Genomic DNA, 72,089 nt, shown 5'->3' with positions numbered 1-72,089 from the left:
CTCCCCACTCATGCTTTCTCTCTCTTTCTCTCTAAAATGAATAAATAAATCTTTAAAAATATATATCTTAAAAAAAGAAAAAGTAAGCTTTACTATTTCTTGTAATGTGCATCTCCACTGATGAGTTTTCTTACTGTTGTTTCCAGAAATATATTTATTTCACCTTTGCCCATAAAGGATTTTTTTTTTTTTAGCTATGCATAAAAGATTAGGTTGTTTTGTATTTCCTTTCACCAATACAAAGCTATTCTACTGTATTATTGGCCTCCATTGTTTTTGTTGAGTAGGCTGTTGTCAGTGAAATGTGGGTCTTCTGAAGGTAATCTGTCTTCATTTCTTTAAAATCTTTTCCTGGTTTCCAGAAGTTATACTATGATCTACTTAGGTGTATCTTTCTTTTAATTTATACTTCTTGTGATTTATAGTTTCTCAGCTTGGGTCAAGACAGTAGACACGGTGACAGGTAGTAAAGTGCCATTACCTTGAGATGTACAAATCCAGGGTGATATGGATATGTAAAAGGGAAAATAAGGCAAAAGCATATACAAAGAATGTGATGAAATGTATTACCATACTAGCTATCACATCACACTGCCAAGAGACCTGATAGGCTGCTCAGGAGCTGAGTTTACTTTCTGGCATTGTAACTTCTTTATAAGAGTTGCAAGAATGAACCACACCTAAGAGTATTCAATGGAAGAAGAAATAAAGGGGTAATTTATCTTCCCAGATACTTCCCATTTCTAACTATTCTCAATTCCATTTATGAGGAGTAATTCTCCAGCACTAGCAAACTGTATCATCTGGCCCCTTGATGGGCATTCAGAAAAATGGATAATGCTTAGGGTTAAATGTGTACAGCCTGAAACTAAGGATTGATGTCTTTAATTAGTTTTGGAAAAATCTCAGGCATTATTTCTAATATTGCTTCTGTACATTCTCTCTCTTTTTCTTTTTTTAAAGATTTTATTTATATATTTTAGAGAGAGAGAGAGAGAGCACACAGCAGGGGGAGGAGCAGAAGGAGAGGGAGAGAATCTCCAGCAGACTCTGTGCTGACCATAGAGCCTGACATGGGACTCAATCCCAGGACTCTGAGTTCATGACCTGAGCCAAAGAATCAGATGCTTAACCACCTGAGCCTACCAGGCACCCCTCTATCTCTTTTTTCTAGGTTCCAATTACAAGTATGTGAGACCTTCTTATTGTATATTTTAGTTTTTTCCCTCTCTTCTACTTTCCACACTCTTTTGCTTCTTTGGGTTTCATTCTAGATATTTTATTCTGGTTTATCCTCCTATTATTTTTTTTCTTTAGCTGTAGCTAATCTACTTTTACTCTCCACATGTTTTCTCAATATTGGATATTTTATTTTCCAATTTTATAACCTCTTTTGGAATTTTAAGAGTTACTAAGCTCTCCCAAGATCCCAGTCTGGTCTTCTAACTCCTTGAATATATTAAGAATAGTTATTTTAAATGTTATATCTGATTGCTCCATATTTTGAGGCCAAGTGGGTCTCTTTCTGTTGTCTGATATTTTTAAATTTTTCTTTCTTATTGTCTTATCACTTCATATGACTTATAGTTTTAATTGGGGACTGTGCATTGCATATGAAAAAAATTGTAAACATAGTAGACCTATGATGATATTACCTTTTTGTAAAAACAAACAAACAAAAACACTTACCTCTAGGAACCTAGAGGCACATTCAATCTGAAAGCAACAATTTTCAAAGAGGAGAAGGCTAGAAAATAAACCTCTAAAATATAAACTGTCAAAGTAAACTTTTTAGTACTTACTACATACCTGGCTGGCTCTTTGCATACTTACTTCTTTTAATTATACAACATTCCTCTAAGTGAATTATCCTTTTTTAAAAGAATTTTATTTATTTATCTGACAGAGAGACAAAGTGAGAGAAGGAACACAAACAGGGGGAGTGGGAGAGGGAGAAGCAGGCTTCCTGCTGAGCTGGGAGGATCCCATGACCCTGGGATCATGACCTGAGCCAAAGGCAGATGCTTAAGGACTGAGCCACCCAGGCGCCCCTAAGTGAATTATTCTTATCCTCTCTTTCAAAGTGAGAAAGCAGAGAATCAAAATGCTAACAATTCAATGAAAAACACACCTCTAAATGCAGCAGAGAAGGAATCAAAATTCTATTCTGTGATGCCAAATACTCTACAAGTTCTTTTTCACATTAAGACCTCCTCTAACCTCTCAACATGACTGGAAGGGATCTAGTTGTAGTGGCAAAAGTCATCAGGATTGCTTAATAGGTAAAAATGTTTCTAAATTGCCAATGTAGAACAAAAAACAACCTATAAGTGAAACCTGGAGAGCAAATTAGAAGAAAGAACTTACCAAACCAACACTCTGTCATAAGGAAAAAAAAACCAACATGCTGAATGAACATTTACTCTGGGACTGATTTGTTTAATGTGTAAAGTCCCTCCACTCAACTACACCTCAGTAAGAACTCTTAAAAACCCACTTTCTTATATGCTTTGGGCAGCATTGTGCCAGCTTGCACTCTTTAACTAGACATTCTCCTCCAGATCTAGGTCCCATGGTTAAAATTACAGGGGAATTTACAGCACTACATTCCTCTTCTCATGTGGTGGGAGGAAAAGGGAAAGAGTTTCACCATCCCTTTTTAAAAGATGATTTAAACTCTTTCAAGACTTCAAGCTTTTTTATTAAATAATTTATGGAAAATTTTGAAGAGGTTCAATGAATTCCATTAAGTGAAACTTAAATTCAAAGGAATTCCCTCACCCTAAAGGAGTTCCATAATATTTATTTGATTCTCACATCAATTAGGCTATGAGTCACTATTTTTAAGAGGCAGTTTGGTTAGGTATCTTATTTGGCCTTAATTTAATATCCTAACAATAGGCTGTTGAGCTCAGTAATTGCTACCTTGAGTGATACATTTCTCTTTTGAATGCTCTGAATCTTTCACAAGCAGAGTTGAAGGTCTGGATGCTGCTGTATCTACTGGTCTTTGATTTTCAGAGTTTATATTATTGAAGGTTTGAGGGTTTGAAAGCTTCTAAGAACGCTGCAGTATTTGAGATTTTTATTCCTGAGTATGAAGGCATTTTAGGATGATGTTCATGATAGAACCCAAATAAATGAATTTGAGTGATTGTAAAAGCATAAAACAACTAAATGAAGGGAAACCCCAAGTTTGAAAAGAAGTTGGAATTTCCCTATAATCTGGAAAGCAAGTAAATCACTGATCCTGATTCTCGGAATTAAGTCATTTCTTATGTGGACTATAGGCTTATCTCACATATTTCATGGGTTAAAGTGAAAGCAAGGAAGGTTTGAAATGTGTGTGACTCTACTATTAAAACTAGTTCTTCTTGAGGTCCTGGGTGGGTGAGTCGGTTAAGCATTGGCCTTTGGCTCAGGTCACTGGGATCATCCCCATGTTAGGCTCCCTGCTCACAGGGGTTCTGCTTTCTCCCTCTGTCTCTGCCCCTGCCCCCCCACTCCTCCTGCTTGCTCTTGCTCTCTCTCTCTCTCTCCCTCTCCCTCCCTTGCAAATAAATAAATAAACAAACAAACAAAAACTAAAACAAAACTGGTTCTTCTTCTTCTTGGCTCTTTTCCCAGTGCTTTCAGTGCTAAGGTTAATGGTGAAGGAAACACCAGAGGGTCAGTGAATAAGAGCTTATAAAAAGAACTAAAGCTGAAATCAGAACAGGGGAAGAAGAGAAAATCTCCCAGTGAAAAATACTACAATCTGGTCATCAGGGAAGTACTCAATACAGTCCACACTCCTACCTCCTCTTAAGTATGACAACTCATTAAAGACTTCACATTTCAAAAACATATATTTATTTGTAGGAAAATTACACCTCTATAAAGTGTTTTGTTTTGTTTTAATGCAATATATTCAACTCAGAAAAAAAAAACAAGCCTAAAACCTGAGTATTGTCTTTAAAGTCTATTCACATACCAGTAAAAATAAGTAAAAAATACAGATGTACTCAAAATATTGGTTGTGTAAAAATATTGGGATGCTGTTTTAAGTGGGGTTTTTTAATTCAAAAGTAAAGGAAAAGCCCCTTTCTCCTTTCTAGGCTTTACATGGATGAACAGTTCTTTTGTAAGGCAAGGAATGAAGGATCCAGAACTCTAACAGATAGTTATCAATCAGAGACTATCCTTCATTTTTTACTAAAGATATTATTAAGCAATAATCAGATGTTACATATATTAGTTTCTCAGCTTTCTGCTAGGAAGGCCTCTTTCCTCAAACTATTGAAAATTCTGGGTAGCAATGAATACCAACTCCACTTCTCATCTTAAAAAGGTAAACCATATACATGCATCCCTGTTGACTCTAGATACTCATCCTCACTCTCCCAATGAAGTCATCACTTCTTTTGTTAACAAAAACAAAATAATTAACAGTAATGACAGCTAGTTACATAGAATTTTTCGTTATCAATTGGGACATTGGGAGGCAAGTTTCTCAGTTTCTCTAAAAAATATGTAGCAAGCATACAAAAATTATCTTCACAAAGTACAAAATATAAAGACTAGAAAACCTCATTCTTTCATCTCTCTCCTAGTTAAAACTTAAATAAATTATCTGGTAGGAATGGAACAGACTAGGCCTTGATATACTGTGCTAGTCCATGTGGATCAGAGTTAAATAGTAATTAATATTAAAGAAATGTTTACTCTATACCAGGCAATGTTCTATACACTTCATATCCACTAATATTTTTATATGCACAACAACTATAGAAAGTAGATTCTGTTACTATCATTATTTTATATATGGTAAAGTGGGATACAAAGAGGTATAGTAAAATAACTGGTTTATACCTGGCTATTGGTAAAGACATTCAAACTTAGGTAATCTGTTTCCAGTTTCCACATTTTTAACCACCACACTATACTGCATTGTCATTGTTAAATGGGCAAGGCTTTGACCTGACATTCAAGGTCTATATTCTTGCTATCTATTTTTTTTGTCTTTGCAGAGTCATGTGCTAACCCAACTCAAAGTGCATAGTGCTCAGAGGCATAGTGCTAACATGTTCGTCTCCCAAGACAGAGGACTCAGTATCAATAACAATCCCTAGACACCACTCCAAAGGGGCCATTTTTCTTTTATCTGATATTTAAGAAGTTCCAGAAAAAGGGATACATTCTAAATGAGATAGTTGTCTCTCTTTCTTTCCTTATAATCATAAATCAAAAGATAAAGTGTACAGATCACATAGTATGCTAAGTACAACACTTTCATACTCTAATTTGATTATTGCATCCAATTAAATTATCATTAGAACATCTATTGTCCATTTTAGATGAAGAAATGGGTTTTGAAATGCTAAATAAGTTGTTGAAGTCAAGCATTTAATAAGTGGCAGAACTCAGAATTAAAACAAGTTCTGTCTGATTTCAAAGTCTGTACTTCTAATCACTAATTTGTAAAGATTTAACAACATAAGGTAATTCACTTTACAGCCAACTATGACCCTATATGGAAAGAACTCTAAGAGGATCTTAGGAGAGAGAAGGGTACTTGATGGCTGAATCTGGCATCTATTGCCTTTTCTTCCTACTTCAAAGAGCAACAATCTCTGAGGCAATAATGAACTGTCTCTTGTTTGAACAAATCCTGGATGATGGTTATTTGGAAAATGTTAAGATTAGGGCCTTATTCCAGAACGATTCCTACCTGAAAATCAAGTATAAATACCTGAAAAATGTACAATCTGTTCTTGAGAATATTTTTCTAAAAGGACTTTCATGCAGATGATATGGGGTGAATGCCATTGTCTTTCTACCCTCATATGCTCTTCACTATCACCCACAGGATATTGGACTGCTTTATAAATATTAGATGAAAAAAGAGTATATTTTATTTAGCTCTAAATACCAAATCCAAGAAGATTTTGTTGCCAGGTTGCTTTATTTCCCCAATGATTTCTGATATATATTAAGAAAGTTGCTATTATACTTTATATAGTATTATATGTTAATGGTAAAAAGTGTTAAGCAAACAAATATTTGACTTGAATACATCTTAATTATTCATGGATTTAAAAGAAAAACATTTTATCCATTATGGTCATAAGATAGAAACATCTGATTTTAGTAAAATTTTGGCTTTGGGATAGCTAAGAGTTCACAACTTTGAAAATATTTCCCCTAGCCTTTCATAATGACATTGGTATAAAGCTTTTTATTTTTAATTTCTGGCATATTCTACATTATGAACATTTAAGATCTGAATCAATAGCTATTTCAGGGGGAAAAAAAATCAAATAAGCAACCTAAAGAAGCATCACAGAACACCAATGGGTACAGGCAACAAAGTCTCAAGGAAAGCTTGCTTTCTAGCCAAATGACCAGGAAAAAGACAGCCTAGCCTAGCAATACAGAAAACTTTATACAAGAATCACTCAACTCAAAGCAAACAACACAGGAAAACCTGATTTCAACCCCATCTCTACCAACACAGGCCAATTGGGGACACTGGGCTTTCACCTTATGTAGCTATAACTAGGTGTGTAATCAACTCCCACACAGTAATGTCTGAGGAGACCAAGTGGTAAACGTGACTTTCATTCCCACTAACTGGTAACAAGCCTCCTTCCAGTTGTGGTGTCAGTAGAAATCATGGGGGAAGGGAAGATCCTGTAATTCTACCCCCACCAATCAGTAATGAGGTATCCTCCCCACTGGGGAAGTGTCAGAGGAGGCTTACTGGAGAATCAGGAATTCTACCACCTCCAAGGTGTAATGAGGCCAACCCTCCCTCTGGCCCTGATACCCCCTACCACAGTGTCAGCGTTGGTGGAAGCCAATGGTAAGCAGTACCAAAGCACCTCTGCCCTTCCCAGCCAGCATGGTACTGCAAAAGACTCATGGAAAGCCAGAACTTCCAGAATTTCCATCTCTGCCTAGCAATAATGAGGAATCCCTCCCCTGCTGGAGTGTCAAAAGAGGTTGAATGCAGAACTGGACTTCTACCCCTACCTAGCAGTAATGAGGTGGCACCCAACTCTCCCCACCAGCCCAGCTTAAAAGGAGGTCAGCTAAAACACAAGATTTGACTAAGATCCAGAGTCTCACAACATAATACCCAAAATCCACAGGTATACTTAAAAATCACTTGGAATAACAAGAATCAGAAAAATCTCAATTTGAATAAGAAATGGCAATCAACAGACACTAACACCAATATGACACAGATGCTGGAATTATCTGAGCAGGATTTTAAAGCAAGTATCATAAAAATGCTTTAGTATGTAATTATAAATGTGCTTGAAACAAATGAAGAAATACAACATCTTGGCAAAGAGAAAGTCTCTGCAAAGAAACAGAAGACATAAAGAAGAATCAATAACCAAACAACAACAAAAAAACCTCATTGGATGAATACCTCAACAGCAGAATAGAAAGGACCGAGGGAAAAAAAAAAAGTGAACTTGAAAATAAAACAATAGAAATTACCCATCTGAACAACAGAAAGAAATAAACTAAAATAATAAGTGATCAGAGCTTCAGAAACCTATAGAAGCAAAATATCAAATATATGTATTGTATCAATCCTAGGAGTAGAGGAGAAAAAGAGTATGACTAAAAAATATTTGAATAATGGATATACATTGGCAAAATCATGAACCTCAATCAAACCATGACCTTACACAAAAATTAACTTAAAATGGGTTATGGATTTAAATGGAAAATGTAAAACTATAAAACTTTTAGAACACAGTGTAGGAGAAAATCTTCAGGACCTTTTGTGAGGATTTCTTGGACATGAAATCAAAAGCACAACTCATAAAGAAAAAATTGATAAATTAGACAGGCAAAACTAAAAAATTTACTGTGGAAAGATCCTGTTAAGAGTGTGAAATGGTAAACTAAAGACTAGGAAAAAATATATGCAAACCACATATCTCACAAAGAACTGTATCTAGAACATTTAAAGAACTATTAAAAACTTGATGGAAAACAACAACAACAAAAAAGCAAATAATCAAATTAGAAAATGGGCAAAAGATATGATGAAGCATTTCACCAAAGATGTAGAGATGGCAAATAAACACATGAAAAAATGTTCAGTATCACTAGCCATTAGGGAAATGCAAATAAGACCACAGTGAACTATCACTACACATCTATGAAAGCAGCTGAAAGTTTTTTTAAGTGACAATACTAAATTTTGTGGAGACACTGGATCTCTCACATATTGTTGGTGGGAATGTAAAATGTAAACTGCACTGGAAAACAGTTTGTTTCTTTAAAACTAAACATTTATTCATTAACCATCTGACCTAGCAATTGCATTGTTGGACATTTATCCCAAAGAAATAAAAACTTACGTCCACACAAAAACCTGCACACAAATATTTGTAGCTAAAACCTGGAAACATCCAAAATGTCCTTTGATAGGTGAATGGCTAAATAAACTGTGGTACATCTATACCATGGAGTACTACTCAGGGATAAAAAGAAAACTACTTACAACATGGAGGGACCTTGAGGACATCATGCTGAGATAAGCCAGTCACAAAAAGGCAAATACTGCATGATTCCACTTATATGAGGTACCCAACGTAGTCGAATTCAGGGAAACAGAAAGTAGAATGGTAGTTACTAGGGGCTGTGGAGAGGGGAAAAGGGAACTGTTGCTTAATGGGTATAGAGTTTCAAATCTAGATGAAAAGTTTAATAGATCTGTTTCACAAGAATGAGAATATACTTAACACTACTGAACTCTATACTTAAAAATAGTTATGATGGTTATGTTTGAGTTTATGTTGTGTGTTTTATATCATGGGGAAAAAAAAGGAAAAGAAAAGAAAAAAAACTACTGACACATGCAGCAACTTAGATGGATCTCAAGGGCATAATGCTGAGTGAGAAAAAAAAAAAAAACAACCCATCCTCAGTCACACACCCTGTGATTCTGTTTATATAACATTTTTAAAATTTTAACAAGTATAGAAGAAGAGAGCAGAAGAAGAGATTAGTAGTTGCCAGGGATTAGGAATGGATGGGGGAAAGGAAGTGTGACTATAAAAGGGTAACATGAGGGAGATCTTTGTAATCGTATCTTTATTGCATTGGTGGTTCCATAAATTTACATATGATAAATGTCATAGAACTATACACATACACTGTCCAATATCAATTTCCTAGATTTGATATTATAAAGTGGATATTGTATTCATTTTCGTTTCAGTAACAAATTCCATAAATTTAGTGGCCCTAAACAATGCAAATTTACTATCTCACAGTTCATCTGTAGGTCAGAAGTCTGGGCACAGTATGACTCCGCTGATTCTCTGCTCCTGGTTTCATGGAGCCAAAATCAAGGTTTTGACAGGGTTGAACTCCTTTCTAGAAGTTTGGGGTTAAATCCACTTCCAAGCTCCTTCAGGTTATTGGCAGAATTCAGTTCCATGTTGTTGTACGATGGAGTTCTCTGTTTCCATGTTAGCTATTGGCTGCAGCCATCGTTAGCTTCCAGAGGTTGCCTGTATTTCCTGGCTAATGGACTCCTTTCTTCATCCTCACAGAAGCAGTGGCAGGTAAAGTCCTTCTCACTCTGAATCTTCTGATCTCTCCTTTTGCTTCATTCCTCCTTTGTTTCTCTGACTGCAGCTGGAGAAATGTCTCTGCTTTCAAGGATTCAAGTAATTAGATTATATCCACCTGGACAATCTAGGATAATGTCCCTATTTTAAGATCCATAAATTTTATGACATCCGCATTGTTCTTTCACAGCAGTATCTAGATTAGTGTTTGGATAATTAAGGGATGGGAATCTTGGGGAGACAGCTTTAAAATTCTATCACAATTATGCAAAATGCAACAACTAGAGGAATCTGGATAAAGGTTACATGGGAACTCTCTATACTAGTTTTGCAACTTCTTTGGATTTATAATTATGGCAAAATAAAAAGCTTTTTAAATGCACAGAAAAAGAAAAGGCAATATAATATATTTTCTTTAAAAAAATTACTACCAGAAGACCTACACTAAAAGAAATACTAGGGAAAGTCCTTCAAGTAGAAGAAAACTTATTTCATTGGAGATATGGAATTTCAGGAAACAAAGAATACTGAAAGGGGTAAAATATGCAAGGAAAATCTAAGTTGCTATTGACTTTATAATACAATGAAAATGACATGTTAGATTTAAAATATAGATAGAATTGAAATGCACATCCAGAATAGCATAAAAAGATGGAAGAACTTAAATGGAGTTCAAGTGTTTTAACATCCTTCCACTGTCAGGAAGTTTAAAAGTACTAAATTACAGATGACACTAACAAAGTTAAGGATGCATATTATTACCTCTAGTGTGACCACTAAATGAATAGAATAATCATGAAATGAATGAATATGAAATGAAAGAATATGTGTTAACAAGCCAGTAGAAAGAAATGGGAAAATAAAATACATTGACCCAAAAGATGACCAGAGGAGAGAAACTAGGAATGAATATCAGGTGGGACAAAGAGAAAAATCAAATACATTAACAAATACATTAAAGGTAAGCAAACCAAATATTCTAATTAAAAGACAAAGACTATAAGAACAGATACAAAAAAAAAAACCTATATGCTATTTAGAAATCACATATTTAATATAAGGAGATAAGTTGAAAGTGAAAGAATAGAAATAGAAAACCCATGTAAAATGACCTTCCCACCAAATAAGAAATCCTAATATAGCTATGTTGAAATCACCAAAAAAAGAGGTTAAAAAAAGGTGATAAAGAGAGACATTCTGTGATGAAAGTGCCAACCTTCTCAGAAGATATAATAATTCTTAACATGTATGCACTAATAGCATAACATCAAAATATAGCACGTAAAAACTGGCAGAATAAATAGAAGTTGGCAAATCCACAAGTATAGTTGGAGATTTTAGCAAGCACTTCTCAGTAATTGATAACACAGACTAAAATAAACAGGAAGGGTATAAAAGATTTGAATAACACAACAAACTTGATCTAGTTGACATATGTGTAATACTACACACATTTAAGAATATGTATTTAAACGCCCACAGAATGCTTACAAAAATTGTAAATTTTTGCATATAGACCATGTAGCTAGTCTTAATAAATTGCAAAGGACTGAAATCATATAGAGAATGTTCTCTCACCACAGTGGAATTAAAGCTGAAATCAATAGTAAATTTTTTAAAAAGGTAAATAGAAAGTGGTCACATGCTTGAAAACTAAGGAATACGTTTGTAAAGAACACATGGCCAAATAAAGAAATTCCAATAGAAATTAGAAAATGTGTTGAAGTGAAAATAACTAAAATATGGCATAACAAAATTCACAGGGTATAGAAAAAAATTGTGCTTGAAGGAAAATGGATAGCTTTATATGTATACATTAGGAAAAAATGTAGAGCTGAAGATCCAATTATAATTCTCAAGAAGTCAGCAATAGAATAATGTTATCCTACCCTTTTCTCTTTGCAAATGTTTCAAATCCTTTAGTTTTTAAACCAGAACTCCCTAAATCCATGTATTCTTTAAACAGACATTATTGTTGTTGGGTTTAGAATGACAGGTGCCTCTTGGAGGAATTCATCATTAGTCAATTTAGTGGGTTTACTCAAAACCGTCATCTGTATTTGAAACTGTTCCTGCTGTATCGGGAATCCGTTAATAGCATCTATATCTCAAAGGAGCTTTAATGTATATATATTTTTGTAGTTTGGAATGCTATTGTAAAGTATCAATACTTCTTTTTTTAGTATCAATACATGTTTTTAAAGCTCTTAGAAATTTGTCAATGAAAACAGCAATATAAATGTAAAAGTTTGGTTTTTCAAACCATTTAGATGTTCAGAATAAGAGAGAAAGTGAGACATGAACTGAACCACAAAATTGGAGTGCTTACTTTCCTCTCTTCATTTTTAAAACAAGCAAGACTCAGAGGAAAGAAAGATAAGGGTGGGTGTAGCATTGGTTTCACAACTCATAAACAGCAGTTCTAGAGATAGCTAACTGGCTGAAGACAGCATAGGAAGGTCTTAAACAAAACAAGCAACTAATATTCTTCAAATAAACTTGACAGTAATGAGAAAGTAGATATCAAATTCGATCCAAACTCTTGTGAGTCAATTTATGATTCATTCACCAATCCATTCATTCAAACATCCATTAATCTAGGAGATCTTTGTTAACTCTTTGCCAGGCACTGTGCTACATGCAAGAAAAACAATGGAGAGCAAACTGCTGTGTTTTCTTTCCTCTTGGTGTCACTGTCCAGTAGAAGAGGGTGGCATTAAAACAGGGAAATAAATAAACCAGTAAGCACAAATTGAGATTGTCTAATGAGACAGAGGCACAGGGTGTTTTATGAGCATACAACACGGGATATAGTCTGAGGAGTTAGGGAAAGCATCCCCTAGAAAGTTTTATGTGAGCTCCGGTATGTAAGATAGAGGTCAAACAGGTAAGTGGAGGGGGAGAGCCTTCTGGGCAGAGGAAGAAGCACAGGCAAAGCTTCCAGTGGGGCGGAAGGGTTCACTGGGGAACTGAATCCAGGCTAGTGTGGCTGAACAAAGAGCCTGAGGGGAGAGTATGAAAGGGGGAGAGCTGAAGACAGTGTGAAGGAGGTGGGATGAAGCTGGGAGGTCGGCAGAAACAAGAGGTTTGTAGGGCCTTCTTAAAGGTCTTGTCTTTCTCCCAAGAGCAAAGGGAAACTAGGAAAGGGCTTCAGCAGGGAGGTGACAAGGTTAGTTCAGTATTTATTTTAAATATTTCACTGGACATAAGCAGTACAGATTGGATTCCAGGAGACCAGATGGGATCCTGTGGCATCAATAAAAGGGAAAAGATGGTAGCTTGGAACAATGTTTGGAGGATATTGCCTCCCTTTAGCAAAAAAGCACCACCACCCCCCCCCCCCCCCCCAGTAAGAGTTCCACTTCCCTTTCCCAAATCTACCTTCAGTGATTCCCACCCCTGCCAGGCCAATATGCTGTCACCTACACAAAGCTTTCCTATTCTTTCTCCCACCTTTGTCCACGTTACTCCTTGCTTCATGAATTTCACCTTAAGCTCTCACCTAAATTGTAACCATCTTAAATACCAAAGCTCATGTTGCATTTCCCTTTTCCTAAGAACATTCCCACTCCGCCATTTCCTTCTTTCTCTGCATTGAACATGTGCTAGTTCCTTCTTTTCCTCCCCCTTGTGAAATTATAGGCTTCTTAGGGAAGGAAATGTGGCTTGCATTTCTCTGGATTCTTCATAAGATCAAGCACAAGGCTGGGATTAAGTTGCAAAACACCCTTCACACCTAATCAAATTGCACTGCAATGAAAAATATCCCCAGGTATATGGATGATAATTTGTGGAAACACATGTTCCAAATTCCACTTAAGACAAAAAAAAAAGTGGTATTATCTGAACATAAAGGGTATTATAGAAGAATGTTTTACAATAGGTTAAAATCCAAGCCATCTGGAGTCAGCACCAAACTTGTGTATAATTCTACCAGTTTGCCTTTTAGTGGCTAAACATGTCTTTTCTGACTTCTGTATACTCCCATACATGCCAAAATGCAGCAGCAGCACCCATGAACTTGGCCTTCAGAAGTATTCCCACTAGAGCTTTTTCCAGGGCAGTTGAAAAGTGGGCCTTATCACACACAGGCCAGGGTACATTCCCAGCAGGACCCACTGTCTCTGTGCTTCCCACCTGGCAGTCTTACAAGACTCTGACAGCTAAGTAAGAAAGGATCAGAGAAACAGGTCTTATGAGAACAACTTGCCAAGAATTTGTCTCTTTATTCATTCTGTATATTAGTTCCACAAATCTTCAGTAAAGCAATGCCATGCTTTGTGTACTTGAATTTTGTGAAGAGGCTAAATTTTGTGAGATGTGAAAAGGGTCAGCGCACGTGCATAAGTTCACATAAATAACAGCTAACGTACATTGAATGTGCCAAACAAAAGACAAAGTTCTTTAAATGGATTAGTCACACAACCTCATGAAATAACTTGTATTGTTACAAATAATAAGCCTGAGATTCAAAGAATGGAGGTAACCCACTTCACTCAAAATCTCAAAAACTCTGACTGAGGTTTGTCTGTCTATGGAATCAGAACCTAAATTTCAATTTTTACTCCCCAAACAGTGGCCACACGTGGACTACAGATATACTGGGGGTGTCTGGGTAGGGCCCTGGATGGCTGGAGTTCCTCTGATGTTTCCAGACCGCAGATTTGCTCATAGTGTTAACATTCCTCTTTCTTGTTAGAATACCAACCAACCTGAGGCATCCCCTCTGTTGTTCCTCAGTTGTTTCAGGAACTTCTAAGGCTACTCAGTGCCCCTCCAGGTAGGTAGAAACTCTGCAAATTGGCATTTAATAACCACACAACATCAGGGATGCAAAAGAGCACTGAATTTCAAAATAATTTCTGCATCTCAAAGAACTGCAGTTGAATTCTGCTTTCCCCACTGGACAGATGTGTGATCTTGAGCATCTTAACCTCTCTGTACCTCTGAGTTATAAGAGTACCTACCTTATAGGTGTTTTCTGATTTTTAAATGCAATAGAATGTGTAAAAGTGCTTTACATAATTCCTGGCACAAGAGTAAAAAGCCAAAAACTTTATTGCTTCCACTATTATTTCCCTTATACACTCACTTCTTACTTTAAACAAGATGGACGGTTTGCTGGTTATTTCACTTCTGCTTGTCGGCTGTCTTGAGGTGAATTCCTCAGAAGCACAATTTGTTACAAGGATTTGGGTGCAAGTGGTTAATTTGGAAAGTGATCCCAGGAAGCACCCACAGGGAGAGTGGAGGAGTGAGGTGGGCAAGGGAGGAAAGCCAAGGTAGGGTAAGTTAATGAGCATCAAGCACTCTGTATTACGGAGGGCAGTCCTACAGGGTATCTTTAAGAGATTGTGTAGCATACACCCAAGAATTGGCCCACCTGAGGGGCAAGAAAGCCCCTATTTGTCACTGACTGGGCTGTTCCTAAGGGCATCAACTCCCTGGTTCTTCCAACCTGCTCTGCATGCTCACTGAGCATGTCCCACGGCCAAAACTCCCTGGTTCTTCCAACCTGCTCTGCATGCTCACTGAGCATGTCCCACGGCCAAAGAAAGCTCTCAGGAGAGTTGCCGTGAGAAACGACCAGTGTACACTGGAAGGTACATGCCCACAAGACACCCTTTTATTCACAGGGCCCAGCATAGTACTTTGCCTATAGTCAAGTGCTACATAAACATTTTTTGGATTAAATTGTGTTTCATATTAAAAATGATTAAGCACAAAATGTACTTATCTTCTCTACTGTGCAAGTGTTATACTTCAGCCTCTTGGGAAATGTTTGCTGGAACATCTTTTGGCCTTCTTTAATGAATTTTGATCTTACATCACATTTAAATGCCTTGGAGTTCCAAAAGACAAATATATCCTCATGTAATTTAAATGACAATCAGCAGGCTATTTTTTTTCTTATTAATATACGGAAAGCTGGTGGTCACAGCAGGTAACTGATGAGGCTAATCTGTCAATGTCCTGATAATTCTCTGCCTGATTGCTCTCAGTCCGGGAGGCTGCATAATCACAGAAACACCAAGCAATTTGATCAGGTCCAGAATAGATCGATTGTCCTTAAGTGAGCCGGGTGTCAGCATTGGATGAGGTTAGCACAATGTCTCAAGGGAGCCCCTCTGAACGAAATCAATATTGAGACTTCAAAATATTGTAGAAGAGATCTATGGGAAGCTTCTGTGAGATGCAATCCTAGGGGTAATGTTGTGGCAGAAAGAGAACTGATGCGATTAGTCATCATACTCTGTTAATTGGAACTCAGCCAAAGGTATTCAAAAAGGTTTGAGGATCTTAATGGATGACTCAGCCGTTTGACTACTTTGGTTTCCACACTTCTCTATAGCTTTCCAAACAGTCTGAGGTATTTATTAACCAAATGTTAACAAAAATATTCTCCAAACAAAAGGAAAATCATTGTTTCCATTGTGGTATGGAGGAATGAGTAAGTGGCAAGGCCTTACCAGTGATTAAAGAACCCTTAATATTTTTGACAATGACCTGTAATAAATAAAAATGCAACCTACATGTTGAAACTTTATCCTTTATTTTGATGGCACTTTTAGCTAAATAATTTACAAGATTAGGTAATTTTACTTTGTGGCTTGAATATTTCCGAAGTTAGGCATACATGCCTTTCTTGCTCCAAGCTGTTCCCTTCCTTGTTTGGTTATTTGGAATCATTATTGCTTTTAATTTAAAACTTTGCAGTAGCCAGGTTTCAACAGCCACAGTTTCTCTTTCTTATACATTTTGTTAACCAATTTATGACATCTAGGAAGGAGCAGGGGAGTACAATAAAAGCAAAGAGGCACAGGAAAGTGCATGTGTGACTGATACTGTTGTGTCAACCTAGCACCAGTGCTTTTTGAGCCTGGTAAGATTTGAAAACTAATTCATTCTCTTATGAAGTTCATTTATGAGTTCTTTGTAGACCTCAGTCTCTGAGGATCCATTGCCTGCTCTTCCTTTGCTAAAGAGAAACATATCTTTATCCTTCTGACTCAGCCTCTGAGAACCTAGTAGCACCATCAACTTCTCTGCCAAAATCTGTTCGTTCTTCCAGACGGTCCTCTTTCACAAGAAGGCCAGGGAAAACTCCCACATTCTCTACCTCAACTAACTCTAAGTGCAATTATTTTCTTTAAATAGTAGCCCCCTCCATTTTATTTTATTATTTTATTTTATTTTATTTTTTTGCTGCCACTAGCCACTGTAGGCCAGCCTCTCAATTTATGTATTTCCCACAAAGAAAGCAGACCCCAGTCCACTGTGTCTCTTCAAAAAGGCATTAAGCTCTTTTGATAATTCCCTTTGACCAAGGGCTTACAATTGCTCATTACCCAGTAAACCAGTTTGACCAAACTTTAGTCAGGCTTCTCTCCTCCCTATAGATCCCTAAACTTGGGCTTGTCCCCAAGTCTGAGCAAGCACTAAAGCACTCAAGTGCAAAACATCCCCCTTCATGGTTCATTCTAAGAATCAGCTGATCCCCTAAAGAAACATTCCCTGTTAAATTTCCCTGATCATGCTGTCTACACCCCCCATCACCTGCCCTGCTCCCCACAGAGTTCCTGTTAGTCCTGTTCACTCCTCCCTATAAATGAAAACCTTCTTTCTATTTAATTTTCAGATCCCTGCAGATCCTGTGGTCAGAACATTCTCTCTCCTGCAAGTTTCTAAATGAAGTCTCTCCTTATTTAAGTGTGAATTTGCTTTTGACACCTTTTAATCTCTCTTGGATGAAGTTAAAGAAAGAAGGACTCATGTATATCCCCAGTCCTTCTCCTCTTTTAGTGAAGGGAAAAGACTCAAAGCTCACTAACACCTCTACCTCTCTGAAAATGCCAGCAGTTATGCCCTTGATGTGGGTGAAAGGTTAAGTTTTTGTGACCTACTTTGTTAATTCTAACTATAGTCTAGCACCCCCTTTGGAGTATGGTATTTAATGTCCCTTGGTTCCATTTAAAAACCCCATTACAAGTATAAATGTATTTGTCAGGGAGGAAAAACTTTTCCTCTACCCACATAGGTTAAGGTCGGAGGCCTACAAATTAAACGAACAAAAGACAGATTAACAGGAAAAAAGGTATATAATTTTTATTAATATTCATATGCAGAGGAGTTCACAGAAAAAAGTGAAACTCAAAGAAGCAGTTAGATTCAGGGGTTTATATACCCTTTTAACAAAGGAACGAAGGTTTTGGCTTCAAGGGATGATACATTGTGGGGAAGTTACTAGGCAATATATGGGGGAACTAGGAAGAAAGGGTCTATTTTAGTAAGGTCTGTTTATACAAACTCATCTTGGTATGGACTCCCCATCTTCAAAGATAAGTGTTGTTATTCTCTCTTGATATGGGGGTGGGGAAACGGAGGGGAGTTCCTTTCTTAAAGGGAAATTCAGGCCTTGTTTGTAGGCAGATGAAGGCAAGAACTCTTCCTGCATCTGTTGATTCTCAATTGCCTTCAGCTCAAGACCCTTCTGCCAAAGTGGCATATTTTAGGGTAGCATATTCTGATGTCCTTCCCACTCAACATATAATTTGTTCAGGGGTTATTCTAAAAGATATTTCAAATACAGTGTGTGCATTACTGCTTTTCAAGAAAGGATTTGCTATGTATTTTTGGCTTAGTACCCTAAAACCAAGCTGTGATTTTACAACTATGAGCTTTCCAGCTGTGGGGCAGTGCACAGGGGCAAACATTAGAATTAAATAATTATCTGAGGAAAAAAAAAACCTGAGTGATTTTTCAATTAAATATCCAAAAACTATTGAGCAGGTAAATGTAAATTTCCCCACCATGTGTGGTAATGCAGAATATTATATTAAGGAAGACATTTTCAGCTAAGTAATGTATACCCATTGGGTAATATCCTTCTCAAGACTAAAATGTTCCACCTGGTTAGGCAAAGGGCAGGTCACGCAGCACTCTGAACAGCAGGATGGGGAGTCTGCATTTTATTCCAAATAAGATGGAAGGCTTTGGGTGATTCCCAACAGAGGAGCCTCATAATCTGATTTATACTTTTAAATGCTCCTTCTCTTGGCTGTTAGGTGGTGAAAGGATGATAGAAGAACATGAATGGCAGTTAGGAATCCAGTCTAGATAAAAGATGATGGCTATTTGCACACAGTTGCTGCCACTAAGCAACTTGGGAATGCATCCCTCAGGAATTAAGGCTGAAGACACTGTAAAGACATGAAGTGCTTTCCCACCTAAAATCCACCAGAGTTCACCTCCAGTTAGGTGCCTGTTTACTGGTTTTCCCTCACCTTCCATTTTTTTTTTTTTTTTTTGCCTTCACAGGGCACATCTTTACCCATCTTCTCCACATATCACTCTTCATTCCCTCCCTAACTGGGGTCACTCTAGTCTCCCTTCTCAGCAATATTAATCTTGGCAACCTAGAAGACATTAACTTTTGGTATAAAGTCTGCAAAAACTTTGGATATAAAATGCTAATGATCCTTTTAACCCAGGAGAAATTTAGGCTAACACTATTTGGTACCAACTCTCTCTGGGTTCAAATTCTAGGTCCACCACTTATTAACTATGATCTTTGCCAAATTGCTGAAATTCCCTCTGCCTCAATCTCCTTATATGTAAAATAGGATTACTAATAGTACTTGTCTCACATGATTGTTACAAAGATTGAATGAGTTGACATTTACAAAGTAATGAGACCTCTCCCTAACACATAATAAATGCTACATGGATATTTGCTATTATCATCATTGCATACCTACCTTTTAGAGCTGTGGGAGGAACAGATAAATAACACCTGTAAAGCACTCAGCAGGGGGCTCAACACAGATATAGTAAGTACCCAGTTCATGCTCAGCTATGATTACTTTGCACAAGTATGATACAAATCTCAGCAACGATCCAGTGTTATTTTTGCCTCTCTTGCTATTTCTAATTCCTTTTTCAGCCCCTATGAGGTCACCTATGTCTGTGCCTGTGTCTGTGATGAGTATATTTAACCTCCGGGCCAAGAGAGAAGATACTGTAAGAGAAGCAGAAGCCATTGGCTCATTTCCCAGTTTTTCTGCTTCTATTAAAAAAATAAAAGTGTTTCTCCTAAGAACTAGGTGCCACATTTTTGAGACTCTGGCTGAGGTAAATTAGTTAAATAGTTCATTAATTTTGGCACTCTTACCTGAAATGAAAGCAGTTTGGGAAAGTGTGCCTTTGTCTGGGTTAATTAGTAAGTGAGAGCATTGGGACTTCGCTACATTTTTTGCTTCAGCAATTCTTGTAATTATTTTTTTAGGTTCATGTTCTATGTAAACTTATAAAGACATGTTTTAATATCCATTCTGTGGTACGGGGATATTGGTCGGATATCTCAGGGACATCCAAGTGAGGAGAGTATAGGGGCTGTGTTGCGACAAGATGGGCTGTGCTGTGACGAGATGAGAAAGAAACCAGAGATGGGGGTTAGGGGAAAGAAGGTGGAGCTTCGTGAATAATAAAGGCTGTGTGCAAGAAAGAGCAACAGTCAAAGCACCTTGAACATCCCGTTCCATTTTCATGTTTGACTACATGGATCCCGACTTCATTTTTATCATCTTAATGTTTATGTGGTTACCGGCATTCCTGACTTGTGTAACTTCTGCATGCCTCTTAAGAAACCTAATTGTTTGAGTTTTTCACAGATAATTCAGAAGTCTTTGACAACGTTGCCTTATGTGACAGCAAACAAATGCTCAGTCATGCAGCGAGGAGTATAAATGCTGGGGTTGCCTGAAGCACAAATCAGTTCAGTGGAATTTTTTCTCTTCCTCTTTGTTTCCACCAAATTGTTAGAACAAAATTGGCATCTGACACCCAGATTGAAATGTATACCGTACCCTTCCTTTGGCTCTATAAATATTATGGAAACTTTTCTCCTGCTTATAGCCCCGTATGTTTGATGCTCCAGCTTAAAATGTAGCATGATGTGTAATCAAACATATGAGGGTAAGATTCATTTTTCTAAGTTGTCTAGTGCTGGCTGTGCAAAATCATGAGACGGTCAAGAGGAAGGCTGGAAAGTACCTGAAGAACACAGACTTCTATAAAACTCTATAAGGCCTTTACTCCAAAGGAGTCTCCTTACCCCAGGTATTATCTGGACTATTTGGCCAATTAGGGAATTAATGTTTATTAAGTCATGAAATGTGTATCAGATACTTTCATAATAATTTTATCCATTCTTTGCTACAACATTGCAAAGTAACTGTCCACAGCGCTGGTTAACAGATAGGAAAACTGAGGTTTAGAGAAGTAAAATAACCAGCCCAAGGGTATGCTGTATGTTGGTGTATTTATAAGATTAAATATTCTTGGCAGGTTTGAGTCTAAGCTAAGATTCTCCTCAACATATCTTTCTATATAAATGTGATCAGCAAAGTGATTCCTGCCCCCAAGCACAGACTGTAGGAAGCTAGAGCATATGTCTTTAGGTAGTATTACTCAGGCCAGTGGAATGTTACCACAAAGAAAATGACATCACAGATGTTCATATGTGTCACACACTGTAGTTATTTAAGGGTTTGTAAGAGAATCCTACTCAAACAGAATTTTAGATGCATATGACAAAATAAATCTAATCTTGGCTGGGCCTCAGAAATCCCTGTCAGCTGAGGATGAAGGAGTTCTCCCATAGGACCCTGGCAATGGACACTCTGTCCTGTGTTAGGAATCCTTGAGGATCCTGAAGTAGGCGTTGCTCTTGATCCAGTAAGTCTCCACATCCTCCTGAGTCTGACTGCCCCTGGTGGTAAAAGAACATTTCTCACCCACCAGTCTCTCTCTCACACAAGCACATACACACATACATCATTCCTTCATATCTCTCTTAAATGTTCTTTCCTTCCTAATAGATTCCAAGACACCCCAAGGAAGTTGGGGCTGTTTCATATTCGTAGAAATGTAGACATTTTTGTTTATCCCAATGGCTGATGGGCCCTTCTGGCATTTACTAGCATTTACTTCTGGCATTCAGGATCAGACATGCTAAATATCTTCCAGTGTGCAGTGAAGTTTGTACCAACACAAACCATTCTTCCAGAGGCCAACAGCTCCCATGGAGAAGCACTGTACCAGAGTATCCTTACCTTCCTTTCTTTCCACTCCTTTCCCAATTCTCTCCCCCAAGCCCCCTTCCAACAGCTCACTCCAGCAAGTGCCTTGTGGAAGAAGAGGGGAAATGGATTAACATATTATCCCAAAAGATAACCTACTGTTCTTGGTTCTGATATCTCTGATCCAAGTTCCCCTAATTTCTTGGTTTGATGGAAGTCTGTTCTTTGTCCAACCTGGTGAACACTCTTTATTGGCAGCTACTCAGAAGACCACTGCTTGAACATTTCAGTCCTTGGGGTTCATTTTTGCTGCCAAAAACAGCAATTGTTGAAGTATGCTACATATTGCTGGGTTATCTGTAAAGGTTCTTCCTTTTTTCCAATATGGAAAACATTTGTTCTGCCAAAGCCATGCCTACCCCCAGCACAGGAGTTGACAGGACCATTTGCTTCTAGCAGGGGGAGAACTGACCCCTATAAATTACATTCTTTAATAATGACTTGGCCCAGGCAAATCTGGCATTACCCCAAATCTTTCTCTCTCCAGACTCACAGATGCTAGATGAGGGCAAGAGGTGAAGGAAAAAGAGCAACCAGGAATAACTTCTCAGGTTTTGATCTAGCCTCTGGATGGATGTGATGCTCCACATTAAGACGTGAAAAAGTCTGAAGAAAGGAATATCAGGGGTTGACTTTGGTTTTCAATTTGAGAGGCCTCTTGGACATATAAATGGAGATGTTAAGATGGCAGTTGGGTATATGAGTTAAGATTCCAGGGAGTCGCCAGGGTTAGAGATATACCTTTGGGAGAGATATGTAGTTTGAAGTCTGGGGACTGGTAAAGATATCCTAAAGAGAGATCAGTATGGTGAGGGGCAGGGAAGGAAGAAAGGCATCTCAGAATTGGGGAGCTCCCACATTAAAAACCTCTGAATATGAAATCAGTAACAGGTTCTGTGTCTGGCAAATATTACTAATAGGCAAACTGTCCAGCCATAATGCTGAAATTAGTGGCTGGAGTGTCAATTTTACTTATCTCATTGTTTTTTCCGCCAACCATGAAATAAAGAGTAAGATGTATATGGTGGTAAAATAATAGATCATTTTAAATTTCTTTCTTGCCCTTTTCCATATTGTTCAAATTCTTTACAATGAACATGTGATGATTCTATAATGAGAAAAATGCAATAAATATTTTAAATAGTAATAGCCTATATGTTGTGCACAGTGCACTTCCACCAGTGATCCTATACCTATGCACATTCCACCACATTAACATGTGAACATACAGTGTAAGGTTAGACACTTGTCCTACAATATTCAAAGAATGATGCCTATAAATATTTGAGTTTTTTAAAAACTTAGTATAATGAAGCCTTGGTAAAAGTGATAAGACCAAGATGTCGGGATGGTACTTTGGACATAACAGAAGCATATTTATTGAATAAACAAAAGATCACAGCTAAAAATCACTGTACAAAAGCTTATTAGTGAGCTTTAGAAGTAGTTTACAAGAATGTTCCTTATGTCTCTGTACATTTTCCAACTCTCCAAATGCAGAGGGATAGCAAAAATGCAATCAGGGAAATAATTCTTGGCCACAACTCACATTCCAAAGGAAAAAATAACAACAACAAAATACCCAAGCAAAACCATCAAACCACATCCTGGTAAAAACCTTTAATGTGCTGCTGGGCCATCATCTGGTCCCCATCATTACCAGCTGTGGCTTGCACACCCGAGAAGGGCCAGACTTCAGCAATAGGAACTAAAATACAAGGCCCATGACAAGGCTTTGAAGTTGAATTTGTTTAGCAGCATTTGTGACTAAGGTGGTGACTAGAGAATTTAAAGAAGGGACAAACAAGGTCACAGAAGACAGACTTGCTAGGTCCCATTTATAAAAATAGGAGGAATCTTTTCAAATCTAGATAGGAATGGCAACTTTTAGGTCTGCCACAGTAACCTTCCATTTTTCATTTGGGAGATGTGAATAAAAGCCAGCTTGGAGCAGAGTGCATGTGGATGTTTGGCAAGATGGGACAACAAAACTGAAGAACTTTATATCAAATGGGGAAAGAATGACTAAAAACTCTGAAAATGATAGCAGCAAACTGAATCCAAATATCACAGCTGTGGTAGTTGGTTCCTAGAGCACATTCCACAAAATTGTTCCTAGGGATATAAATGTGTGATCAAATAAGTTAATCAAGATAAGCTTCTTACAGCAAAACTTTTAAGACATGCTGTTAGTCTCTCAGAGGGATATAATAAAAGCAACATTCCCCTCCATTCTTTATGAAACTCTTTTACCCAAAGCATCACAGAAGAGCTGTGCTCCCAAAAAACATACTTGCTAAGTCCTTCCTAGTAGAGATGAGGGTCACAGAGGATGAATCAGAAGAATGTTGTGAAAGCTGGAGTGGGGTTTCTAAAGAGAGAGGGAAACAACTTGATGGAGAAGGAAGAGGGAGGCCTATGCAATGGCTCAGAGGCTGAACTGGTTTGCCAAGGGAGAGAACAATCTGCATTCATGGAAGAAACACGGATTCTAAACTAGGTTTGGTTGAGTGAGCTTTCTCTAAGAATACTATAGACGGGGAAAAAAAAAAAGAATACTATAGATGTTCTAGCAAATCAGGTAACTGGAAAAGTCAACAAACACTTTGAATTATAACTATTTTGAGGTCAATGAGAGGAAAGCTGGTAAATCCGGAAGAATCTATTAATCTTATAGATAACATATCATGGATGAAAATTCCTACATTTAAAATAAAACAATAATTTTAAAATTATTGTTCTGAATAATTCGAGAGTTGTCACAAAATTTCAGTGACCTGAATATTTAAAAGCCAGTACATATTTAATTAGTTTTTATTAATTTGTCTCCTCTGTAAGTTTTACTCATCCCTTGTAAGGCTATGTGCTTTATAAGACAAATTAACAGTAATATTTCATACATTTGTTTCTTCTAGAATCCAGAATTATCAACCTTAAGGCAGAAATCCTGCCAATTATAATCCTATCCTTGCAAAACATCATAAAAACGCTGATTCATACTGACTAAACAAGCTGCATATTAATAACTCATTTCAATGTCAGCATGTTCATTATACATTGCTCTTTCCAAAGGAGGGAAAGATAAGGAGATGCTGATGCTTCCAGGGCATTTCATTAAAATGCACAATGCAGAAAAAATAAGTTACTTTTGCCCTTTAAATGAATTATGTAGAACAAACTTATGAAAATTATAGTGGAACTTCATCATTTGGAGCCAAAAGAACATTTTCAGCTTCTTACATGCTTTTGGTAGCTCAGATCTATACAAGTTATGCTATGGTTTCTCCAGTCTGTATCTCTACAGTCTTCACCTCCAGTTCCTGACTGTGCATCTCCTCTCACTAGTATGGCAGGGTTCAGTAATGTCAGGGGTGACAAAAAGACCCTGACGTAGTAGAAATTCATCTTGGACTTGGTCATGCCTGAGCAAGTCTTATGTAAGAAATTACTTCATGCACTATTTAATGAAGTGCATCCAGTTGATAAGAAGCACCTAAATGGTAGCTGTTACAGTGATGATGATGATTATTATAATTATGCCAAGGATGAAGATCAGAATGAGGATAAGGTTGATGCTGTTGCTTTCCAGTGAACTGGAGAGATGGTACTCACCAGAGTTTCTCAGATTGATGCCAGTCCCTTGGAACCAGAACTCAAGCACACTTCCTTCTGGGGCTTAGGCATATCTGGGTATATAGCTAGATAACTTGATGGCCCAAAGGTCTTTTGGATGGAGGCTGAAAGTCTATTCATAAGGAACTTAAGCTAAGGGAAAAAATAAAAATGATGATCTGAGCCCGTGACAAAGGTTTAGTTAGCAAAATGGAGTAGGGATCCTGGGTACATCTTTCCAGAACTGTCCCTGTCCTGGCCTCCTGGACACATGTAGAAGCCCAAGAGAGGGAAATGGAGCTGTAATTATTAATTAAAATAATTATTTCTTTTACATTGTATACTATATCTGTTGTGACCCTATCCTGCCAGAAGATTAGGCACAGGGAGGAAAATCTACCTCCTCCCTCACCTCCTACTCCTTCTCACTCCCCTGACACAGACCCTAGGCAGATTTGGCAGGATGGAGCTCAGGTCTTCTTTGGTGAGTCAGTCCAGGTGCTAACTATGCTGAGTAGAGCCACAGGAGGGACTGAAATGTCCAGTAAAGGAGCAAGAGAGAGTATATAGAGCTGTGTCAGGGAGACATCATGCACAGAAGAGCAAAGGAAGGGCCAAACTTCCCAGTGTTGTTGGTTGTGTATAGGCTGAAACTGCTTGTGAGCACATTTAAGGCACCCCTTAGAGAGTTCCAGAAATACCAGTGGGTGGGCTAGCAGGGTGGCTTTAAGTCTTTTGCCAATTAAGTAGGGAGAGCCAGCAACACTAGTGGACTTTGAGCTACTACTATTAATGTGACCTCATATGTTGTTCTGGTTGGTGAGTCATGGGAGAAATGTGTGGCATATATGAATATGGGGAGAGGTTCCCTTGCCCATTTTCTGTTAGAGAAGAGAGGTTTGCAAACCGCTATTCTAGGAACATAAATCTGAGGTCTCAGAGTAGCTGGTGAAATATACCAAGTTTCTCTTTCTCCATCACTTTTCAAACACAGGAACAAAGCATGAAAGGTGGAGTGATCATGCTAGGTCAGGAAGGAAGATGGGAGAAGAAAAGCAGAGAGGGAGAGAGGCAGCCTATGGGTCAATGAGCACCTGCCATGTATTATGCATTAGGCTTGGTTGGATTTCTTTCATGGCTATTGTTGTAGCTAATTCTCAATTTAAAAAAAGAGAGAGAAAAATAGAAAGAAAGCCTGAGTCACGTATTATTATCACTATTTTACAGCAAATAGCTAGCTGAATTTCAGAGAAATGAAGTAACTTGTCCAGGATCACATAGCTTCTAAATGTTGGAGCAAATTTTGAATCAAAGTCTGTATTACATCAAAATCCATGCCTGCATCCCCAAGTCACCCTGCCAAGGTGCAGAAAGAAGACTTCAAAATTCCCACTTCTATTTCTTTATGCTTGTCAGTAGGACTGTTTTAGTCCAGATCAGGTAACGACATACCACATATGGTTCACAGAGTATCCTGAAGGAAGAAGGGGTTAACAGAGGGGATGACAGTGGTCTCCTCATTTAGTTGTTAGCTTTAGTATATAATGATGCTGTAGAGTATGGGACCTAGATAAGTCACTTATATTACCTGCTTTTAAACTAATAAACCTCAGAGATAGACTGATGGCTTCAAAATATTCCTCCAAAGAAGTGGGAGATTGGTGAGAATGCCAGTGATATAAGCACATGTGAATGGCACAGTCATGAGCTCTTTGTCAGCCATCAACCAGATAAACACAATGATGACATATGAGATTTTGACTCAAAGTCAAGCCAAAAAAAAATTATGAAGTCTATTGAAGGTATGAGTTGATATCCAACATTGTAAATATTGTCTTAGTATATGTTACATATTTGCATATCCTGTGCTTTGGGGGGGGGTTTGTCCAGTTATGCATAAGTATATCTACTTAGAAGCTGATTCTGAATCACTGTGTTTCAAATTTTAAATAAATAATTTCAAAAATAATAAAATATTTGTGATAGGTTTAGTACTAGTAAAATTCGGTACTAAAAATTAGTTTAGTACTTCATGTGAAACAAAATGATTCTGTCATTAATGAATACACAGTTATTAAATATTACATGTTGCAACTTCATCTCACCTTCAAACTCTCCTCTTTTACAGTAAAATGGACATGATATATTAATTCTGTAGCAGATGTAATTTATGAATAAATAAGTTTATTTTTATTGAGGATTCATGTTCAAAAAGTCTAATAGGGTATATTATCAGAAACATTTTGCTGGCTGCTGCACCATATATCAGCATGTAGTGGCACATAAAAAGTACTTGGAAAATATTTTTTTAATGACTAATTACCACAAAGGTATGAAGTAAACTTTGTAGAGTAAGGAACGTTTGGGGAACAAAAAGAAAGGGGGGTGGCTTTAATTTTAGAAAGAAGATGGAAGGCATCACCTTTAGCTAGAGCTTATGTTTGTTATCTCAGCATCTCTTCCAGAAGGAGCCCCTTTCAATCTCAAAGGGATGTAGTTTAGATGATAAATTTTATGATCACCCTTAATTATACAGAAGACTTTCAACTTCTCCATCTTACCCTATTTCTCTCAATTTTCCTCCTTTCTACCTCTGACTCAGAAAACTTGTTTATTTTCATGAGCAGTCCTGTTGTCTGTCTGTGATATCCTCTAGGCTATGACACAGTTATGTCATGGTCTTCCTTCCTTGCAAAATTAATCTCTGTCCCTCTCCTTGTGTGTCTTCTTTCCCTGCTTATAAATATATCTAGGTCTTGAAAAACCTAAAATAAAAAAAAAATATTTGAGACCAAGCCCTCTTTGAACTTCTTTCCCTTTTTATTTTATTTTGGACTGTCTTTAAAAGGATGCTACTTTGTTTCCTTCTCCACCCAACATACTATTGAAACTGCTCTTAAAGAGTCCTAGTGACAGCACCACATTATATACACTCTTCTCTACATTCCCCTACAAAATGTTAGTGAGAGCTTAATTAGAGACTTGAACGGGGATCCCAGCCCTTTGACCAAAGAATGCTCCTCTACCCAGGAAAATCAGAAAGTGAAGGGAAGAAGCTGCCACCTGCCTACTCAGCCAAATGGAATGAACTAGTGACCTTCATATGGTCCTCCCACCCAAAGGCATTTTCTTAGCCCCTCTCCCTCTGCATCTTTTCCTGAATATTTGAAATTATTGACCAGATTTCCCTAACTTAAGTTTCAACCATTTTGGTATATTCCAGAATACTACAGGGTGTAGTATAAATACTACAAAATTTGGAGTCAGAAAGCTCTGAATGTGAATTCTGGTTTTGTCCCACTATATTGCTCAGTGATCTCACCCAAGTCATTAGCCTCTCTGAACCTGATTTCATCGTCAAGTGGAATTGATGACACCTCACTCACAGACTGATTATCACTAAGAGTTACAAAAGACTATGTTCGTGTGAACACTGGTTTATGTCTTCTTTTTATTATAAAGTTTTCAACTGCCTTAAGTGGCACAACTCATTGAGCTGACTATGCTTTAATCCACATTAACTTGCAATAGAATCAAAAGTACTGAAGAGTCACTTTTGATGCAGTGCTTACTCTCCACATACTTGAGTCTAGAGTCTTCCCGACAACGACACCATCTGTTTCTATGAAATACAAGAGAAATAAATGTACTAAGAAAATTTCTGGACTATGCCCAAGATTTGACTTATTTCCCTATAGTTCATGTTGAGAAATTTTTTTCTAATTACACTTTATAATATGTAAATAAGAGAAAGAAAGATATGAAAGAATGTAATGGAAAAGTGTAACAGAAAAAATTTGGAGCTACCACTAAATGCCTAAGAAGGAACAAGAGTCCAGCCTAAGGAGCAGTACATTTAATCTTACCCTTCTTCAGAGAATTGCAGGCAAGAGATGTTCAGTGGCTGGTGGAGGTGGGAGGGGGGCAGTCTAAAGGGCCTTCAGGGGACCCTTACAAGCCAGAGTCCACTTTAAACACCTGCCAAGTCCATGGCACACTGACAACCTTCATGGAAGTATGCTCTACTAAAAGCAATGCTCCCTCCTCCTCCTCACCATGCCCCACATTCCAGACTCCATAGGAATATGGAGGGGGAAGATCAGAACCACTAGTTTAGAAAAGCAGCTCAACACCGTTCCCCAATCAGGGACTTTCCACCTGCAATGTCCAATAATCCCAAACTGGAGAGAGAAGAAATGCCTCAACTTAAAATCAAGTTGGGAGCTTTGATAATTATATGAGACTGGACATTACACTTACTTATCTGAGTATGTGTTTTATGTCTGGTCACTAAAAGTGACCAGAAAAGTCAAAGGACTACCTAAGTTTTCACTCATGGGCAGGGCTGTTTCAGGAAGAAAAAATTTGAGTCAACAGGAGGCAGAAATACCATGGTGTACCTGGTTCAGTAACCTCAGTTACACCCCAGCACAGCCCTTTGCTCTGCTGCCCCAAGTCCTTGCAGGCATCTCTCCTCTCACTGAGACACTAGTCCTGGGCTATTCTCCAAGCTGCAGGTGCACATTAAAATCCAAAGCTGACACAATATAGCTTTAGGTTTAAGAAGCCCATTAGGAGAGACACATGAAATGGGAAAGATGCATCGTGTGGGGACTCCAAGAGCTGGATTCTGAATTTTCATTTTGATGGTCAACACTGTAAGCCAAGGCATGGAAGAGGGATTACTATGTCCACTGTGTTGACTGCAAATTAAAGTGTGACAGAAGGAAGAATTATGGGCAGTGGGGTTAGGACAGGGATTCCAGGAGAAGAAGCAAAGACAAGGGATGTTACAGCTAGCTTTAAAGCCTTCTACTACCATGGTCCCCACTCTTCTGTTGCCCTCCAACACCCTTTAGTGCATAATCCACATCTCCGCCCTGCCATTTCCATGCACACCTTTGTTGATAAGCAGCACTGAAATTAGCTAGAGAGAGAAAAGAACACTTCCTTTAGTTATGGCCTGAGACCTTAAAATTTTATCTCAACTTGGTTCTTCGGAGAGCAGGAGGAAATGTTACCGGAAAGTTTCCATCCTCCGATAAAAGATCAGGAAACTACAGACATGAAGGTAGCCTCCATCTCAAAAAGTGACTGGACACAGTGATTTATGAGCAGAATTCCTCAGGTGGGGGGAAGGTAACAACCCCAGCACTATAGACCAAAGGAAACAAAGCTTTATGATCTGTTGAACAAATGATAAGTCAAATTATAGAAAACACAGAACTGCAGAGATAAAAGCACATTCCCCAGGGCCAGGAAATTGTAGAGCATTTATCCAGGAAGTTTAAAATGAGAGAATCTCCCTGAGCCCACTCCCTATATTTATCTTTCTCAATCCCATTTTTCAGTCTTCATTTCTCATTTCCTCTATCTTACTGACATTTTCTAACAATATATATGGAGATAAGTTATATATATATATATATATATATATATAAATATATATACATATTTATATTTATATACATATTAGTTTAAATATTTAAAAGTTATATTTATCTTCAAATAGTGACAAAGATTCAACACTTTCCATCTGAAACAAAACAAAAAAACCCTTAATCCATAAAGCTGTAATTAACTAAAATACAGACAGCCTATCATGACATAAATTTTAATGTTGTACCTAAGAATAAATCATTCTGATTTTAACACTTCTTTCTGAGAAACTTCCACTTTACACACTTTTTTTATAAAATGGGAAGCATTATTTTCCTCCTCATTAAATTTATTATAGTTAATGAAATGAATAATAGTCACTTTCAGTTTTAAAATTCAATGTATATCAATCAATATCTGCTTTGTTAAATCACTGTCCTACATTCATTTGAAAGTTTTCATACTTACAACACAGGTAATAAGTAATAAGTTGTGCAGTGATTTCTAATTTTTCTTTTTATTTTCTTTTTATTTTTTTTTAGATTTTATTTATTTATTTATTAGAGAGAGAAAGAGAGAAACAGCATGAGAGGGGAGAGGGTCAGAGGGAGAAGCAGGCTCCCCGCCAAGCCAGAAGCTCAGTCCCAGGACTCTGGGATCATGACCCAAGCCAAAGGCAGCCACTTAACCAATTGAGCCATCCGGGCGCCCTGATTTCTAATTTTTAAAGATTGGAATCTACTTGGGATATAAGACCACTTAGCCTACCCCAAACAGTTATCCTTAAACACCATGATTATCATTTTTCCTAAGTGCTGACAAAAAAAAAAAAAAATCCTTTGATTTTTAAAATTTAATCTAGTTCGGTTATTTTCATTGCTGATTATACTTTAAAATTCACCTCAAATTATTTTTGAGCCCATCTGCTAGATGCTGTACTAATGGCTTTACATGCAATACCAATGAGATTTGTCCATCTGCATACAGAATGATCCTGAGAACCACCCCCAGAACATCCTCAGCATCCACCATCTGCACATGGAAAAGACTAAAATATGAAGTAGTGGGTGGTCCTGGGGCAGAGGCTGGGAGGGCCTGGCTGCCCCGACAGAGATGCCCAGCAGCTCCTCCCAGCCTGTTTTTAAAGGGCAGGCTGAGTGGTCAGAGCAGCTGTGACAGCCCCCAGATGGTCCCCTTGCTCAGGCAGTGAAGCCCCAAGAAAGGCTAACTTACTTGCTACAAATACCCTTCTTATGATCCCTGCTATTAAGGCAAACACTGGTGTTTCTATGCTGAGGACTTCTTTTCCTTCATAGCTAGTATCCCAGAGTTCAAGCTGACTTCTTTTACAGTTGGTCATTCCACAACACTTAATTAGAGAGAAAAATTCCTCAGCTTCAATAAAGTGTGCTTAATGTAAGCATGCCCCTTAGAAATAGGTAAAGACTTAGAGCTTTGTTTTATTAACAAAGCTGCTGTGGGCTGAACTGTCTCCCCCCCACCAAAAACAAAACAAAACAAAACAAAACAAAACAAAACCAATATGTTGAAGTCCTAAACCCCAGTACTTCAGAATGTGACTTTATTTAGAAAGAGGCTCTCTATGGAGGTAACCAAGTTAATACTAGGTGATTAGGGTGGGTCTTGATCCAATATGGTTGGGGTCCTCTTAAAAAGAAGAAATTTGGACACAGAGACAAACATGGAGGAAAGATGGTGTGAAGACACACAGAGAGGGCCATACAAAGACACACAGAGAGGACTGGAGTGGTGCATCCACAAGCCAACGAATGACAAAGATTGCTGGCAAACCACCAGAGGCTAAGAAGAAGCAAGGAAGGATTCTGCTACATGTTTCAGAGGGAGCATGGCCCTGGGACACCTTGATTTCAGGCTTCCAGCCTCCAGAACTATGAAACAATTAAGTTTCCGTTGTTTTAAGTCACCCAGTTTGTGTTACTTTGTTACAGCAGCCTTAGGAAACTAATACATTAACCAAAATTCTTTTGTTTCCTTTTTTGCTCCCCATTATTATTTTGTGAGTTTGACTAGTAGGAGCTGAATGGCTGTTCTGATTTTTACTTTTAGTAAATTATCTTCTCTTGGCCTCAGAGATGGAATTTAATCTTAATTCCATTGCTGCTGCAAATTAAGCTGTAAAAAGAGTTCCACTATTAAAAGAGATCCTCACTTCATGTTGTAGGACCTAAGGAAGTTTAGTGATAAGATCCACAGACTCTGGCTCCTACAATGCCTTGGTATTACAGCCTCAGCACAAAAGGCAATTCTCCCTCCCCCACCCTCCAAATGAACCAGAGTTTAAATGACAAAAGACTTACCATTATTTGCTTGACAAATCAGCCTCTGCCAGTACCATCTCGCATCTGCAAATCTGCTTGTCACTACATCCAGAGGAGAGCTGGGGATATCTCTAGGCTTCAGGGATGCTTCCAGCAGCAGTAAGATTCATCTCCACATTATAAGCCATGTGCCTGTAGGCATGTCAGTGTTCCCAGTTACACACAAATCTAAGTGAATTAAAGACACAGAGCTCTGTTCCCATCCTTTCTAATAATACTAATGAAAATGTAATAGAAAATGAAACCAATCTTATAGCCTCTAATTATAGTGAGGTTCTTTTTTAAATTTCTGATTATTTCAATATCTTTTTCTAGGTCAAAATATTTATTGTAAAACCTCTCTCTCATAAAATGCTATCAAACCATTCATTTATTTATCTATTTATTCAACAAGCAGCTATTAATACATAAATAAACAGCAACCATTTCTTAGGAGCTTACTATGTACCAGGCACTGTGCTGAGTGCTTTCCCTTATCACTTTTGACTCTTCGTAACAACCACATAAGGTATATACTATTACTCCATTTATGGAGAAGAAGACTAAGTGACATTCACCTGCCCAAGGGTCCATACCCAATTTGCATAGTCAATACTTGACACCAAATCTCTGACTTCATAGTCTATACTCTTTAACTATTCAGCTATTCCACCTCTATTTAGTGCTCATTAGGTGTCAGCTATTGTGCTAAGAACAAGGGAAAACATTTTTTTTTTCCAACAGCTATATTCCTTGTGGTCAAGGAACTAACAGTTTAGGGAGGGAAAATGATAAATAAGCATCGCTTTAATATAGAGCCTGATAATTCCAGAAATGAAGTTGTTTAGGCTGCTTTAGCTCATATCAAAATCTCTTAATACACAAAGCCAAAGACTCTCCCCTCTATAGTATTCATTTAAAACAAGGATCTTCAAAAGAAATATTCTAAATGAATGACAGGAAATAAGAAAATTAAAATATGTACATATGCTGACTTGGAACTCAAACTGAAATAATCCAGAAGGCCAGCAAAGATAGTGTGATAAGAGCAGCCATCCCCCTTTCTCTCCTGGCCAAAGCCTCCTGGAAGAGGACACGGGGTCTGTCCTCTCTTGCCTCCCTCTCTCAGATGGATTCCAAATCCCCATCAGGAGTCCCCTTGCTGCCATCAGAGAAGAAAGCATCTGTTGCAACCCAGAACAACATGCATTCCCAATGTTCAAGCTTTATCCAAAGACAAGCAAAGGCTTGTCTTTGGCCTGATTTGTTCAAGCTCCCTAAGGCTGAGGGTTCTTGCTAAATGCTGCCTTATCCAATTATCAGCCATATGCAACCTTCTGGCATTTTGCAGCTGAAGCAGACCTTAGAGATCATTCCCCTGAACCTGCTCATTACTCTGTCACCCCTTGGCATTTATGCAATGAGTTTGTTCTGTTGAATTTGTATTTATACAGTTGGTGCTTTGGTAGTATACTTAAGAATTTTTCCTCGATGCATTTTCTCTCTCAACTAAATTACAAGATCCTTAAGTATGGGGAGTGTACGGAGTATGAAGTATCTTTGTATTTATAGTTCTTTCCAATGGTTTTCATACAGTGGGTGCTCAGTAAAAGTTGTTGAGGAGACAATCCAAAATATAGAAAGTAGAATAGTCAGAAAATACATTTAGAAGATCTTTTCTTCATTTAGTTGAGCACCCCACCTATTCCCCAAAGCTTTTCTAAACTAATTAGGACAGAATTCAAAACTGAGTTTGGACCTGGGTTACTTTATCTTATAGCCCTATGAGATCGGTTCACATTAAACATTTATCCCTGTTACTCTGGACTTTTTGGTTGCCAGTAACAGAAACCCACTCATGATTAATTAAGAAAAATAAAATGAAAAATACCAGGAGGCTACAAGGACAGGAAATAAACTGAGCTTTAGGACAGGGCCTCTGATACCATCAGAAACACCTCCCAACTTTCATCTCTGCTCTCCTTTACATATACCCTTTATTCATCTCCAGCTCCATATTTCTATCTCTCTTTCAGGTAACTATATGAGGGAAAGCAAGGTGGCTAGCAGGTACTGAGTCTACATGCTGCAGGTGCACCCAGTGAATTTTTTTGGCCCAATTCCAATTTCCTAAGGAAGGGTCCCTGGTAGACCCAATTTGTGTCTTTTGTGAACCTCTGGACTATGACCAGAAACATAGGATGATGCAATATCTTGATTATTTCCATTCTAATGAGGAGAGAATTTGATAAGAGAGATTTCCCAGAGGAGATCAGGTGCATTCAGGGTGGTATGGTGTAGACACAGATGAAACCTTTGTTATTAAAAGTTGACATTTAAAAGTAAAAAGAGAGAGAGAAAGAGAGAGAGATTTCCCAGAAAAAAAAAAAAATCAGACCTAGACAGAAAAAAAAAAAAAATCAGTGGGAATCTATATAACCAGTTACTCAGGTTCTCTAAATTCTAAGTCAGAGACTAAAGTCCCAACAACTTAATCTCTTGCACATAGATGTGCTCAAATGTTATATGATTATTTAGAAGTAACAACTTAGTAAATGTGTGCAGGTGATGACAATCATATGAAAGATCATAAATTGTTCTTTTTATGTCTTTGACTCATGTCTCAACATTTTATTCATTTATTTTCTGTCTCAACATTTAATTAATTAATTTAAGTGTCTCTAAATCCCTCTTCTAATTCAATTTCCTTCTTTTCCTTCTGAAATTAGTTGATTGCTTAAGGGATAATTTGACTCTCTTGTAGAATCATAAAGATAAAGTCTAATCCTAGGAGAATTACTAAGTTCTCTAGAGAATTAGAGAATTTCAGTGGTGTAGATGCAGCCAGAGAGCAAGATTCATAGATTTCTGTCACGGTGTAACATATAGGAACAGTTATATAAGAGCCCCATGAAAATACCCCAACAACTTAATGACCAAGTCCAGGCAAATTCTAGGAATTTTCTTCAACCACATATTTAACATAATAAATTACACAAAGTAGCCTAGAGAGAAAATGACAAGTACACAAGACCCAATGTTGAGTGTAGAAAATTCTAGCATGAGAAACTATTTTTTTGTGAGACGAGGAAGATATATATATATGCAGGAACCAGCTAAATGTAACTGAATGAGTGTTCTGAAGCAAGACACTCACTGTGAATAGTGTGACCAAAACCTCAGGGTTCCAAATCTTCCTTCCCTACAGAGACTTGTATTTGCCCATTCATTATTTGGAGCAGAGATGACTGACTGTGGGACCCTCAAATCATGCATAATATAAAGAGACTTATTTCCCTCAGGCTTCCAGATTGTCAGGCAAGGCCATCCAGGGCATGATGGCATTAAAATCCAGATAGTCACTGAACAACAAAATGCATTACAATTTGATCCAGTCCAGGCCAGTCAAGGTCTCATTATATAGGCCCTCAGGGCTGAGAAGAGGCAGCAGAACAATGATGGAAATGTATGTTGCCATGGTGTCCCTGCTGCATCCCCTGGTTTCACAGGGGTGGAACTGAGTCCCTTTGAACTAATTTGGTGGCAAGCATCTTCTTGAATGATTCTGCATCCCACACTGATCATCATAAATTCTTCAGGTTTCCTAAGTGATCTTTTCCCAATCCCAAAATGGACTTGCTTATTGTAGTGGAGAAAGAAAAGCAATTTTACCATGAAGTATATGCAGTTTTTGACATATGGATTAAGAGAGAGAAGAGAGCATAATCAGGAGCAGAGTGACACATTGGGAATAAGATCAGGGTTCTCTCATCCTAGCTCTGTTACCAAATCCCAGGGTTACTTTCAGAAAAAGCCTAAATTCGCTGAACCCTCACTTTATCTTATCTAAGATGTACTTGAAGTAGAACTATCAGGGCGCCTGGGTGGCTCAGTCAGTTGAGCGTCTGACTCTTGCTTTCAGCTCAGATCATGATCTCAGGGTCCTGGGATCAAGCCCTGCATCGAGCTCTGAGCACAGTAGGGAGTCTCCTTGAGATTCTCCCTCTCCCTCTGCACCTACCCCCCCACACACTCTCTCTCTCAAATAAATAAATAAAATCTTAAAAAAAGAGGCATAACTATTTTATTTATGACCAAGAAAGAAAAAACACAACTGTTTATGACTGCAATATGCCATGGATTAAAAATGCATCCTGATTGCAGAGATGTTAAAATATGAAAAACATATTTTAGAATCAGTGATAAATGTATAATTGAGGGGTGGAGATTTAGCAAAATAGTTACTTCTGAAAGTGGTCCTCTCTGGTTGCTTGCTCTTTTCAAGAAATGACTACGGGAATTGTTGACTTCCCTTCTCTCTGCAGCTGCACTTAAGCAGTTGAAAATAGCTGCAGAAAAGAGAGGAGCAGGGCTTTTAAGGAAAATGCACTTCTGTTGGGTAGTTGTAGAGTGTCTCTGAATCACTTAGGCATTGGAAAGTTAAATTCCTTGCCTGTTTTAAACAAAAGCCAAAGTCAGAGATTTGCCAAAGGTCAGCTCTTGCTCCCTGCTGACCACCCAGCTTTCAAAGCACTTGTCCTCATCACACTGGAATCACCTCACTCCAACTTCTGCATTAGTTACCTCTTCCTTCTCCCTCACCCTCTCACGCTTCCCCTTTTCTTTCCTTTGCCTCCCTTTTTCCCAGCCGTCAATATTTATTAAGCACATACTCTGTGTTTAATAAATCACATATAAATAAATAATAGGCACCATTTGACCTGTCTTCAAGCAACACACTCATCTTGAGTGAAAGGCAGCACACTTGAAATGCAATGGGATCAGGTAAGGCTTTTCCAGGAGGTGACATGAAAACTGAGACCCGAAGCATTATTAGGAGAGTGTCAATTCATACAATAGATCGCTTCATAGCAGAGAATTGAGTGCTCTGGTTAACCGAATTCTGGTTAACTGAACTCAAAAACATTTGACTTGCACGCTTTCTACTTTCTCCCATAATCTAAGCTGATTTTAACTCCCGTCCAGATCACCTTTTGCACTAGCCAATCAGTAGCCTCTCTTCCACCCTATCAATCCTGCTCCCTTGTGGTCCACACCTGCTTAGCTCTTCCAGGTGCCTAAAGTGCCTTCTCTCCACACTCTTCCACCCAGTTCAACCTATGACTTAAAGAGCACCTATTATGCATCTCAGCACAATTTTCTCAGAAGAAAACTGAGATGCAGAGTGGTTTAACAACTAGCTTGAGGTCACACAGCCTATAAGTAGCCATGCAGAATTCAGTCAGGACAAACTGTCCCCAAAATCCCTTCTCTTCTCATTACACCACACTGGCCAGCATAGCCAGAGCTCTTCTTGTTTCAAGGCCAATCTCAGGTCATACCATTCCCCTGAGTTTCCCTCTAATAGTTGTAGCAGATCTTACTTTCCCTAGTCTTTCTGTATGCATTCCCTTAAGCTTCTTATAGACTGACATTGTTCTTAAATGTGCATACGTATTTTTCAACAAAGTTGTGGGCAGGAGTTATATTGGATTTGGGATTATCGATGCATGACAGATAACAGGCTTTTCTTTTTTGTACATGCAGGTTGTAAGATCGGGATATTAACAATTTGAAGGAACTCTTAGCTGGGTTCCAGGTAAGAGACACTTTTGGTAAGACTGGGCTATAGAAGCTTTCAGAGGCACCAGCCAGACCAGTTTTGCTCTTAATTCAGTTCTCCTTTCAGGCAGTGCCATGAACTTAGTAAGCATTCACTGACAATGGGAAATGAACAAAACTTAAGGATATAAAAGTTTTCCTGAGTTTTGAACTCCCTCCTAGAGCAACCAGACCAGAAAAGTATCCCTCTTTGAATGCAAATCAAATGTCATTTTGGATGAGAAATTACATTTTTCCACTGAAATTTCTCAGGATGTGAATTCTCAAGTGGATCAGAGCTGACATGTATTATTGGTTTTTATTCTTCCCCATACCTAAGTCACTCCCAGGGTGTTCACAAGGCACTTAGAGAAGTGCTTTCACCTCACCAGGCTACCAATTGATCATTTAGTACATTATTACATAACTTATTACCAGTAAGTGGCAAAAGCACAGAGCGGAATTTGATTCCTTATCATTATTTGCATGACATATATAGCACACTTTTCTCCAGGCTCTGTGCAGAGAATATTTAACAAGCCACATTAACTTCCAAGCATCTAGAATTATACAGCTGAAAACAAAGGGAACAGAAGAAAGAGCAGGAAAGGTAAAGGGTGAGATGAGGGAAAATCTGACAGAGAGAGAAAGAAAAAAGGCAGATAAAAGCAAAATCAAGTCCTAAAGGGAAAGAGTGTATTCTAGCTATCTGGGAGTGATGGTATCCAACAGACCACAAAACAAAACTACCTAAAGAGTTCCACTTGCCCCATGCCCTTTAGGGTGGAGGTCAATTTGTTGACCTGGATAAGGGACTATTTGGCCTAGGAAATCAGAGCAAAAAGTATTTTCACTTTGTCATGAATGTGTTAAAAGTTGAAGACTGTGAGCATAAGGAAAACTGTATGTGGACTCCAAGTACAGAGTCTATTATGTAGTTATGTGGATACAAACCATTCAGAGTATAGAGCACGAACCCCTGAAACTCTCTCCTTTCTTACTCTAAGAGTAAGAATCACCCAGAGTGGCTGTCTATATCCTCAATCATCCAGGATTTTTACTTTAAATATATCAGCTTTTGTCAGTTTTACCAGGATAGGCTTTTCTCTAGAATGTTTCCTTATTTTCAGCATTCCAATTGCCCTTTCACACACACACGTGCACACACACACACACGCTACCCAGTGGTCTAGTGAATGAAAAGCAGAGGGTTATGATATCATACAGTGATATCATACAGGGTTATCATTTCCAGGTGACTGGCTACACACACAAATATATACAGCACATGACTTTGCATTGGATGTGTAGATGTACTTTAGAGGTTGGACATTTTTCACTGATCGCATTTAAATATATATTCTAGATGTGTCTCAAAGACTATGTCAACTTTCAGCATCCCCCAAACCCCTAATTGAGGCCATGTAGGGCCTGCATCAGTTCATAAATATCTCTCTAATCATGTACAATTCTCATTACCAGAACATAATCTTTCCAAGAAAATGCCAAGAGAGAAGAGACAACTTGAAGAGATTTGGCAAAACTTCTCTGGTCATTTGCAAGAGATAAACGTTTCCTTTACCTCATTAATTCACATTTTTTGGTATACAGAATGTGCATTATCCTTGTAGTTATCACCAGCCTCAAAAAAACCTGGAAATTTTGTGAAAAAGCTTAATGGCTCATGCTATAAATGGCAAAATTCCCCCAGCTGGCATCTGTCACTTGCTAGGGCCAATCGCGGGATATTGCTTTCCAGATGAAAATTAAGCTGGAAGATAAAATGGGAACAGCATCGCAAAGTGCCTTGTAATCACCAGATATATTTGGGAGCAGCTTAATTGCCATTTGTCTAGGCTTTCCAATATTTACCACAGAGTTTTCATTTGGGAATGGGAAACCAGGCTTGCATGATAAATAATAGATATATTGTTTCAAAGGATGGTATGTACAGTATCTATTCTTTAACCATCCACATATCTTTTCAGCAAATACATGTGGAATATGTATTGTGTGTGCTTCATATTTTGGAAGATATAAGGAAGAGTAAGTCATATACTGTCCCCAAAGAGCTTATAGTCTTCTTTGGGGGGGGGGGTGGCAAAAGACATAGAAAAAAAATCTGGTTATGATCAAAGGCAAACAACTTACAACATCAGAGATATACCTCTCCACTCCACCTTTTTTCTTAACTATGTTGAGAGACAGTTTAGGGATAGATAGCATCTCCGAGTTCATGATTTCAAATCATAAGGGTGAATCCACTGGTACCCATTTTAAAAATAAACTATTATTTATCATTTTTGTATGTCAGTTTGTTGAAATGGAGATAAGAATGCACAAAGCATATTCATGGAAACTTGTGTTGTCAGTTTTATCTGCAGCATAGGGAATTTGTAGAGGGTTTTAGAAGAAAAAGCCTGAAAATATATGGTATATCCACATCGTAGAGTGTCTTTAAAGCAAGGTTCTCACTGGGTTTACTTCAGTAAGCAATAGCTGCTACTGAAAGTTTTTAAACAGGGCCAAAGTTCAAAAAATAATCTCATTAAAAAATGTATTCACATTTGCATGAATTATGAGCAGGGGATCTGGGAGTTAGGCAACCAGTTAGGAAGGTATTACATTCTTGATAACCAGTGATAAAAGAATGAACTAAAGTAGTAATAGGGAGAAAAAAAAATGGAGTTTAGTTTTCATCGCATTGGCTTTGAGTCAATGGGTCATGCTGTAGGAGAAAATATGTAGCAAACAACTGGAGATGTAGGCCTGAGAAAGATCATTGCCATGATAGAAAGTTTGGAGGCATTTTTTAAGAAGTTTCATTCTTAGAAAGACTACAGATAGCTACAGAGAGAAACAAGAAGGATCAAGAAGGAGCAACCTCATTCAGGAAGAAGGAAGAGGACCAAAGGGTAGTTCTTAATAGCAGTAAAGGAGAGCCAAAGGAGCATAGGAACATGCAGCATCACAAAGTTCAACTGAAATTTTAAGAGGTATATCTTAGTCTGTTTGGGCTGCTATAACCCAATGCCATAAAAACAAACATTTATTTCTCATAGATCTAGAGCCTTGAAGTCAAAAGATCAAGGTGCAGTATGTTTGGGTTCTTGGTGAGAACTCTTCCTGGTTAGCAGATGGCTGCCTTCTTGCTATATTCTCATAGGGAGAAGGAGCAATCTCCTCTCTGGTATCTCTTCTCTTCAAGGCACTAATCCTATTCATGAGGGTTCCACCCTTATGTTCTAATTACCTCTCAAAGGCCTCTCTCCCAAATACCATCACACTGGGGATTAGAAGGGCTTCAACATTTGAATTTGTGGGGGGACACAAACATTTAGTTTACATCAATATGGATGGCCAAGGCATCTCACAGTGCAAAGAGTACAGACGTTAAGGACTCAGAAGAAATGATTTGAGTTACAGACTATAAGATGTCAGTGATCACAAAGAGACCAGTCTGATCAGAATACTGAGGTTGGAAGCTAGATCCCAGGGAGTTTATGAGTGTCAAAGAGGTGAAGATGGCAGGTGCAAACTAAGATGTTTGTTAGCCAAAGCAAAATGAAGAGATGGCATCAGAGTCAAGGGATCCAGGGGAGTTTCCTTTTTGACTACTTGTTTCTTCAGTTTGTGTGTCTGTTTTTAGTTGATGGCAACTTGAGCGTGTTTGTCAAACAGAGGGGAATGTTCAGTAACTCTAGAGAACATATTGGACTAAAATTCAAAGGGGATAACCAGCAGAGCCAGATCCCAGCAGAAGCAGAAGGCAGTGAGATTGAGACCAGTGATGAAGCAGAAGGATGCCTCTTTCCCTGGGATTAGAGGACAAGAGTGGAAAATGGTTGAAAACACTGAGAATCCTGGAAGAGAAGGTCTTCTCACTCACAACAGGAAAGTAGGCCCCAGATAACTCTAGAGTCAGAGGATGATGAGGATGATGACCAGGCTCAGAGAGCCTACAGAAGGCAAGGCAGTTTAGAACCAGGACTCAGCAGAATGTGAGAGGGAACTAAAAAGAGAAAGCAAAAGCACTGCCAAGCAGCATGGAAGGCCCCACTGCGGTAGCTAAATACATTTCATTTAAAGCCCTGGGATTAGTTTTGTGACTTACTCTGTGGATTGCCAGCAGCCCTTGAACAAAAAGGGAAAAAAAAAAAAAAGCCCACAAAGAGACAAGGTAGAACTATTAGCTGTGTGTTCGGCTGTTTGCCAGTATCCTTTGTAGCTGGTGAGAATAGCAGAAGGTCTGGAGGTCAGGGAGATCAATAGTGAAGGCAAGAGTGTTACTGAGATTTTTAGCACTGAGGTCTACTCTGGATAGGAAGATCAGCAAGGCCCAGATCATGTTCTGAATGGTAATGGGAGAGGTGGGTGTACATAAGGTCAAGTCTCTGCACTTCATCCTTCTTAGAAATATGGGTTACGGATATGGGAAAATTTCTCATTCCTTTTGAGGTAGATCAGCCCTTGGTATCCAAATTAATCCAAGGAACACTGCCCCATCCTCCTATACAGCTCAGGAGGATATACCTCAACGGCTACTAAGTTGTTCTGTCAGAAACTTCCACACTAAACACTGATCTTTGCCTCACCAAGACAGCTCAGGCATAGAAAATAACTGTGGTCACTTAAGAGGCGAAGCTCCATAGTCACTGGGAACAGAAGAAAACAGTAGTCAGTAAGTCTTTGTGAAGAATCTAGATATACAACATGAACAGGAGTTTTGACCCTTCAGGAAACTTCCCATGCTCTCTCTCTACATGTGCTCTATAGCATTTTATACAATATTCCTTTAAGTAGGAGGGCCACAGCACATACTCCAATTAGATAAAGCTTCCACCAATAAAGAAGTGTCTTGTTTCATTAGATTTGAGTTCATTCAGTTGCCAATAACATTTTGATTTTCAGCTGAATAAACAATAAATCCAGGAGGCTATTTAGATGTATGGTACACTTGAAAGAAGCTTTTTAGGACACAGAAGCCAAAGTTGTTTACTCTAACATTAAAAAGATAATGTAGCTGGGCTGAATTAACTCATTTAGGGATGCATTTCTTCCCAAGGGAAACTACAAAGTTATTCTTCACAAGGAGACATTGCTGCCCCCACACAATTAGACATTGGGGATCAGATAAAGTGTTACTATACTTATCACTCTGAACTACAAAGCCTTCATATAAATCCAATTACCCACTTAGATAACCAAAGAAATGTGCTTTTTAGGGCAAATAACCTATTTCAGAGAAAAAGTTGTTTCATGTAAAGAATGCTATATGAAAGAATGAAATTAGAACAAGTCTCTCTCTCTGCCTCCCTCCCTCCCTCCCCTCTCTCCTTCTTCCCTTCTCACTATATGGAATATGGGACTGGCTGCTGGCAGGGCTCTCTCTCAGGGGGCAAGGGGATGGCTGCCTTCCAAAGGTAGCCCTCAGGGCATGGCATGGATCAGAGGCTATAGCAGAGATTGGGTAAACAACACAAGAGCCAGTGGGATCCATTCTTCTGCTCTGCAGGCATGAATGTTGACTGATCCTAGCGTCAGGGGAGGTAGTCATGACCCAGAACCCACTGATGGCACGTTTCTAGTTATAAAAACTTTAGAGAAGGAAAACTGTTTGAAAATACTTCAAAAAAAATAAATCAACAGTATCTCACTGTGTCTGAAGGGGAGCTGACTATATCACAGAGTTCTAATGATAAAGACTTCTACAGTCTGATTGGTCAGTCATTGGTCCCCAATAAACACTATTCAGTTCAACCTCCCACCTTGGTCCATGCTATTTTGTTCAAGGGCTCTTCCCCTTCCCTTGTCCTCTCCCCCTACCCCTCATCACCCCCCTCACTGCAATACTTACTCAGACTTCAGTAGTTCCAAACTCAACAACTCCAGTTCCCAGCCTTCTTTTCCCCTCTAAGCCCTTCATATCATCTATTGTATGCCATTCACATGTCCCATATTTGTTCGGCACCATAATGTCAGTTTATATATATATATCTTGACTGCTTAATTGCACTATGGTTGTTCAGTATCATAGACTTTGGCTCCACCCCCAGAGATGCTACATTTAAAGTTACTGAGAACTGAAACCTTTTGGGTTCAAAGACACACTTATATAAATGCCCACAGTCTACTAAGTGCCCTTTTTGGTTCATGGATGAACCAATCCAACTTCCAATCCAGTGTGATGCAAAAAAAGACAGCAGAAGAGCACGGCTCTTTTGTCAGTGTTTGAATTAGTTTGCCCTAGATGAACAAATCAAAGTCAGCTCTGAACACAGTAGGACTTAGAAGGACAGGTGTTTGCTGGAGGCCTCCATGAAGTCAGATACAGAGACCTGAGTCAGATATAGAGACCTATAGAGATATAGAGACTTAGAAGGACAGGTGTTTGCTGGAGGCCTCTATGAAGTCAGATATAGAGACCCGAGGACACTCGGGGTCATCTTTGAATAAAATCCACACTTGCTAAATGTCTACTTTGTTTGTCTCACCCTCACTATCATGGTGCTGCCATGACAAAAAAGAAGGTGTGTCATGACCAAACCTGTTGCTGGACTGATGACTCTGTGAGAAACAGAATACAGAAGTGTGGCCCAGCAAATTTCCTTCCTAGAAACTGGGTAGATTCTTGAGAACTAATGTATAAACTGCAGCTAACCCTTGGTTCTGGGCTTTTCTCCTGTGCAAGATTCCTCTGTACTGACCGCTGAATTCTGAGTAACTCTTCATGAGCAACTAAAGGGATTGTCTACTCATGTCCTTATTCACACACATACTGCCCATGTGCTCATTCCACAGTAAAGAGAAGCAAAAGTAACCTCAATCAAGTCCTGGTCATCATCTACTACAATCTATGAAATGACTCATGGTCTTCACCCACCTAAAAGGGATGTGCCCACTCTTGAGACCAGAAAAGTTCATTTGTTCTGACCCTCCAAGACCTTCAGCCTTGACCTTGGAAATTTGGTGGTATTATCTTCAATTGCTAAGTGCTGCCTGATAACCAAAAACTCAAGCCTAGAGAAGATAAGACATCAGTCTGGATAGCACCATACTTTATCTGAAGACTCAAAGTCTTTCACATGTGACCCTCCTGTAAGCCACCTGACCATGTGGTTTGGAGAGTACCTAAAAATTCCCAACATAATGAAACCACCAGAACCCAGAAATCTTTTAAAAACTGGGTGAAACATTTCTTTTATCTCAGTTTGCTAAAAACAAACAAACAAACAAACAAACAAAACATCAAACACAAGTAAGCACCATTCTCCTAGGTATTCCTTCTTAGATTTTATTTTTAATGAAACATTTGGTATCAAAACATACTTAAAGTGTTATACCACATATCGGCAATTTTAAGAGGCAGTTTTTCCCCTCAAAGACCTAAAAGCTTTGGGCTCACATCGCATTACCCAGCTCTTCAAAGTTTACTAAAATAAATCTCAAGAGCTTTGAAGGTACTATTTAGAACTCTCTGTTGACTTGGAAACAGCAGAGCATTTTTGCCCTTCTCGTATCTCCTAAGGACTGTTTCTCAAGGGCAGGGAACTCTCCCTCAGCAAAGATGGAAAACAGGGAAACAGCACTTCATGCCTCACAGGCTTTACAAGTGAACCTATTTCTTACCCAGTGGGATTTCTCACGTTGTCTTCCTCATTCAACCCCTAAAATGAAGCCCTTCCTAGCTGTCATACAATGGTACCTTTGACCTATGCTCCAGAAGGCCCCATTCTGGACCTCCTCCAGCCCCACCCCTCCTCACAGAGCAAGAGAGGTGTCAGGACCCACTCACACCAACTCCACACTTCTAGAAGATGTCCCAGGCACTTAGGATTCCCGAATTCCCTGCCTAAACAGCCCAAACCTGTTTTTGTGGCCATATGACACAGCCCTGTCTTGAGAGTCTCCCCATGAGACAGGCACAATTAGAAGAATCAAAGTATGTTAGTAATTTTGAGGATGTAAGATTTATTTAAAAATCATCTCTGCTCATTGTCATAAAGTCAGTGAGATTTTAAGGGTGTATGGACCTTTGGAAATTCTCATTCTCTCATTTTATGGTCTAGCACTGTGGGCAAGAGCAGGGAGAGGCCTTGCCTTGACTGGAATCTTACCTCCAACTATTAGAGGTCTACAATGTCTTTTCTGAAACCCTTATGGGAAGATGTGTTTTGAGGTTCAGAATTCAGGGCGTGTTAGAAAGGTGACATAAAATATCACCCCCTCAGTGGAGTCTAAGGTAGCAGTTCACAATCAAACATAGTAATATTTCTCCAAGAAACACACTGATATTCACACTGTAGTGGACTGAATTGTGTCTCTACACTCCCATTCAAATGTTGAAGTCCTAACACCCAGTAACTCAGAATATAATTGTAGTTGGAGACAGGGTCTTTAAAGAGGTCACTGAGTTAAAATGAGGCCATTAGTGTGGGCCTAATCCAATATGAATGGTGCCCTTGTAAGAAGAGGAAATTAGGACACAGGCACAAAGAGAAGACCACGTAAAGACAAGGAAGAGAAGACCATCTACAAGCCAAGAAGAGAGGCCTCCAAAGAAACTAACCTTTCTGACACTTTGATCTCAGACCTCCTGCCTCCAGAATTGTAAGGCAAACAATTTCTGTTGTTAAAGCCCGTGGTTCTTTGTTACGGCAGCCCTATCAAACTAATACACACACCAAGTAAAGATAATGAATAACCTTATGTGAGTACAATCAGGTTCTACTCCCAAATGAGTTATGGAAAAACCTCCTGTTTTCAGAATTTTCTTGGCTTTCAGGAGAACAGAGTATGGGCCTATCCTATCTACAGGCCCATGGACAAGTTGCCTAACCCAGACAACAGCCTGGAGTCACAAAACTTTCCAAGAACAACACAGAGCAATCTGTGAGTCCCTTCCATGCTATGGAAATACCCTTAATAGCCTGGCTGTGCATGTTTCCAGGCTGCCCTAAAACCTGGTTTCAGATGAATATGAACCCAGCCAATGAAACAAGTCCTACTGAACAAGGACCCTTTGCAAGGAAATTGTAAATCAGCCTCTTACCAGGTCCTCCTAAAATGGCTAAATGCTTCAGATTCTTTGAATTCTGTAGCCTTATTACTCCTTATGTTTTGGCATCATTGGGTAACTGACATTCTCTCTCTCTCTCTCTCTCTCTCTCTCTCTCTGCTATACTTACATTTTAGATTGGTTTCTACATTGAATTAAAAGAAGGGGGACAACCTCAGAGCTTCTGCCAGGTAATAAGCACATATGTATGTATGTAAAAGAAAAATAAAGTATTTGCAAATAGTTTTATTCAGCAACCAACCAGCTGTCCTTTCCCTAATTTTCCAAATCCTTGATTAGGGCAAGCAGCCAGTTACAAAATTTGAGAATTCATTATTTAGCAGTGGAGAACAAGCTCAGTTACTAAACTCTTTAAAGAAACAGTAAGTATCATTTTTACTCTGGAGTTCCATGTATATCACCTGCTGGCTTTGTTTCTTGAGTTTCTTGGTTTTTCCTAAACTGAAACATCATGCATTAAAATTCTACCCTGCATGTTCCTCACCAAGTCACAGATAACCTTACTTTGAAAGACTAGCCTATTGCCTATTATTACATACTTATATAGCAATACAAATACAAAAAGTAATGATAATTATAATGCTTCCCCTTGCCAGACATAACTCATTGAATGATCAGAAGACTGTTACTGTTATTATTAAGTCTATCTTATTGATGAGGAAACTGAGACATGGAGAGGTAAAATAATTTAGGTTATTTATTTCCAAGGTCACATCCTAATAATAATAAGTGAGAGAACGGAGACTTAAACCCAAGCAGCCTGGCCATGAAGTCCAGACTCTTAGACAATAACCCTGCACCCATCCAGCTGTAAACCATTTCCACAGGCAAACATGGATAGCCACACAATTCCAATGAAAAATATTACTCTCAGTACATACATGCAGACCTTACAAATGTCCTTTTTTTAAGAGACTTTTTTTAAGAGCAGTTTAGGTTCACAACAAAATTGAGAGTAAGATACAGAGATTTCCCACAGATTCCTTGCCTCCATACATGCATGGCCTCCCTCATTATCAACATCACTTATGAGAATGGCACATTTGTTACAAAGGATGTACCTATACTGATACATCATTATCACCCAAAGTCCAAAGTTTGCCTTAGGGTTCATGTTTGGTGTTGTACATTCTATGGGTCTGGACAAACATAATGACATATATCGATCATTGCAATATCATACAAATATTGTCACTGCCCTAAAAATGTTCTCTGACTTTTCATCTCCACTCCCCTCAACCACTGGCAACCACTGATCTTTTATTGTCTCCACAGTTTTGCCTTTTCCAGAATGTCATATAGTTGGAATCATATAGAATGTAGCCTTTTCAGATTGCCTTCTCACTTAACAACATGCATTAAGTTTCCTCAGTCTCTTTCTGTGGCTTGATGGCTCATTCCATGATCTGGATGTACCACAGTTTATTTATCCATTCACTTGGTGAAGGATATCCTGTTGCTCCTGAGTTTGAGAAATTATGAATATAACTGTTATAAACATCTCAGGGTGTGGCAAATTATGGGTCATTTCCTCTTCTGCTATTTCCTTTTTTAATGGGCACACTTCTACTTACACATTGGTAAGAATGTTTTTATGCTGATTTAGACCTCCTTCAATATTCTCACTCTAATCAGGACTGAAACAATGAAATGAGTCTATAGTCTTTTCTTCACACATATACTTTAAAACATTCATTTAAGTTGTCTTTCTTTCCTTAAGATGCTGACATTTGAGTAACAAAAAAAGCAAGCATGTAAATAAAATATTTCAATGGACCCGTTCAAGAAAGCTTTCCAGTGAAATTTCAAGAGAAGAGGGAAGAAAAAGTCCAGATAAAAATGGTAAAACTAAGCACTGTGTAAGAAAAGAAGGTTGGTCAGAGAAAGAAAAACTGATCATGGAGAAGGAAGCTAATGATTCTCTGGAGGAAACAACAGGAAAAAGAACCCAGAATAATGCACACGACATCCAATACTCAGAAATCTACGCGCACACTGCGAGGCATTAAAAAAAGGGAATGTATATGTTAACACAAATATTGTGTTGTTGTTGTTGCTTTTTAAATAGGGGTAGAGCATGATGTCAAGAATCAAATGGAAATTCCTTCCCCATAGATTCAGAGGAATGAAGTTTTCACATTAGTTGCAACAGAAGGGTACACCTTGTTTAAGGAAACATACAAGTTGAGAAGGAGAAAGATCACTGTGATGTTAATAAGAGAGCTTTCACTATAAGATTTATATACTAAATGTAAAATTAAATGGACATCAATATATTGTCCTTACTTATGAGAAAGTCTTATTCTGTCAAAGTCTCAAAGCCTTTTGGTGAGTCTATCTTCCCAGGGTCTTCACACAGAAAATGCTTCCAGGAGCAATTCAGATGGCTGGTTCCTCATCTCATTCACATCTTTACTTAAAAGAAGGTTTCCCTGGGGTGCCTGGGTGGCTCAGTCAGTTAAGTGTCTGCCTTTGGTTCAGGTCATGATCTCAGGGTCCTGGGATCGAGCCCAGCATCAGTCTCCCTGCTCAGGGGGGTCTGTTTCTTCCTCTCCCTCTGCCCCCCTCGCCCCGTTCATTTTCTCTCCCTCAAATAATAAAATCTTAAAAAATAAATAAATAAAAAAGTTTTCCCTGACTGCCCTATATAAAAGAGCACTCACTCACCTCTCCTTGCTTAATTTTTCTCATTTAATAAAACACATTAATTTGTTTTTGCTTGTAGAATATAAACCACGAAAGCAGTGACTTGATTTTGTTCCTTGCTATAGCTATACGGCCTGGAATAGTGTCTGGCACATTAGCTGTAGATGCTTAATAAATGGTTATTGAAAGAATAAAAGAATGAATGAAATCCTTATAAATAAAACTGTAAATGTGAATGAGGAGATAGTACAGTTAGGTGGACCCAAAGGGTGTTTGTTCATCAATGAATCCACACTAATATGAGGAGAGGTCCCCAACAGCAAATAATTGGCCTCTATCCATTCCTGACACTGTACTTATTTCCACAAAAACAGTTTGTATGAAGTCACGGTATGCTTTTTCAATTTGCTTATGTCATAACTGGAGGAATAATGACAGAATTATTTTTAAGAACCTGAATGATTAAAAAAAGTAGAGTAAATATAAATATCTTACATTTAGAGTCCATAAATTTATGGGAACCAACTTAACAGTGGTATGTGAAAAAGGTATGAAAACTTGCAAAGTCAAGTATTTTCATTGCTTATTACCTCACTTACCAGTTAGATCCAACCTGGCTGCTAAATACTATGCTAGACAGACACAGATAAATTAGATGTGGTCTCTACGTTCAAGAAACTTGCAGTCTATTTACAAATACAATAGTAGACAAATTTTATATAATGTAGAAATTTCTGGACTTTTAGTACAGCTAATACTGGAGATGAAGGGAGAACAGTTATTTCAATCTAATGGTTAAAGGGAGAGTTCCTGATGAAGAGGATACCTGAATTTGGTCTTAAAGGACATGCCCATGTTGGGCAGGTAAAGAAAGATTAGGAGTGCATTCCAGGCAGAGGGAGTAGAATGGGCAAGGACAGAGGCATGACACGACTTAGACATACTGCTAGAAACACAGTATTTCCAGAGCATGAAATTTCTGAGGTAGAAATGACGGGGAGGCAGAAAATATAGTCAGGAGCTTATTAAAGAATCTGAACTCTTCTTGTTAAGCACTGGAAAGTTAATGATGGACTTTGAGCAAAGCAATGGCTCATGGAGGATATATTTAAAGGGGGCAAACTGGAAATAGCATTTGGGAGACTCTGGCAAAAGTCTAGAAAGGCTAAGATAGAGGCCTAAACTAACACCATGGGAATAAAGACTGAGAAGAGAGCACATAAACAAGTATCAAAAGAACTTCTATGCCTAGAGAATGTTGATCATGGGTAGGAAAGGATCAGGTTTAATTCCAGGCTTCCAATAAATAATGAGTTGCTAATACATCCAATACCACCCTTGACAGTGCACTGTTTATAAAAAAATAGAATTTAGATGAGTAGTATCTAACATTTGTCTAATCATTCATGCCATCAGTAGAATATTTTTAACATATCCCTATGTTATGTTAAACATTTCTTCACTTATAAATGTACATATGAACAACTAAGCTGATATATTATGGATCATAGTAAGAATATAAAAATTAGAAATTAGAAATGTGAGATAAAAATATAAAGAATAAAATAAATAGAAATAGAAATTCTAATAATTCTTTTTCCACCAGGTCTAGAATAAGGTAAGGAATAGTTTCATTTCATGTGCCCCGGTCTTTTTATTCTCACACTGTTCTGGGGACACTGACAAAGGAAGCACGTTGCAGAGAGGATGGCCAGGATGAGGAAAGATGTGGAGATCACATCAGGTAACCGCAGGCATTTAAGCCAGGAAAGCAAAACATAGGAAAGACAATAATGGCCACCTTCAAAATGAAGGCAGAGGTTATTCTCCATTCCTCTACCACATGTCTCTCTGTCCTCATAAAAGGCAATACTAGACTGACTAGTAAGATGATACAACCCTGACTGAGGAATAGTTGCTAGAAAGCAGTAACACTGTGGTTTTAAAGGTTACTACTTATATGTGGCTCTTTTCTCTTCATGCCTCCAAGCCATCAATGCAGTCAATTGCCCAGGAGCAGATGCAAGAACACCAACCTGGACTCCTTTCTTTGTTTTCTATGATGGTCTTCCAGCAGCATGAGTGGAAAAAACAAACAAGGCCATCCTGATGCCCAAAAATGCCCCACTCCAATTCTTCCTTGCTCATGCTCTGGCACTCTTATCTCCTCCAACTCTTGTTCACTAGTAAGATTTGGATTTGGGGCATGGGAGAGAGTAAGGTTCTCCTTATGCCTTTGGACCAAATTATTTGGGCTTTTCAATGGTGTTTTGGGAAGAAGCCAAGCTTAGAACAAAGTTGTTCTGTGTTCTCATTTCCTGTACATCTCCTCAGAAATTCCACAGGCAGGAGAGCTGACTGGTCCAGGGCTGGATTTGAGTACTCCTGAGTCCTCAAGCCAAAATCTAGGTAGTGATACTTCAACCCTGACATAACTTTTCACACAAACATATGAGTGCCAGTTGTGTAAAAGAGGGAGAAAACAGACTATAATGATTTAACAGGCAGAAACAGAATTTTGAGTTCTTATAGGCAGGAAAAATTTACTAGCAACAAGGCAAAACCAAAAATCACTGTTCCAAAAATGGCTCCCTTTAGAGCTGCTAAAATGGATGTTGGAGAGCGAGGACCAACAGAACACTGGGTTAGTAGTAAGAATGGATAAATATTAGACTCAGCTTTGTCAATAATTAGCTTTTATATTGTATCTCTGGACATTGGTACTTGTACTTGATGACCACTAAGAACCCTTTGGCTCTACATTGTATCGTTATACATCCAAAATATGCCTGACACACAGCTCAGAGACTTTTAACTAACTGGGTCATGTTTCTATTTTTTTTTTAATTAGCCTCTTAAATAATTCTACCCTTAAGCCACTGTCCCCTTGTTTACTTGTTCTTTTTAAAAATTTTTTTTCAATTTTTGTTTGCTTGTCTGTTTCTGGGAGCTAAGGCCCTAGAGCTGCCCTCAGCCCTCCCATATTTGCAACCAAACAAGTGTAAAAATAAACAGTCTTTAAAGAGTATTTCCTATAGTTTCTTCTGATTATGAGTAGCAGACCTAGTTTCAGTGGTTTTAATTTTGCCTTTAACATTCAAATATGTTTTAATCTAGGAATAAATATCAACTAGTAAGCATTTTCTTTTCCCTATGTAGCTAGACACCAAACTACATGTTTTTTATATGTTGCTAATGTTATGCATAGGATATATTTACAATATTCTTTTCACTGAATGCTGGACTCTCATTTCCAGAATTTTTTTTAATGCCATGTGTTTCTTCAGAAGACAAGAATAAACAATCTTGTAATACATGATGGTTCAATAGAGTTAAAAGAGCTGTAGGCTATTTATAGCAATTAGACCGTAAAGAGAGAAACAAGCCATATGTACATTTATTATGTCCATAAAATATAACATATGGAAATAAATTCTGACAGTGATGGTGGGACTACTTGCGTGTCACATGTCAGCGTGCACCACTAGAATTAATGAATAGGATTTGTCACAATGCTTTCTTTTTGGATCTGGAAGGGTCAAATTGTCTTAATAAATATTAGCCATGGCTAATATTGGATGACATCTTAGGGACAGAGATGAACATGTCCTTACCTCACCTTCCTTAGTTTCCAGTTCTTTCCTAATAATTCCCAGGGATGCAAAGTGTCAACTTCTCACTCAAGCCTTGTTCCACACTCTAATGCCAGAAGAAGCTTCTGCTTTCAAGAGTCTCCTAAGTCAGCAGAAGCAAACCCTATTCCTGGGAAACTAGACCCCAGTTATTAAGTCAATGGCAGAAATACCACTTAGTTGCAGCTGCTCCTTCACCTGGCAGAGTGGGGCCGAGCACCGTGGCCCTGCGTGGTAAAGTCAGAAGCTTTGCTTCTCCTTCCAGCCTACTCTGTGGAGTGCACCATGCCCGGTGCCAGGAAAGAAGAAAATGGAGCAACCAAAGAATCAGAAAGTGTGGTTCACCCCCTGAAGGAGTCAGAATGCAAATGAGAGATGGAACGTGCACACATAAAATAATTATGATGACCAAAAATTCCATTATTTATAAATCTCTCATTGAATTTGAAGGAGGATGGATGCTAGTAATAGTTGAGTTCAGTAAAACCCTGACTCTTTAACAAATTTAGTATTAAGCAGTGGGTGGGATCCCCATTCAAAGGGTATCAGTGGTGCTTCATGAGAAGGGAAGACAGGGGAAAGCATCAGGGGAAAGCACCCACAGATGCAAGGGCGGGAAGCCAGAGCCAGCAAGGCAAGGCTCTCACATCATCAAAGGGGAATGCTTCCTGAGAAGGAAATCTCCTGCTCCCAGACTGAGGAGAAAGGGGAAATAGACAAATGGAAGGGGTGGGATGGAGGGGTTAAAAGACGTTGTTTGAATGCAAAATGTAAAACCCACCTTCTTCTTTCCTATGTCACTATTGGTTATAATCTTCATTTCTCAGACATTCTCTGTGGAGTGGATTTTCTTGCGGAAATTGCAAAGACTTGCTAATTCCTCACAGAAGACTTGATCAAGAAAGAAAGCTAATGCTACTTATGTGGACCTGGTATCTAGCTTATAATGGAAATATCACAAGCAATAAGTTAGCAGGTGTTTGCATTCTGTTGGCCTATTAAGGCTCCATTCAAATTACAACCTAATTCCAGAAACCTCAATTGAAAGTGGGTTCTCTATCCTCTAGGCACCTGTATTGTTTCATCTGTACCTCTTTTGTGGCACTTGTTATTACTACCTGTGGTATCCATTACAAACTACTACTAGGTGTTTGTAATCTCTCCTAAGTTGCACATTTCTTGAGGACATGATGTGTCTGAGGCATCTTTACAATTTCACATTACCTAGCAGAGGACTTAAATGTAGTAAATATTTGCTGAATGAATAAGTAGACTTATGAATGTTGAAATAATATAGAATACATGATATACATAAATCCTGAAGGAGCTTTGTGTATATAGGTAATCAGACTGAATTGGAATTGGTCAGGCAATGCATTTAGGCAGAGGTAACTTTTAAGCTGGTTCATAAATAAAATGGTAGACTTGGATCAATGTGGATTGTGAACAGCATTCTAAGAGAAAAGAATAGCATCAGTGGAAAAAGCACTGACCACCATGATGCATGGATATAGCTCTGTATTTGTAACAATCTCTGCCCTTTTCCAATGGAGAGGCAAAACTAGACTCTAGTCCTCTTGGGTTGAAGCAGAGTACTGTGGAATGAGATAAGGAATAATAAAAGTTACTAATCTGCCCTGGGGGAAAAAGAGCCATCCACCCACACACGTATATTATCTTTTTAGAAAAGGAATGAAACATATCCTACAAATATAAGGCACAGCCATTAGTAAGCAATTCCAAGAATACTATATGATACACTTTCAAAAGCACAGCAACCTATTTCCAATGTTAATTTAGTCCATTAATAGCGGGCATAATCCTAGGGCATTTACAGTAGCAAATCCAGAAGCTGCTCAGCTGTGAACAAATGATCTGCTAGATTAAACCAGTTTGTTAGAAACCCACTCATTTTATTCAGTGTTCAATTATTCAAATATTCATTGAATCCCAAATGCATATAAAGCACTGTACTGAGCAATTTGGGAAACACAAGTGTAAGACAAGATCCTTGTCCTCACAGAAATTACACTCTGAGAGATAAGAATTATGTGAGGTATGAGTAAAAGATTTACATAATGTCTGTTACGTGTGAATGTAAATAAACCATTTAGGAAGACTTTTCAGAGAAGGGGCCAATCATTGAGCTAAAGTGCTGCATGGAAAATGTGGCCTCTGGTCTAGGACTTGAAGGAGGGTGTGGCTACGTGGAGTTTTAGAAAGAACATTCCAAATCGACAGTAAGGTATTAGTAAAAATACACAGGGGTATAGTTTATTCCTGCAGGGAGCACTAACTATCTGAAATTCTAGATTCATTGGAATGGAAGGGAAATACGGATAACAGAAAACAAAACAAAAAAAGAAAAATGGATTGGGCACAGATTACATAATGGATTTTTCTGCTAGTCCCAGGCCTGTTCCATGCACAAGACTTTTCCAACAGCTCAGGCAGTCACAAAGATTTTCCCATGACTGGAATTTACCTGCATTATGGAAAACAGCTGTTTGGTTTCTCTTGGGTAACTTTCCGATTACTTTGAAGTATGGATTGTTTTCATTTTCAAAAAAATTAAAAACCATACAATATTATATATCATGATATATCCCTTGAAGATTCTGATACTATTTTCTAGATATTCAAAAGCAAGGAAATTCCATTCAACCACACCAAATTAATTTATTCTGTAAATAGCATAATCCTATAGCATTTATAGCAGCAAAACCTAAACCTCTGAAGTCAATAAATAAAGGCTATTGTATCAGCTATAATTTACATATCCAGATTATAGCCAGAGTAATGAAACCCTTTAGGATTATTAAAATGCATTTTGTACAGTGTATTTATTACCTGGCATTTCTTATTTATGACTCACAGAAAGACGAAGCTAAATGAAATAAAATACAAACTAAACTTTCACTAGAATAATGAGATCCCATTCACTCTCTTAGCCAAATACAGTTTTATTGGGTTTTAAATGTTTGGGTTGGTTTGATTCTTAGGAGAAATGCTTTTCACTTTACCTATCTTGGAGACCTTTCTTAAGCAAACTAATTTAGCATAAAGAAAACATTGTATGTAAGTCTTGGAGCTAAACTATACTATTTAAAACACCTGGTGGGCAAAGGTTTATTTGATGTGAAATCACAAGGAGCAAATGATTTCAAGTCTTTCTGATAGAATTATTAATGGCCATGCTAGGGCTGGCTGACTTCTTGGTCTGACATTTTCTTTTTTTTTTTTATTTGACAGAGAGAGTGACAGTGAGAGCATGAATATAAGCAGGGGGGAGTGGGAGAGGGAGAAGCAGGCTTCCTGCTGAGCAGGGAGCCCAAAGTGGGGCTCGATCTCATGATATTAGGATCATGACCGGAGCCGAAGGCAGATGCTTAACGACTGAACCACCCAGGTGCCCCTGGTCTGACATTATCTTAATAATTAAGCAGTACCCTCACTTAAGTCAGAATAGAGTCCTGAGAAAAGAACATGATCCTCCAGCCACATGACTGAATTATTACCATTTCCCATTTACAGAGGGTAGCAGAAATTCTGTTACGGCTTTTCTACTCTCAGAAAATTATTCTCACTCAAATTAGAACAAATTACAAGAACATGCATTCCTCAAAGCACTTCATTTATTGATGCCATGGCTTTCTCGGCCATACAGAGAAACAAATGTGTGATCTTCCACTTGGAGATTCTGACTCCATCATTTCTTCTCCAGTGAGTGTTTCCTCATGCCACACTCTCTTGGGACAGAAGAGGAGCAGTGACATCACTTTATCTATCTAGTTACTTCTCTTACTGATAAAACGTCAAGAGTGTGCAAAACTTCCCCACTTCCATGTCAAATCCTGGCTCTTTCAGAAAATTCCCTGGGGTGTTGCTTAGAAAAGCAGCATCCCTTGAGGTGTGGCTGCTTCAGTGCCTCCTGTCATGGTCTGTGTAGCTTCACTGGACCAAGATCACATCCACAGAAGCGAAGTGAGCCCTAGAGTCTCTGTGGCGGGATTTACACCCTCACTCCATTATTACCAGCTTTGTGATGATAACAAGCACATATTTTCTCTGTTCTTCAGATTTCTCATCTGAAAAGTGGGCATACACATAATACCTACTTAAAATAATTGTCATAAATAATTCATATGGAGCCATAATAAATGAGAATTATTACTGTTTTTTATGGCTCCTACTTCCCAGTTAGGCATTAGCTCTGAAGCTAAGTCAGAGAGTAATCTGGTTACCTGACCCATAACTGTACTCAAAATTGTCGTTTCCTGAAGGTAATCAGCTTTGGAGCAAACACATGTCCCATGAATTCCCCATCATTCCTTTCAACAGGAGGATGAATTCTTTTTTTATTATTATTATTATGTTATTTTAATCACCATACATTACATCATTAGTTTTTGATGTAGTGTTCCATGAGTCATTGTTTGCGTATAACACCCAGTGCTCCATGCAGAATGTGCCCTCTTTAATACCCATCATCAGGCTAACCCATCCTCCCACCCCCCCCAGAACCTTCAGCTTGTTTTTCAGAGTCCATCGTCTCTCATGGTTCATCTCCCCCTCCGATTCCCCCCCTTCATTCTTCCCCTCCTGCTATCTTCTTTTTTTTTTAACATATAATGTATTAATTGTTTCAGAGGTACAGATCTGTGATTCAACAGTCTTGCACAATTCACAGCGCTCACCATAGCACATACCCTCCCCAATGTCTATCACCCAGACACCCCAACCCTCCCATCCCCCATCACTCCAGCAACCCTCAGTTTGTTTCCTGAGATTAAGAATTCCTCATATCAGTGAGGTCATATGATACATGTCTTTCTCTAATTGACTTATTTTGCTCAGCATAACACTCCAGTTCCATCCATGTCGTTGCAAATGGCAAGATCTCATTCCTTTTGATGGCTGCATAATATTCCATTGTGTATATATACCACATCTTCTTTATCCATTCATCTGTTGATGAACATCTTGGCTCTTTCCACAGTTTGGCTATTGTGGACATTGCTGCTATAAACATAGGGGTGCTGCCAGCTTTATTTTTCTTTTTCAACATTTCAACATTCCTCTGGCCATTCGAGGTCTTTTCTTTCTACTTGCCGAGAGGATCCTGGCACACTCTCCCCACCAGCTTTGCTTATTTGGCTTAGACTCTCACACTGGAACCTTCACTACACTGGATTGTAGCCATAAATACTTAGGAGAAACTTCTGAACAATAAAGTGTCAGGGCACAGAATGGGAAGAACGTTCAGAGAAGGGGTACACAGTAATTGATAGCACTGCATAAAGGCTAAGAACCTGCAGATGGTGGGTTCACTATTGTCACCAGGCATCTTAACCTCTCTGGCCCTCAGTTTCTCTATCTTCAAATGTGGATAATGGTAATAGTATCATAGGTAGGGTTGACATGACTATAAAAGAAGTTAATATGGGACACCCAGGGCTCCAAGATGGCATCGTCCATACCAGGGAAGGCAAAGAAGCTCCTGAATGTCCAACTAGGACATCTGCCAAGACGGATACTAATGCAGGATTTTGCCCCTAAAGGCACTGCTGGACTGTTTCAAAGAGGTTACTACTTGTATTACAACAAGCATGTCAATGTGAAGAAAGGGGACATTGCTGGGATTTCTATGGTGCTGGCAGCTACTGTTGTAGTTACAAGGAACTCAAACATGAAGGGCTACACAAGTACCACTGAAGTGGGTCCACTTTGGAGGCACATTCTGTGTTCCTGACCATGACCTTTCCCTGGCACCCTTGAATCCTTTCATATCCTGAGAATTAACACCCAATAAAGGATGACTTGTACAAGGAAAAAAAAAGGCAGTTAATATGTATAAGTACATAGAACAGTACTGAACAAGTATTTTTAGAACTCAGTATAAATGTGAGCCCTGATTACCTGTTACCTTTTTTAAAAAACATAATCATTCTCAATACAGATCCTTTGCCTCTTTGGTTAGATTTATTCCTAGGTATCTTATGGTTTTGGGTGCAATTGTAAATGGGATTGACTCCTTAATTTCTCTCTCTTCTGTCTTGTTGTTGGTGTATAGGAATGCCACTGATTTCTGTGCATTGATTTTATATCCTGCCACTTTACTGAATTCCTGTATGAGTTCTAGCAGTTTTGGGGTGGAGTCTTTTGGGTTTTCCACATACAGTATCATATCATCTGCAAAGAGTGAGAGTTTGACTCCCTCTTTGCTGATCTGGATGCCTTTGATGTCTTTTTGTTGTCTGATTGCTGTGGTTAGGACTTCTAATACTATGTTGAATAGCAGTGGTGATAGTGGATACAAATGTAGGGATCCGAAGAGGTATGTGCACCCCAATGTTTATAGCAGCAATGTCCACAATAGCCAAACTGTGGAAAGAGCCAAGATGTCCATCGACAGATGAATGGATAAAGAAGATGTGGTATATATACACAATGGAATATTATGTAGCCATCAAAAGGAATGAGATCCTGCCATTTGCAATGACGTGGATGGAACTGGAGGGTGTTATGCTGAGTGAAATAAGTCAATCAGAGAAAGACATGTACCATATGACCTCACTGATACGAGGAATTCTTAATCTCAGGAAACAAACTGAGGGTTGCTGGAGTGGTGGGAGGTAGGAGGGAGGGGGTGTCTGGGTGATAGACATTGGGGAGGGTATGTGCTATGGTGAGCGCTGTGAATTGTGTAAGACTGTTGAATCACAGATCTGTACCTCTGAAACAAATAATGCAATATATGTTAAGAAAAAAAAGAAGATAGCAGGAGGGGAAGAATGAAGGGGAGTAAATCGGGGAGGAGATGAACCATGAGAGACGATGGACTCTGAAAAACAAACTGAGGGTTCTAGAGGGGAGGGGTTGGGGGGATGGGTTAGCCTGGTGATGGGTATTAAAGAGGGCATGTTCTGCATGGAGCACTGGGTGTTATGCACAATGACTCATGGAACACTACATCAAAAACTAATGATGTAATGTATGGTGATTAACATAACAATAAAAAATTAAAGAAAAAAACATAATCATTCATAAACTTTAAAGTTAAGTCTAGTTTTGAATCCCAGGTTCTCCTCTTTCAAACTCTATAATCTTGGACGATGAGAAGGATAACTAGTATTTATTAAATTACTTACCAGACATTCATATATATTCTCTCATCTGTATTTCACAGCCATCCTATAAGTATTGTTGTTGTACTCATTTTGCAAGTGAGGCAACTAAGATCTAGAAGGGGTCTGTAATTACCAAAAGGTACAGAGTTGGCTAGTGATCAAATCAGTTATCTCTCCCTATAGCCTTACCACTAGACAATACTGCCTCTTCATGTTATATACTATTTACCTTGAAGGATTAAGAGGATCAAAAATAACCGAAGTGGTCAAAAAATGTAGTGATCATAATTAAAATGCAAACCATAAGGCACTGTATGAGAAGCATTGAAAACTTACTGTGAACAGTATGCATGTGAAACGTGGAAGCTGAAGTGTTAAAGCATACAACAGGAGTCACAGAGGGAACATTCGGAGCTCTCGGTCAGCTCTTTATAGACCAGCACTAGGGCAGGCCTAACATGGCATGGCCTCTGCGTGCTAATCAAAAGATTTTAACAATAGTTAAGCTTAGACTTCTAAAACAGTAAGTACATCCAAGGGCCCTGTAAACATGATCCAGAATGTCTTTTTCACACTTGGTATTATTTGCTGACACCACTCTAAAGGAAATGAAATGCAGACTCAGATACGCTCTGGGAAATACTTCCTATCCCTGGGACTCACCCCTGCAGTACAGGGGTAAAAAGCCTTACTCTGTTTCAACACTGCTAAAAGGCTTTTTAGTTGCTCAGAGATATGTGGAGGCAACATAAGTGAGCATTGTGGTGGGCCAAGCAGTCACGAAGCAGAATTCTAGGGAAAACATGCCCTGGGTGAGGAATGCACCATCCTCAGAGTTTATAAATGGAATGGATCCAATCTCCCCCTCTATAACAAGAAAAGCTCTATAGTGCCAAGGGGCATATATGAGCAATAATTTTGTTGTGCTGCAAGGGTGTGGGCTATAAATAAATGGGACTTTAAAAGCCTTATAAAAGTGGGAAAATTGAAAGAAAAGAAATAGTAAATGGAAAACTTGAGGGGTGATAGGATGAGAATGGGGAGAGAGAACAAAGAAGTATAAAGTTAAGTTTCTTAAGCTTTGTGATCTGGCAATCTCTGCATCTCCCCACGAAAAACCGTAGTAATATTTTCACTACCTGCTATTATTTTTGGTGTGAGTTTAGTATTTTGAGAAGAGTAGGGGCATGGTCAAAGTTTTGTGACTAACCTCAATGCAGCCCAGAGGCTGCCCAAAGGGGCCCAGTAGTTATAAGCCACTAGAAGTCCCCTGGCTGAACAAAAAGAGTGAAAAAATGTGACCTACAAAGCATTCCTAGTAGGAACTGGCTTGTACAACTGGCAGATTCTCCCTAGTAAATATCTGAACGACTGTGGGACTTCTCCCCCATGATCTCATTCTAGGTTACTGTATGGTACAAAGAAAGCAAGTGTGTACTGTTTGGTACAAATAAATTGCATATCTGGTACATTGCACATTTCACCAATGAAATATAATTTCCAGCAGTTCTTATATTCATTGAAAACCCTCAAATAAAGATTGAGATGGCAGTAGCTGAAGGTTTGTACCCACAGCCTTCAGAAAGTGAAGTCCTGATTAGAGTCTTTCAAATGCTAACGAAGCACCCTCCAGGTATGTAATCTGGATTAGGATACTTCAATGTTAACTAGGCATGGATTAAAACTAATTTACACTCACACATTTATTGTCCTTCCTAAAGTATTTTACAGACAAATTACAGCCACTGTAACTGTTTATTGCCTTTGGTCTTGAAGCTAGTAAATAGGCAAACTGGGACAGGAAGTTGGCATGGCCCAAAGCAGACATTACTACCATTAAAAGGAGTTTATAGTCCATTAAGAGAAATGGACAGGTACATAGATAGAGTGAGAAAAACCAATCTTAAGTTTGCAAAGAGTAAAACTGGTGTTTGTGTTGCCCATCCTATTTTTTCAGTGACTAAGACAACTGGCTATTGATTTAGGGAAAAAAATTCTGATTCTTCTTACATGATTCTCTAAGGTAAACTGCAGATGACTGGCAATATACACAAAAACATAAAATGTACAAATTCTTTAACCTAGCATTTTCCCTTTACAACATTTAATTTAATGAGATAATCACATACAAGAAATATATCTACATATGAAGATGAATAAGGATTGCTCTACCACATCAGTATGTTAGCAAAAAAATCAGAAACAGTTAAAACTCATCAATAGGGAATTGATTAAGCCAATTAGTATAATTCACCAGAATGGACAACTAAGCATCCATCAAGCATATTGATGCACATTACTGCTGGTATAGAAAAATGACCACAATATATTGAGTGTTTATTAAAATCAATGGAGAAAAAAAACAATATAGTTTATCTGAACAAAAAACTGTAAACATGTGTGCATATGGTGTGAAAGAAAGTTTGTCTAAATGTTAAGAGTGATCTTCTCTGAATGATGGGATCCACAATGAATTTTGCCTTCCTTTGTGTATTTTTATAAATTGTTTCAATGTTTATGATGATGACTACCTATATTATTATAAGAATTATTGGATAAAGGTATTACATGCGTGGCTAATGAGATGGCTTCTTATTTTGGGTTTATACTCTTTAATCAAATCAGCTCATGCCACTCACTGACTCCAGACAATTTCATGGCCTACCATCCAAATTTAAAATAAATCCCAAAACATTATTGTGGTCTAGTCCATGCCTGCCCTTCCAGTCTTATCCTCCATCATTCAGCCCCACCCCACCCCCAATTCACTACCCTACAGCCATACTGGCCATCACTCAATTCCTTCAGGATGCTAGACTTCTTTCTACCTACAGTAACAGCATATGCTATTCCCTCTTCTCGAAGACCTATTAACCTGCTCTTTACCTGCCCAGATTTTCCTTATAATCTAATATCAAATGGGTTATCAATTCTTCAAACAGGCATTCCCTGGCCTACAATCCAAATTAAATCTCCACTATACCCTCTCCTAAAAACAAGTACTCTTCTACTCCAGCGTTTATGACCAGGCATGATTATATACTTGTTAGTATTCTCTTTAAAGTCAGATTTCCCACTGGACTATTATCTCTAAGTAGGAAGTCACCACCATACCCCAGTACCTGCTCAGGATCTGACACTTGTATCAATATATCTCTGCTGAGTGAATAAATAGGAACTGAAGAACCGGGCAAATGGAACATGTGATTTTAAATTCCAAAACAAAAAATAACACCTAGCATCTCTTGAGAACTTTATAAGAAAGTAGTTTTACCACCTTTATTTTCATTTTTTCCTGAGAAAAGTGGGTTATCATTAACCATGGTTTATGAGAAGACTAAAAATAGATTAAGTGACCAAAAATCAAGATAATAAATGAATTTTCTAAAATTGTTGATGCAATTCTCAAAACCAAGTCTTCACCATTATTTCCAGGCCCCACTGCATTGCCTCCTTCAAGAGGGAAATGGATAATCCTATCTGAATCTGAGGGCACAAGGGTGCCACATGGAAGGACAACTTTCATATTCAGGCCTACCAGCAGGGTTTATTATAGATGCCTGACTATATTTTCAGATGACTAACCAGCTAAGCAGAAAGCTTGCATATTGGAACATTTGAGAAAAAGTTCTATCATCTTTGATAAATACTTTTAACTTACATAGAAAAGTTAAAATTCAGAAGATTTAGTTATCCACCTGGCAGATATTAAACATCAATAAATAAAAGTTAAATTTTCCACTTCTAGATTTTAACCCATGGAAATTACCCACACATGATATCATGAATACACACACACACTACGTACATATATACATACACCACAGAACATATCAGAATTCTTTCTCTATGAATTATCTTCTAAAGAGGCACAAAAAATACTTACCTAATAAGAATAATTATAACAAACAACTCCCTAAAAGCTATCTAAGTAACAAAATTTTGTAAATGAGCTTAAAATAATAAAATGAGTGCCTCCAAAAATGAGACACCATTCAAGAAGCCAAAGAGGAGTCAATTTTGCTAAAGAAAAAGTTAAGAACACAAAAAATAACAAGCCCTCTCACTGCCCTCCTCTATTTTTTTTCTTTTATTGCCCAATTGATGATGATGATGATGGTCTATATCATCTGAGTAAGACTCACAACTTCAGGGGCCCAGAAATATTGGGCAAACATACATTTTAATATTTTATGTTTGAACAAGAACAGCAACTATATTTATCCCAAATAACATTTAGTCTGTTCACTCTCAGAAGGGCTTTATTCTGAATTTGACTTTAAATTTCAAAAGAAGCTGCTCTACACGTACTGGATGGAGCACTGGGTGTTATATGCAAACAATGAACCATGGAACACTACATCAAAAACTAATGATGTAATGTATGGTGACTAACATAACATAATAAAATAAAATATATTTTTTAAAAAATAGCTGCTCTTCACAAATATAAAATGGGGAATCCCTTGTGGCAAAAGAAAAATTCCAGTGGAAAAGTTTTATCATTTAATTTCTGACAGAAGTAGTTTCAAGTTGACAACCATTATATTATTACAGTATGAAACACTTTATCACATGATTAATTTTCCCTAAAATACCTAAGAAATATCTAAGACATTTAAATTTTTTACTGGAAACATCTTTCAAATACCCCAGGTACTGAGTTTTCCATTTCCACCACTTAAATAAATATAGTGTGTGTGTGTGTGTGTGTGTGTGTGTGTATCCATAAGTGTAATAAAAGTGAGCTGCAACTCTAGAAGTGACAAAGAAATTATTTCTCTTGAGATGAGATGTATCTCAAAAATGTTTCAATTAATATCAGACATAGTCTTATCATCTTTAATATTTCACAGACAGTCTATCCCATTCCTTAGAGACTGGCTTCTTTTCATAAATGATATTTCCCATGTCAGGGAAGACAAAGCTCATGATGAAATGTTAATAGTTTGACGACAGTTTCAATCACTTCTGGCTTCTCTTCTAGAAAAAAGGGGAATCAGCAACCATTCTGAGGTCATTTGTGCAGAGGCATTTTTTCCCCCTAAGGTTTGGTTATTTTGCTTGAACTCAGTGTTAGCTGTGAACATCAGCTAAATTTGGGGTTATTGAATTCTTAATATTCAAGAAATAGTCAAGATTTTTAAATTTCAAGGTGGCTACAATTGTACAGGGAGGGAGGGAGGGAGAGAGGGAGAGAGGGAGAGAGGGAGAGAGGGAGAGAGGGAGAGAGAGAGAGAGAGAGAGAGAGAGAGAGAGATCAAAGTCCCTTGGGATTATTTTTTATTTTAAAGGATTACTATAAATTTAGATTCTCATTTGGTCCTGGGGAGAATATCCTCTAGCAATCTCCATAGATTTCAATTTTGCCCCCAAGGCTGCTAAGACCTCTAGAGAGATCAAGTAGCATCAAATGAGACCTATAGCTCTTGGATTAATTTTGAACTCAAGATGACAGGTGTCCCCACCTTCACCCTCAATCTCCTCAGCTCCAGGGAGCCAGAGTCTATGAGAAATGACAATCTTTTCCTTATGACTAATTCCATGAGGATGCCTTCTCATATCTGTGTGCCTCCAAAAAGAAAAAGCACCAGATAACTTGAATCACTAGGATACTTCCAAACTTGTGTATTTAACTGGCCTGATATATAGCCTTTCATGTGCTGACAATGAAATCATATACCACAGTCACAGGCTATGGGGAAAAAAATGCCCTTGAATCCTTTCTCATGCTGGGGCATTCGCTGAGAAGATCTCACCAAAGAATTTGTGGCTGCGTGTATCCAGGGCAGATCCGGCCACATGAGGTTTCTGAGAGCCTATCCGGGTGAGAGGTCAACCTGTCCATTCCCAAACAGGCTTTGTTCTCACCACTTCTCTGCCAGAACCTCTATTAGGCTGCCCCAACAGTTTGAGTTACTCACCATGGAGGTAGTTTTGTGGGAGGAGAGACCCAAATTGCAAAATAAGAACATTTTTTTCTATCTTCCTGGTAGGAGTATAAAAGGAATGGAATAAAAGCATCTTCATTTTAAAAATATATCAAAGGGTATAAAATGATGGACTTTGCTGAAACCCAACTCTGAATAAAAACAACACCCCATGCCCTTAGGGAATGACAATCATCTACTAGTATATCATCATTAATTTTACCACTGAACTGTTAACTTGATGAATGCAGGGACTATGATTATCTGGCTCACCACTGTATACCAGTGTCTAGCAAAATGGCACATAGTAGGCACTCCATAAATATTTGTTGAATAAATAAATGAATGAATCTATGGTATGGACAGACTTGGTGTTCATAACAATAAGCACTGTAAGAATCCAAATATTAAATATATTTTATATTGTTTTTAGCATTAAACCCATTTTATTTTTTCACATTTATTTGAAAATTATTGCACATTGTGGCACAGAGATTTCTTCTTCTGGCCTCACCACCAGACTAAATTTTCTAGCCACCCTGTGGTTAGACAGAATCAATGAACTGAGTTCCAGCCAATGAAATATAAATAGAAGTGATATGCATCACCTCTGGGACAATGTAGTTAAAGGTAGAGATATGCCTTCTCCACGTTCTCTAACTTTCCCATATGTGCAACTGAAAGAAGAGAAGAACAAGATGGTAAAACCACATAAGGGAATGAGCCTGGGTCCCCGAGTGTCCCCAAGTGCAAAGCCCTACATTGATCTACACTGGACTATGAAACAAAAGAAAGACAAGCTTCTATTATATTAAATCATCCAAACATCAGGGCTGTTTGTTATAGACATTAGCCTATATTAACTAGTACACATGGATGTAGGAAGAGAAAGCTCTTATTTACTAGGATGTTACATTCCCCCAAATATTCTTTTTTTAAAAAAGGATGTAATATATTTAGTATAGAGCAAAAGTAGAGAATATCATTAATCTTAGAAATAATGAAACCCAAGTACCTCTCCTCCTTGGCACTTGCCCCTACTCCATCTTCATTCCACATTTACAGATCAGGTAAAGGGAATAAAATATTCTAGGAAAATGGAAGGTTGAATAATGTGGCAGTTTTTTTTTTTTGAATAATGAGGCAGTCTTAAATTTTCTGACTACAGATTTATATCAGTGGGTTCTCTCATTACCTTCTAAGGCAAAACAGGAGTCCTTCAGTTTCTTTCACACAATTGCACTCATACACTTGCTTTCATAGTGCCTTTATCTATATTTAATTATAGAAAGAATTTTCTTTCGGGGTTTGTCCTATGTCACAGCAAATATTTAGTAAGTCCAAAGTCTGAATTTGTGGCTCATGTGCCATTCTCAAACCCTACACACTATGCAAAATGCTTAAAATGGTTCCTTGAAATTATATTCACTCTAAAACCTTCCTTAAATTTCCTTAAAGCTGTTCATGAAATAATATCTCCATGGGTTAAGTGAGCTAAGAAATAAAAATTATACAGTTAGATAATTTTGGAAACAAAATAAGGATTACTCTAACATTGAGCAAATTATTACTTATCTTCTGTTTTCCCATTGTTATAAGTTGATGATGAAAGAAAGAAAAGAAAGAAAACTAATATAAACCTAGGTTTTGAAAACCTTTAGATCAGAAAAAGATAGAGTTTGGCTCAGGCATAGACACACCCATGTTCCTTTAACCTCTTGGCACTATTCTCCTATTAAGGCAATCACCCTTCTCCCTTTCCCTACAGAAAACCAGATCTATATATAGTTCAGAAGCCACAAGCATCAGTCTGAAGGCACATATAGTAAATTATCTCCTACACACAATACCCTGAAGAAATAAAAAAAGAAATAAAAGTATCACCTTTTGTTTTGTTTTATTTTGAACATATAGCTTGATTTAATTAAATACAATCACCTAATTTCATTTTATTCTGTCATGTGGCCAAGTATATATCATCACAGGAGTTATATACCACTATTTAGAAGATATCCTTAAATATTTTAAACAGAATATTGACTAGTAATGGGCCCATTCTGTTCATGAAGTGATTATTGTGGTCTAAAGCTATACTCAGAAAAATCTAAAAGATAAAATAAACTTAAAGCTGAAAAGGACATAGAGTTGGCATAAATGTCAAAATAATTGAACAGTCAACTTAAGAATGTAACTCATACTGCAAATATTCTTAGATATACTCCTATTTTGCTGATAATTAAATAGAACCAAATTCCTACCATTTTTGGGCAAAACAAAATATTACCTGATAGACTTGGAAAATAACCATAATGTTTCCTCCCTAAATAAACCTTCCTATTTCAATCTTAACACACAGTGTACTCTGCTTTGCACCAGTGACCTTAAAAGGAAGCAGTATCTGCCGAGTTTTCCATTGCTGCTTCGTTTCATGGATAAATCACTCCAAGAATGGCATGGATATGTAGAGAATTCCTGGCATGTAAACTTGTTGTATGAACTCTTAAAACTTCTGGAAGGCTGGACCTAGAATGCATATAAATACCCTGAGAGCAGTGTTCTATGTGTTGTGGCCTAGAATTCATTCAAAATTTGACCATTATTTAGACACCATGGAAGTTACCAATCACAGATATTATCATTTCCCCTGGGAGTACACCATATCCCCCCACCTCTAATCCCTGCACACCCACACCTATCCTGAAAATATTCACGAGTATAAATGCCTCAGCCACTTGGATCAAGTTTTAGCACCCCCAAGTCAAAAATCCCTCTGCTGAAGAGACTATTTATTGCACCTTCTCCTTCTGGTGCATCGCATTCTCACCGTGGTGGGCTGGGTTTAATTGAAGTGGTCAAAAGTCAGGGGAATTCCTAGAATATCAAAGCTACTAAAGTCTTCACATGTGTTTGGTTATTTGTTTGATTTTGTTTTTCCTTAAAAATATAATAGGGACCTACCAGTTCAGCCAGTGCTTATGTTGTAGTATAACACATGCACATGTTGTGTAAAGGGTTTGTTTTTTGTTTTTTTTCCCCTCATTAAGTCAAATTCTGCACTGGTGCATCAAGGGACTGCATGAATAAAACTCTAAGGGACTACTCTGAGTTCCTGCCTGCCACGCCAGCAGCCACGTTGTCCATTCCTTGTAACTGGAGCTATTACATGACTTCTACTGTTTCCCAGACCCAATCCTGACCAGAAGAAAGGTGAGCAGCTGCAGTCTTATATTCCACATGCTGTCCACAGCATGAAAACACTCTTGTTTAAAATACACTACCTAAAGAGATGTTCTGGACATGTTAAGTAAACAAAGCATGTCATAAGATAATTTGTACAATATAATCCCACATTTGTGAAGCAGATGTATTAGTTTGCTAGGGCTGCTGTAACAAAGTAGCACAAACTGAGTGACTTAAACAACAGAAATTTATTGTCTCCTAATTCTGGATACTGGAAGTCCAAGACCAAGGCGTTGGCACATTTGATTCCTTCTGAGTGCTGTGAGAGAAACTGTTCCATGACTCTTGCCTAGCTTCTGGTTGTTTGCTGCCATCTTTGGTATTTCTTGGCTTATAGAAGCATCACCCTAATCTCTGCCTTCCCCTTCATATAGTATTCTCCCTGTGCTCATGTCTCCGTGCCCAAATTTCTGCTTTTTATAAAGACACCAGTCATACTGGACACCTCTAGTGTCCAGTAGTGATCTCCTCTTAACTCTAGTGATCTCCTCTTAACTAATTACATCTGCAATGACTCTATTTCCAAATAAGGTCAGATTCTGAGTTACTGGGGGTTAGGACTTCAACATAAGAATTTTGAAGGGATACCATTCAACCCATTATAACAAATGAGAATGAAAAGGCTCTGTGTATTTGCATACCATTATATGAGCATAGAGAAAGGAATAGAAAGATACACAAGATACATAAATTGTGAACTTTCATTAATCAGGTGTGAGATTAGCTGGGGTTAAGGAGTAGTTATTATTTACTATTCATTTAATATTGCATCAGTTGTTAGAATTGGTATGCATTAATTTTGTAATTAAAAATCTAATAAAAATTATAATGAATATGGTGATTAACATAATAAAAAATTAAAATAAAAAATATAATAAAATAAAATAAGAAAATATATTGCTAGAAAGCAGATTTCTCAAATTATTACATTCTCTTCTTTCTCTTAACCCACTTCTCTAAAGTCTTAAAATAACAATTCTAAGAATGCAGAATGCAGAAGCTATACACTGATAAAAATAGAGAAAATTCATAGAAAAGTAGGGACAAAAGCTAAATATAACAGATTTGAGAATGATAGCTGTAATAACAGACTGGGTAAGTCTAAAAATTATGGGTTTGAAGGGAGAGGAGAGAAAAAATTGAAATAGAGAAGGAAAAGTATTCATGCATGAAGCGAGAGAATGCTATAAAGATTGTTGCATGGAAACAAAGATCCATTGAAATGTTGGGTGTGCTGCGGATGGAAAATCCAGTAGAGAATGGGAACTCCAAGATAAAAAATTAAAAGATCTGTTCATAACATGCTTTCCTTAATGTGAAAAGGTAAGTGCTAAAGGCAGAATAATGCCCCCCAAAGATATCCACTCCCTAAATACTCAGAACCCATGAATATGTGGCAAAGGGGCATTGTGCATGTCATTAAGGGTACAGACCTTGAAGTAGAGAGATAATCCGGGATTACCTGGGTGGACCCAATCCAATCCTATCAGCCCTCCAAAGCAGAGGATTTATGTAGGGTATGTTAGAGAGACAGACATTAGGAAGAGCGATTCCAAGCAAGAGAAGGAGTTGACCCACAACTGCTGGCTGTAAAGATGGAGGAAGCGAGTCAAGAGCCAAAGAATGTGAGTAGCTTCTAGAAGCTGGGAATGGCCCTCAACTGGAAACCCAAAGGAAAAGGAGATTTCACTCCTAAAACCAGAAGGGACTGAATTCTGCTGATAACTCAAATAAGCAAAGAACAGATCATCCTCTAGTATCTCCAAAAAGGAACACA

The 72,089-nt window shown here is 38.2% G+C and overlaps 1 long non-coding RNA gene across 1 annotated transcript; it reads left to right on the top strand.

The window, feature by feature from the left end:
* Nucleotides 1–21,185: 21,185 nt before the first annotated feature.
* Nucleotides 21,186–49,760, top strand: LOC113919712. Its single transcript, XR_003519095.2, has 5 exons — nucleotides 21,186–21,320; nucleotides 38,602–38,653; nucleotides 47,851–47,904; nucleotides 48,014–48,096; nucleotides 49,455–49,760. It is a non-coding gene; the product is annotated as an uncharacterized LOC113919712 (long non-coding RNA).
* The last annotated feature ends 22,329 nt before the right edge of the window (nucleotides 49,761–72,089 follow it).

The sequence above is a fragment of the Zalophus californianus genome, chromosome 3 (assembly GCF_009762305.2).
Source record: "Zalophus californianus isolate mZalCal1 chromosome 3, mZalCal1.pri.v2, whole genome shotgun sequence".
Classification (NCBI taxonomy): Eukaryota; Metazoa; Chordata; class Mammalia; order Carnivora; family Otariidae; genus Zalophus; species Zalophus californianus.
The sequence above is the reverse complement of the archived record's forward strand: the minus strand, read 5'-3'. Positions and strand labels throughout refer to the sequence as shown.